Below are 72089 nucleotides of genomic sequence, written 5' to 3'. Positions count from 1 at the left end.
CAAGATTTCAAAATATTTTGATAGGTTCGAAACATGTTAACAGCAAGATTTGATGCACAGTTTTGTATTGTACACATTTAAAGCCGCAATTTGTAGCAAATATCAAATAATTTTCTTGATTTATTACAGTTGATGCACTCTGCCTCTGTCTGTGTCTAATAGTTGAAGGAAGTATTTCTCTATCCCTAGCTCTTTTTCTCTTTCTCCAACATTCAAATAACAAACACATTTCAAAAACGTAGTGCACCCACACAAACTCATATACGTACGTCGCCACCCATTAAAAAAATTCCAAGGAAACCTAGAACATATACACTGAAGTATTGTAAGGAAGCATTCTTTTGGTCTACATATCTTTACACCTATTCTACGATAGGCTAATTTTTACAAATTGACAATCTTTGTGGTTACTTCAAATAAAGCAAGCATGACAACTAGCTTCCATCATCACATCCATACGAGTTATTTCTTGCACACTTCAGTTTTGATGATCGCAGAGAACAGAAACAAGACGGCTCGCTTTTTCTTAATTTTGGATTTTCATGAGCATAATGAGACGATAATTTTTAAAAAATCTGACAAAGGTGTCATCAACGAGACTTAAAGAAACAGTGGTCTTACTTTTTTAGCAGCCTATAGCAAATAGAAAGTAATTTTTTAAAATTTTGTCATGATTTCGGAGAGTTTTTGAACTCTGCCTCTATTTTTGTCCAACGTTTAGGAAAACCAACTCTCTGAGATTTATCCTTCTTTCTCCCTCACTCTTTCTCTCTCGTTCGTATTCTTACACATACAAACCACGCGCATTACAGACACAAAGACTCTGTAATTTTCATGTCAGCATCTTCTGATTGTTACTGAAGGCTCCTCACCGTTTATTTATATCCCAATTCTCTTTTTTCTGGACAATCTGACTTCTTGCGGCCATTCTATCGTTATTTGTAAATTTGAAACTTTTATCTGAAGTGATCTGTTTATAGTTTTCGAAAAGTTTTAATAAATGAACAGCAAGGTTTCAAAAAATTTTAACAGGTTCGAAACATGTTAACAGCAAGATTTGATGCACAGTTTTGTATTGTACACATTTAAAGCCGCAATTTGTAGCAAATAATAAATAATTTTCTTGTTTTTTTACAGTTGATGCACTCTGCCTGTGTCTGTGTCTAATAATCGAAGGAAGTATTTCTCTATCCCTAGCTTTTTTTCTCTTTCTCCAACATTCATATAACAAACAAATTTCAAAAACGTAGTGCACCCACACAAACTCATATACGTACGTCGCCACCCATGAAAAAATTTCCAATTTTTTTCTGACGTGTGATCTTTACTCAAAGTTCTATTATGTCGACCTTTTTTTTCTGAAAACCATGTTATGACATGTTTGAGGCAATTGTATCCTGAATTGTGAAATTGACACCAAAATCTGAAACGCAGTTTTTGAATATTTCGATATATTTTGTCAATTTGATCTTCATGATTATAATGAGACAAAATATTACCAAAATCTTGCGCACGTGCTATCCTATCGATAAGATTTAGAAACACACAGTATTGGTATAATACATATTCAAAGTCACAATTTGTAGAATTTTTTCCATTATTTTTTTCGTTTCTGACAGTTTTTGCACTCTGCCTCTATTTGCGTCTAACATTTAAGAGTACCATTTCTCTCACATTATTTCTTTTTCGCTCTCTCTGAATTACACGCACACTACACAGCTTTTAGTTACGGAAACTCATACATATTATCACACAAGCACGCACAAGCACAACACGCCAAGACACAAAGTTACAGCTCTGAACACAAAAAAATGCTTTCTTTTCGGTCTCTGGTGCTTTTTATTCAATGTTCGTAACCGTTCATTTATAACCTCAATAGTTTTCAAGGTAATTGGTTGGGGTTTCCCGATTTCATTGTATCGTTAACCGTAAAAAAGACCCAAAACTCGGAACTTTTCGATTTTTTTTTGTAAAATTTTGTCATTTTTTGATCTTTCATGAGTTTAATTGACCTCTTCGTTTCTTAAAACAAAGAATTTAGCAGATCTGTTAACAGCTAGATTTAATAAGCAATATTTTGCTTCGAAAATTTTTAAAACCCTGTTTTTTAGCAATTTATAACTTATTAGGAAATTTTTAAAACTTTAATGAGAAGTGAAAAAGAATGGAGACTTTCAAATTCTTTCAAAAATGAATTCTCCTTTTTCATATGGAGGGGTATAAAAGGGAGGTCTCGAGAGCTATAAAATAGTGTCTGTCTTTTTTCTACGATACTTAAACAAAATAAGAATATTTGATTGAGGAAACAAAGCCAGCCTAGCATATATAATCCCTCATTTTAAAAAAAATTTGAACAAAAAAACCGTTCTTAGAACTGACTATCTCCTTATCTGTGTTAATGAAATTAAAGCAAACAACTAAAAATGACTAATCTTTGGGGCAGATTTACCACGAAGTACTCGAGTGCCATTTTCTTTGTTTGATTTTCAAACTGGTAATTTGAATTGTTTTTGCAAGCCAACTATCGTGATAGCATATTTCCATTTACCGAGTTTCATTTCTAGATCATTCTATTTGCAATCGATTTTTCTTTGTTGTATTTATAGATGCGTTTTATTTTTGTGCTCTGTTCGATATTGGAATCTTTCAAATGGAATAAAATTCGTCAGTGTTGTGACATCTAAATGACGAAAACAAAAGGATGTGAATCTTCTGCCAAATCGAAATATATCAACCTATATTTTCAGCAAAACAATTCGATCATCCAGCATTAGTTCAGATCACTCAATAACAGTTTACTCAGATAATTTTAAAATCGAACGCAATCTAAACAAAATAAAGAACGTAGCACATTTTGTCATCATTTGTGTGACTGTGGTGTAATTTCTATTGATCGAGCGCTGTAGCTGCTCCAATTGGATTTGTTTCCAACATTTTTATTTGTTGTAAGAAATTAGTATGATTAACTGGAAATCATTTTCCTTTAAAGTAAAACTCAAGGACTGGAAACTATCAGTTCGAAAGATAATTTCGGAATCAGGGAAAAAAATTTAAAATGTGTGTTTTAAGTTTGCCAAATCTGCAACCCATAGGCTCTCTCTCTCCAAATGTCACATTCATCTTCAATTCATAACACTAGAAGAAATTAGTTCGAACTATCTGCCCGGACATGTAAAGAATACAAATAAAAATGATAAGAAAAGATTTCCTTTTTTTTCAACAAAGAATAAGGATTAGTTGATGTTCATTTCATGAAACCGGTTTCTTGAACATCTCCAAGATTTTGTATACTTCAAAGGCTAGTTTCGAGGAAGTGTTAAGAAATTTTGCTGAAAAAACTCCAAAATTTTGAGAAAATAATGCATTCTGCTTCCAGTTTTAAATGTTGATAATTGCTATTCTGAGTGCTCAAGGATTCATAAAATAGTTTTTTTTACCAGCGGAAAAGAAAAGACATATAGAAGTTTTTTATTAAAAAAACCTTAAACAATCAATTTTTTTAGGAAATTTACGATCAAATTTTCAAATTGTAAACTTTTTGGTTTTCAATTGTAAAAATTACTAAAAATTTCTATTTAACTTAAGTAAATTAACTAAAAAAATATATATTTTTCTTGTCTAAACCTTAAATTTAAAAAATAATCTGCCCCCAGGCGATGTTTTTTCCATCACAATTTTTTAATTTTTCCTTTAAAAATTTTTCATTCCATTTCCCCCATTTTCTGATAATTTTTCGTACCAATCAAAACTTGTTTCCGGGGGCTAATAATTGGTGTCTTTCTGATTTTCCACGAAATTTATGCAAAAATTGAGTATTTGACTAAAAAAAACTCTCATAATTCTTCCCACATTTTTTTTAAATGTTGGAACAATAAGCACGTTCTTAAGACATGACTATCACCTTGTCTCTCTCTGCGAAAATTTTAAAGCAAACAACTAAAATTGACTCATCTTTAGGGCGCAATTTACTCGAGTGCTATTTCCCTTTTTGATTTCCGAAGGGGCTGTTTCGCTTGTTTTTATAACCAACTGTCTCTGATAACATTTCTTCATAAACCGAGTTTCATTATTAGATCATTCTATTTGGAATTGATTATTCCACTGTATTGTTTAAAGATATCAGTTTTATCATTGTGCTTAACTACGATCTTGAAATCTTTCAAATGGAAAAAATTAGTCAGTGTTGTGACATCTGAAAATCAAAAGCAAGTGCAGGTGAGTCCTCTTGCAAATCGAAATATAGCAAACTATATCATCTGCGAAACAGTTCGATTAGTCTAGCATTTATTCAAATCAGTAAAAATCATTTACTCCAATAAATTTAGTTTTGAACCGAATCTGGACAAAAAGACTTTTCTACTGATTGAGCCAAAATATTGATTGATTGATACAAATCATATGTGACCTTGTATGATTACCGTGGAGAATGAAATTCAAGAAATCATCGTTTTGGTGATTGTGGTGTACTTTTTCTGATTGAGTGTTGTAGCTACTACAATTGGGTTTTTCTGCAACTACTTTTTTTGTATGATTCTTGTTTGGTTACTGGGAAATCTTTTTTCTTTCAAAGAAACGCTTAAGGACTGGAAACAATCAATCCGAAGAAAAATTTAAGAATTCAGAGAACTGAAAAATCAGTTTTTTTCAGTAAAAATTATGAATGTTATAAAATTTTCAAAACTGTAAACCATAAATTCTCCAGATCTCAAAATCACCTTCAACCCATAATACTAGAGGTAATTGGTTCTACATATCTGTTCTGACATTAAAAAAATACAAGTAAAAATGATAAGAAAAATATCTTTTTTCAACAAAGAATGTGGATGAGTTGATATTCATTTAATGAAACTGGTTTTTTAAAAAACACAAGGGCTTTGAAAATAATACAAAAACTTTTTCCCAGGAAGTGATAAGAATTTTTGCAAAAACAAAACGAGAATTTTGAATAAAATAAGTTTAAACAATAATCTGCCCTCAGGCGATGTTTTTTCCGTCTGAATTTTTCAAATTTTCCTTCAAAGTTTCTCGTTCGAGTTCACCCATTTTCTGATAATTTTCCGTACAAAACAGAATTAGTTTCCGAGGGCTAATAGTTGGTATCCTCCTTGTTCTCTACAAAACTTTATACAAAAAGTGAAAATTTGACTGAAAAAAATGTTGTGACCTTATATGATTACCAGGGAGAATGAAACTCAAATCATCTTTTGGGTATTTGTGGTGTATCTTTACTGATTGAGTGTTGTAGCTGCTACAATTGGGGTTGTCCGCAACTACTTTTTTTGTTTGTTTGATTCTTGTTTGATTACAGAGAATTCATTTTTTTCACAGAAATACTCAAGGACTGGAAACGATTGATTCGAGGAAGAATTAAGAATTCAGAGAAATGAAAAAAAAAGTTTTTAATTTTCAGTAAAAATTATAAATGTGTTTTAAATTTTCCAAAACTGCAAACCATAAATTCTCTTTTTTTAAAATAAAGTTTAAACAAAAATCTCGTTCTCACGAACTGATTATCTCCTTGCCTCTTGTATATAATTTAAAGCAAACGAAATTTAAGAAATAAATTAAAAGAGTGATTCATTTTTAGGGCTGCGTTACGACAAACTATTTGAGTGCCATTTCCTTGCTCGATTCTCGAAATGGTAATTTGGTTTCTTTTCGCAAAAAAGCTGTATCCAATGGCGTTCTTTCATTTGCCGAGTTTCAATTTCAGATCATTCTATTTGCAATTGACTATTCTGTTTTACTGTTTATTGATATCAGTTTTCATTTTGTGCTCCATTACGATAAAGAAATCTTTCAAATGGAATAGTGTTCGTCAGTGTTGTGACATCTAAGCAAGAAAAACGAATAGATGTGATTCCTCTACCAAATCCAAATATAACAAATTTTATTTGCTGCAAAACTTTTCGATCAATCTAGCATTATTTCAAATCAATCAATAACAATTTGCTCAGATAACTTGAAAATTGAACCCAATCCAGCAAAATATATAATCAGCACAATTTGTCATCGTTTGGTTGACTCTGGTGTATTTTCTACTGATTGAGCACTTATGCTGCTACAATTGGAGTTCTGTACAACTACTTCATTTTTTGTATGAAACTTGTATGATTACAAGAAATCATACAAATCTTGTAAGACCTTGTATTATTACAGGGGGTCATATATGACCCTGTATGATTACTGGGGAAAATAATTTCACGAAGTCATCGTTTGTGTGACTCTGGTGTATTTTCTACTGATTGACTGTTGTAGCTGCTCCAATTTGACTTGTTTACAACTACTTTTTTTTCTCTGAATGAAATTTGTAAGATTACAGAGAAGGCAAACAAATTGTATAGGGCCTTGATTCGTTAAAGGGAATCATTTAAGAGGTTTTACAATTAACAGAGAAAACGAAACTCAAGAAAACGTCGTTTGTGTGACTGTTGTGTATTTTTTCTGATGCAGTGTTGTAACTGCTACAATTGGGGTTGTCTACATCTACTTTTTTGTTTGTATGAAACTTGTATGACTACCACAAAATCTTTTCCCCTCACAAATCCCCTCCATCAGTTCAAAGAAGATATTCAGAATTTGGAGAAATTGGAGAATAAGATTTTAATTTTCAATTTGTTCTAACTATCTGTTCGGATATTAAAAATAGTAAAAGAAAAAAGAGAAAATATACAATTTTTCAACCAAGAATGTGGATGAATGAATGTTCATTTCAAGAAGCACGTTTTTAAACGTCTCAAGAATTTTTAAAATACTCCAAAATCCATTTCCCAGGAGGTGCTAAGAGTTTTCGCAAAAAAATCTAGAATTTTAGAAAATTGCATTCTACTTTTAGTTTTACAATTTCAAGGTTGATTTTTGCTATTTTAACAGCTCTAATTAGCCTAAAGGCCAAAGAACTTGTTAATGCTAGAGAAAATGGTTCACACAATAGTTTTTACCAGTAGAAAACAGAGAGACTTAAGGAAAAGTGAAAAGTTTTTTTAAAAACCAAAAAATTAACAAAATTTTGAGAAAGAAAATCATTTTTTTTTGGAGTTTTCCGATCAAATTTTTCAAATTTTCATTATAAGCTTTCAATTGTGAAAATTACTGAAAAATATTTTCCTTGCCTCTTCTTTAAATTTAAACGAGAATCTACCTCCAGGCGATGTTTTTTCCTGCTCAATTTTCAAACTTTTCCTTCAAAAATGTTCCCTTCGAGTTTCTCAAAAACTGATAAATTTTGTAAGAAAACATAAGGAGGTCATGAGGGCTATCAAGTGTTGTCTGTCTTTTTTCTATGATACGTTAACAAAAAATATGACTGAAGAAAAAAATCCAGCCTCGCATAAAAGTTCCCACATTTTTTAAAAATGTTGAAACAATGAACGCAATCTTACGACCTGACTATCCCTTTGTCTCTTTGTAATAATATTAAAACAAACAACTAAAAATCACTCATCTTTATGGCAGAGTTACCACAATTTACTCGAGTGCCATTTCCTTTTTTCTTTTTCGAAATGGTATTTGGCCTGTTTTTGCAAACCAACTATCTCTGATAACATATTTTCATAAACCGAGTTTCATTATTAGATCATTCTATTTGCAGTTGATTATTTCCTTGTTTTGTTTAAAGACATCAGTTTTATCCTTGTGCTTAAATACGATAATGAAATCTTTCAAATCGAAAAAAAATTGAGTGTTGTGACATCTGAAAGACAACAGCAAGTGCATGTGAGTCCTCTTGCATGTGAGTTTTTTTGTTGGTGTCCATTTCGTGAACCCGGTTTTTTTACGTCTTCGGGGTTTTAAAAGTACACAAATGGTTATTTTCCATGAGATCAGAATAATCTTTTGCAAAAAACTCTGGAGCTTAGAAAACAAAATCTTTTTCTGCTTTTACTTTTATATTTTCAGACTGGGTTTTTCAATCTTTGCGAAATCTAATTTGTCTGAAATCTACATTTTCTAGAAAAAATTTTCGGTTCATTTAAAGACTATTTCGTTCAATAGCTTCTTGATCAGCAGAGTTAAAACTTTCTCAAAAGACTCAACAAATACAAAGAAATTAGCACAAAAAAACTAATCCAAATAATTGAAAGATTCAATTAAATCTATGATATTACAAGTACACATAACAACAATTTTTTTAGCCAATCGAAACTGTCAATCTACTCATAGAAGAAGTAACAAAACAGCCGCAAAACCTCAAAACTACTCCTAAACTCGGATATTAAACAGAAAATTTAGCACAATATCTGAGCATGTTTAATTTTTTCAAAGCACGTTCAACATGATTTATTTTTAATACCACTCTCCCTGTAATAAATGAAAATTTGGAAGGAAAGTAGAAGGAAAGGAAAAATTGGAAGGAAAACATGAAAAGGATGGATGTGTCATCTTTTTCTGCTTTTACTTTTATATTTTCAGACTGGGTTTTTCAATCTTTGCGAGATCTAATTTGTCCGAAATCTAAATTTTCTAGAAAAAATTTTCGGTTCATTTAAAGACTATTTCGTTCAATAGCTTCTTGATCAGCAGAGTTAAAACTTTCTCAAAAGACTCAACAAATACAAAATTAGCACAAAAAGAACTAATCCAAATAATTGAAAGATTCAATTAATTCTATGATATTACAAGTACACATAACAACAATTTTTTTAGACAATCGAAACTGTCAATCTACTCATAGAAGAATAAGCGAGCCATGTTAGGCTCAAAAATTTTCTTTTGTTCAAAAACCGCTAAAATTCCAATGGTAATTGAAAAAACATTTTCAAGGTTTTTAAATCTTATCGTTTTTTTTCTAAATTCAAACACTATCTTGAACCACAAAAACTGTAATAGTCTGATCAGTAAAATATACTTTGAGCCAAAGGCGTTGTTCAAAGACCGCAGAAATTGGAAGAGATTCAAAAAACATTTACAAGGTTTTTAAATCTTCTTGTCTTTTTTCTCAATTAAGACACTGTCTTGAACCGCAAAAACTGTAAGATCCTGGTCAGTATAAAGTACTTTGAGCCAAAGGCGTCAGTTAAATTCCAATGGAATGCAATTAAACAAAACAATGGCAAAAAAATTTCTATGATAGCTAAAAAAAGTAACAAAACAGCCGCAAAACCTCAAAACTACTCCAAAACTCGGATATTAAACAAAAAATTTAGCACAATATCTGAGCATGTTTAATTTTTTCAAAGCACGTTCAACATGATTTATTTTAATATCACTCTCCCTGTAATAAATGAAAATTTGGAAAGAAAGTAGAAGGAAAGGAAAAATTGGAAGGAAAACATGAAAAGGATAGGGGTGTCAACCAGCGATACAATTTAGTTTTTTATAAATATCAAAAGTAGCCGTTAAGGGCTACAAAATGCCATTTCTCTTTCTCTACAATGCGTCAACAAAAAGTGAAAATTCGACAAAAATAGCCAGCCTGCATATTTATTCACCCTTTTTTAGAAAATGTGGAACAAGAAAAGCTCGAAAAGATCTCTAAACATCTTCAAGCATCTGAGAACTAAATTTTAGTCAGCAATTAGATAAAGGCTTAAACTGAGAAACAACAGAATTTCAATTTAATATCATTCGACTTCAGCGATCTGAATACTGCTAGCTGAAAATTTCCAGAATGTACTTTCAAACCTTCAATCAGATTTGGTTTTGCTGAAATTCAGTTGAATGAAACTCTTCTCCACTGCCATCTTGTTCTCGAATACTAATCCTAATTCCTTGAATAGAGCCTTTCTGATATTTCATTTCATAATTCATTTCTTTCAAATTTTTGAAGCCTAATACGCAAGCTAATCCATTACTGATTTAACAACAAATTGAATCTGCTTAGACAAAAGATACATTAAATGATAAACTTTTTCATATGAGTTTTTGTGATATTGTTTACTATAATATCTTGAAAAGCATTACTTTTTTTCAAAAGAGCAACTATTCTTTAACGCTCGACTGTTTTGTAACCTGTTTTGAGCCGTGGTAGAATGACTTGAAATCCGAAAAATTCAAAACGTCCAAGCAAATTTTTTATTAGAGGAAACGACAATTGCTTCACACCATCGTTCCAGAGCAATTTGATATTCTGACTTTTCGTCTTTTAACTGAACTTTCAACTGAACTTCGTTAAGCCCAAAAACAATTCAAACCACGGTTATCTGGTCAAAAAACCTCAACACACGTAGAAAAGAAGATAGTTTAAACAATTTTAAACTATCTGAGTTAAATTTGGCTGTAATTTTCTGCTGATCAGATTGCCCACTTTTTCACGAACCTTAATTTAAACAAAATTAATATTCGTATTTCCAAATTTAGGATCCATTTATTTGCATTTTTCATACCTGCTAATGTGAATCAAATTGATACCCTCACTTTGATACTCTGCGACCCTGGCCAAAAACTTCTTCACGCCAATGTGCTGCCATAACTGTCCGTCCAGCATATTAATACTACTAACTTTTAGGGTCTTTTGCAATCCAAAACTTTTATCAACAAATGGTTAAGCTAATACAATCTTTCATTCTGCACATTATATTAAATTATTTTCGTGACTTTTAGTGTCCTTGGTCCTAATTACAGATTGCAGGCTGCTATTGTAATTTAAGATTTTTCTGAATTATACTCTTCCGATTGTATTCGAAATTTCAACAAAGTGCAAACAATCTCTTATGATGAGTCGCAAAACAAACCAATTTACTAAACATAACCGACTAACATCGGTCGAATTGCTCTCAAACGACCGCCGAGAGGTTGCCTTGGGTAGTAGCCAGCTGAGGCCTAGGAATGCTAACATTAGGGGGAGGCGTGAGCAGAGTGGGGGTCAAGCGATGGATGGGGGGGTGGGGGTGGTTGAGGGAGAAGGAGGTCAAACCACCCTTCACATGAATTTATGTCTTCACAAAACAACCGAATACTTTGAGACTCTAAAATGCCTTTGGAGCTTTAATTGTTTATACCGTTTTTGACGACGAAAAGTCAAAAGCGTCAGACGAAAAATCGGTAAAGCGAAAAATCGCATAAAAAGACCGACAGGACTAATATAATTGCTACAAACTTTGTTTGAGAGCGATTAATTATTAAAACTACCACTCCATTGTGAACAATGCGTCATGTTTCACTAAATTCTACCATGACCAGAGCCATATCCAGGAGCACATTAATACTTCCCAATAATTGAAGTAGAGTTCATTTTCTGGCAATTTTCAAGAAGAGATCTAAATCAACTCAAAGACACCAACATCCAGAAACTTATATCAAAATTTAGCCCGAATTTGTAATGGCACGTGATGTTACAATTAATTTTACTCATGATATGTCAGGTTGAAACGTGCTAAACAAACAACTTCCAGAGGCCAAAAATATTACAGTTCAGGTGAGTTTGAAACCCTGTGTTAGGCTATTTCGTCCATTAACAAACGTAGCTGGCAGATTGCTAGAAAATAGCCGCAATAGCTTCGTAGACCTGCAGTCTCAAAAAAAAACAGTAAAAACACCAAAAAAATTCATTTTTTCATTGAAGGCTGATATGTTATATTTTGATTAAAAATCTGTATAAGTTTATGCTGCCTCTATTAGCTGCTCTCAAATAACCTTCATTTAGAGTGACTCACGCCCATTTGACCTTATCTCTTTGAATTAAAGTAAATAAAAGTCAATTTCAAAGTGAGGAAGACATTTTTGAGAGTGAGGTAAGTCAAGTGTAACCAAAATGTAATCACGCGAATAAACAAAAAAACTCGCTCCACTTAGAGCGAAAAAGGACGTCACGCACGCACTCTAGTTGAAATTGCATGAACGAATGAACAAAAAGAACATTTGAAGTGGTCCTGACGTCATATGGTCGTAACAAAGATCGCGACGACGAAATAAAAAAACATAACAGGACAAGTCCTGACGTACAATTCAAAGAATTTTCAATGACTAAACAGAAGAACTAGACCTAGAATAGACTATGAGTGAATTGAGAAAACCATTTTTTTAAAAAAATCAGATCAAAAAAATAAGAAAAAACAGAAAATTATTGTCAGAATACCGCATGTGAACAAAAAAACCACAAGCGAGAAATGAAAATTTAATTCAAGCAAAAAAACTAGGTCAAGAATGAGCAGTGAATGGATTGGGAAAACCATTTAAAAAAAATCCGATCCAAAAAATCGAAAAAACAGTAGAAATCAGAGTGAAATAGCGGCATGTGAAAAAAAAACCACTAGCGAGAAACCGAATTTTTGTTCAAACGCCGTTTTCTCACTCTACTTTAAAATTAGAGCGAAAACAAATTCACGCCGCAAAACCACTCGCTCTATTTCCTGTTTCGGCGTGACCAAAATCACTACTCCAATTTGACTTCAAAAATCGTGAAAATGTGTGAACAGATGTTAAAAAAAAGACAGCATTGAATTGTAATAAAAAAGAGAACTCCAATTGAATTGTAATAAAGAGAAGGCCAATAATAGCCCCAGCTATCGCTGTGCGGCTATTAATAACCGATTCACATCGGACGAATTGCTCTCAAAAGACTGGCGACAGGTTGTCTTCCGTAGTCGCTAGCTTACGCTTAGGGAACCTATCTTCACTGAGTGAGGGGCGTGAAAGAGGGACGACCAGAGGTATGAGCAGACGTGTACACATCAAATTCGTCGTTTGGGTGGGGGATGGAGGTGGGATGGGGGAGGTCAGGACGGAGTGGGGGGAATGACACGATTGATTCACAACTTGGCCTTCACATCATTAATTAAAGTCTGCTCCGGAGTATTTTTTTAAACACACTTGAAGAGTTTTAAGGCTCATCTAGAATTAATGCGAGACTTAATGACCTTGAGCTTAACGATTTTATCAAAAATTTGTCTGTCAGTGCGAAACAAAAACGGTAGTACAAGATTGCATAAAAAGACCACCAGACAAAAATAAATGCTACAAACTACGTTTGAGCAATTATTATTAAGACAAATGGTATAAATCTCTAGTGAAATAGCACTCATTTTAAATTTTAGCTGCGTCAACAACCAGATACCAAACAATCAATTTCTATCTACCTCGTTAAAAACTAGTAATCATAAATAGTCAAGTCTAAGTTTGCTTTTCCAATGGCTCATAGTATCTCTGTTTCAGGGTTCTGTACTTTTTTAGTTTATAAAGAGCCTCCAATTCCTTAATGACATACTCTCCCATTTGTATTTTTCTTTCTATTTCCTTCTCATCTGTTAAAGCTGCGTTCTTTTCAAAAGTTGCCCTCAGTCGCTGTTTGAAATACTGCTCTCCGGCGGGGTAGTCTTTGGCCATGTAGAACAGAGTCTTGTACAATCTTCTCACCCTTATCACTTGAGATTGGCTCATTGCTTTCAATGTGGCTATAGCTAATATGTTGAATTCACATTTCAGATGACAGTCGAAATGAAACAGATATATTCTGAAAACGTTCACCCAATCATAGGAACTAATTTCCGAACATCCAATGCAAAAATAACCCTTCAAAGCAATCTTAGCATCCAGCACGAAAAAATTTAAAAATTTATTCACAGAATGTGCAAAGAGTATAATTTTTTTTTAGTAAAATTTAGTAATTTTCCAGCATAACCAACACGGAGCGTACAAAATGTGTTCAATTGTTTTATCCAAAAGATGTAGCTTAAAGCTATCAGGAATTGATCTTCAATTCAGAGCGAAAAAGGTTACATGACAGTTGGAGTCCCCAAAATACCCTATGTGCCCCAATGACCAATGCCATTATACCCAATTAATTCCCTTTGATTACATTCAATAGTTCTATCACAAATTATCGTTATCACAGTTATTCGGTCAATTTGATCTCATTCGGTCGTGTTAGTTTCATATCAAGTCCATGTGTCAATGTGTCATGGCTGTGGTAATTATTGATTAGTCAAATATTTTCTGTCCTGATAGCAGACAGACTATCCTGTTACAAATTGATGACAAATTTAAGGCTACTTCAGTTCATATTTTGAAACAGGCTTATATCATCAGCCAGTGCTTTCGTCATTATGTTCAAAAACATCACTCACTAATCGAATACTGAATTTCAAATTCATAATTAAAATTAAAATCTACCTTGCATAAATTAACTGATAACATTCAAATCTACCAAAGTTTTGAGTAAATGATTTTGCGGTCATAGATTATTCAATCAAACTGAATACAGATTGAGATTACCAGGTTGACTCAGCCTGTTCAAATAAGGCTGTCAAACTGTACAGCAGGCGCGCATCCATCATGATTAATAATGGTAGCACCATAATACAACCTAAACTGAGAATAAATTATCAAAGTTTTATTAAAGTTTGATTAGAAACGTTAGTTCTATTGAGATGGAATTAGGTGAGCACTGCTATATATACTAATTGGTAAACAGACAGTCATAAATGATCTAAATCATTTCTGACTCTCGATTCACGATTGTAAATTGGGGCGAGGTGGAACCACTGCGCGTGGGTGACATGTCAGCCGCTCTGTTCAAACTTGAGGACGATTGATTCCCTGATGCCTGGATAGCATCCGGAATGTCCACTAATCCTAAAGTTCCAAAACGTTCACGAGTAACATAAAACGACTAAAGTCGGATGAATTGCTCTCGAAAGACAGGCGGGGCAATTTAATTTATAAGGGGCGTAGCTTAGAAATGTTTATGGGTGCCAAAAAACGACCCCACATGGGTTCAAACACCGTACATCCAGGATTTCCATCTTAATCACTTGACATCTTAACCACTAAGCTGCAATGGCCTTAACTCTTTCGCGCACAGTTCCTTCATTTTAACAACAAGCTTTATTTCAGAATGCAAGCAATTTAGATCACTCGAAAATGAAAAAGCAATTCAAAAAGTCTAGGAATGTTCTACAACAAAAGCGCAAAAACGCTCCGCTATATGCGCTTTGTACGGTCAGCTCTCACAATCAGTTTAAATCTAGCAACATACTTAATTTCGGAACGCGCGCAACTCAAATCACTAAAAATAACAAAAAGTAACCCGATAAGTGAAATCGAATGGTTCTAGAAGAAAACGGTTACGCAAAAATTTTGCATAAAAAGACACGTTTACAATATTGCTTCAAACTTGATTCAAGAGCAATTAATGTTTATATTCAAACACACATTTTCTAAACCATTTTTCCGTCATTTTGCAATGCATTCCAAGATCCGCGGATACTTTCATGTCAACTGGTATCATTCGAAAACCCGTAAAAAGTGCAATAATTTAACTGGAGAAGCTCTTAAGCATTCATCGATTGGAATTTTGAAATTCACTTGGGTAAACTTTCACTACTGGAAAAAATTGACAGGAAAAAATTTTGTCCTGGAGTGAAACATCCAGAAGTTGCAACTAAAAACACAGCCGGCAAATTGCCGGCAAATAGCCGCCGTTGATCCGCTTGAAGCACATTGGGATTGAAACAGAAAAGGAAAAACTTCTGCATAACTTCTGCATATTCGGTTAGATTCTAAAATTACACTTAATTCGGCTTTTAAACAGAACGCTATTAAGCATAAAACTAATACCAGCTAGCAATCGCTTTAATGAACTTTGATAACCCAATGCACTGTGACTTAATGACCGGGCTGTATAAGCTTATCCTGATTCTTTTGATCTTTTGATTGAGCTCTTTTGACTTTGACCGTATTCGCAACATTGCGTAATTCAATGCGTGAATAAATTTAAAATCCATTCAGTTGAAACAGTGAGTGAAGTAAGTCAGAAGTCAAGTGTGAAAAACGTGACTTACATAAAACGAAAAACGTGATCAAAAGGTAAAGCGAATTAACAAAAGGAGAGCGCCTAAATAGCCATCGAGATGCTGACGGCAGCTAATAATTTTCAAAAATTCATTTCTAGAAACAAGTTTTGTTTACCTATCACTACCGACTGGGAAAAATTCTCAAAGTTGGTTCCCTATGAGTTAATTGGGAAGACAATTTCGGAAAAAAATCAGATCAAAACAATATATAAAAAAAAACAGAAAACCGAAGTCAAAATGTCGCATGTGAACAAAAAACCACTAGCAAGAAAGGTAAATTTGGTTCAAAAAAACCAGGCATAGAATGAACTTTGAATGTATTGGAAATTACTTTGAAAATTACACTTAATTCGGCTTTTAAACAGAACGCTATTAAGCATAAAACTAATACCAGCTAGCAATCGCTTTAATGAACTTTGATAACCCAATGCACTGTGACTTAATGACCGGGCTGTATACGCTTATCCTGATTCTTTTGATCTTTTGATTGAGCTCTTTTGACTTTGACCGTATTCGCAAAATTGCGTAATTCAAGGCGTGAATAAATTTAAAATCCATTCAGTTGAAACAGTGAGTGAAGTAAGTCAGAAGTCAAGTGTGAAAAACGTGACTTACATAAAACGAAAAACGTGATCAAAAGGTAAAGCGAATTAACAAAAGGAGAGCGCCTAAATAATAGCCATCGAGATGCTGACGGCAGCTAATAATTTTCAAAAATTCATTTCTAGAAACAAGTTTTGTTTACCTATCACTACCGACTGGGAAAAATTCTCAAAGTTGGTTCCCAATTTTGTCAATGAAAATTATTCCATCAGATTTTGAGGAGTCTCACTTTCAACAGCTTCTAATGAAACTACACACTGAATCAATAAAACTTTGGGCGGACCTATGAAATTACCACAATTATAAGCAGCTTCCCTAGCGACCTAGTAAATAAATAGTACACTATTTCAATTGCACCTTCAGAAAAACAACACAAGATTTCAGTTTGCTTTCAAACAACACTCGTTAAAAAGTAAGCTGAATCAGCACAGAAAACAGCCGGAAAAGTGCCGGAAAATATCCACCGTTGAAGCGCTGGATTTACATCGGGATTGAAACAGAAAAAGAAAAAAAGAGATAGAAATTAACAATTTTTTCTGTTTTTTTTCAGTGTCAAGAAGTGATCTAATTTGTCGTGCAGTTTCAGTTAGATTTTAAAACTATACTTAATTCAGCTTCTAAAATGAAAGCTGTTGAGCCTAATACTAGTGTCAGCTATCAATCACTCTAATGAACTTTGATAATCTAATGATCTATGACTTAATGACCGCGCTTTATCGGTGTATCCCGTTTCTTTTGATTTTGCTCTTTTGACACTGAACGTATTCACTACATTGCGTAATTCAATGCATGAAAGAATTTAAAGTCCATTCAGTTGAAACAGTGAGTGAGGTGAGTCAGAAGTCAAGCAAGAAAATCGTCACTTATGTAAACGAAAAACGTGATGAGAAGGTAAAGCGAATTTAAAAACATAGCAGGACAAGGCCTGACGTACACTTCCAAGAATTTTCATTGACTAAACAAAAACTAGACTTAGAATGGACTATGAGTTAATTGGGAAGACAATTTCGGAAAAAAATCAGATCAAAACAATATATAAAAAAACAGAAAACCGAAGTCAAAATGTCGCATGTGAACAAAAAACCACTAGCAAGAAAGGTGAATTTGGTTCAAAAAAAACCAGGCATAGAATGAACTTTGAATGTATTGGGAAAACCATTTAGAAAAAAACCAAGCCACGATCCAAAACTTTGAGAAAACAGTAAAAATCAAAGTGAAATTGCCGCATGTGAACAAAAGACCACTAGCGAGAAAGCGAACTTTTTTTCAAACACCGTTTTCTCACTCTACTTTAAAATTAGAGTGAAAAAATTTCACGCCGCAAAACCACTCGCTTTTTCGCTCCACTTCCTGTTTCGGCATGACCAAAATTACTACTCCAATTTGACTTCAAAAATCATGAACATGTGTGAAGAGATCTAACAAAAAAGCGCCCCAATACAATTCAAATTCTTTGAATTGTAATCAAATTCTTTGAATTGTACAAAAAAGGAGAGCGCCTAAATAATAGCCGTTGAGAGGCTGACAGCGGCTATTAATCAATTTCAAAAGAGTCTCTATAAAAAAACAAACAGATTACGGTCGGTAGAATGACTCTCGAAGGCCAGGCAGAGGTTGGCTGTACCTACCTTAATTTTACGCCCCGCCGCAGTGCTTAGTGGGAGAAGGGGTAGCAGAAAAAGGAGTGGGGGCAGAAAAACTTATTTATAAAATTTATTCCCTCCACCCTTAAGTTCTGCATAATTAGCAGCTTCGGTGAACGGTACCTTTAGAGACTAATAAATCTGTAAGAGAGCGTTTTACACAACTAATGCCCTTTAACAGTTTATCCCGTTTCTGAAGACGGAAAACTAAACTCCAATTGCTTACGCGAGCGAAAGAATGTTCTATAATGTTTTAACAAAAAATTCAAAATCGTGAACCTGAAATTTTGCATAAACAAAAGAGGAAACACGTTTACAATAATTGCTGCAAACTTCGTTCGAGGGTAATTTCAAAATTCTTTGGTATTGCCGTAGTATAATAGTAGCTTGTCAACTAACAAAGCAATCTGTTTTTGCAATTTATCCCATCTTGAAAACCAGCTCCAATGATGTACCACTGCGTGAAGATGAAATTCTGGTATTAGTTACAATGATTTCCTTATATGAGTATAATACGGTATTTAAGAATCAGATGTCCTTCAGTCCGTTTCATTTTAAAGCAAATATTTATCAGTAATTTACCGGGCGAAGATAACGGCTGCCCGTTGACATTGGTAGAGGAAAGAGCTGCAAGGTTCAACGCCCTTCTACTGTCTACTTTACCCTGTTGTTGAGTGGGCACAGATTGTACTGAGGCTTTCATCTTTTGCTGCTGGTTCTTGCGCTGGATCTCCGTTTGCCTCAACTTAAACATTCACATAATTTAATTTCAAATGAAAACATAACTGACTAATGTCAGAAAAATGCTTCGCGGGAGCGGCATCAAATAACATAGACGGCAGATTGCCGGAATAGCTGCGAAAGAAGAGACCTGCGTTCCGTATAATAGATAGAAACAGAGACAGATCTAAATTGAAAAAAATCGACGCCGCTCAAAAAGCTAGGTAAAAACCATCCAGCGATAAATTAATAAAGCTTGTTAAAATTCATCCCACAGAAGCCTCTTATTAGGGACCTTCGCTGCACATATGAGTTCCTTTGACCATAAACAAATTCAAATTAAACTTAAGTTTTAAAGTGCAAAAGTCATTTTATTGAGTGAGGTAAGTCACGTATGATCAAAATCTAATCACGCAAATAACCTAAAAACTTTTGCTAAAGCGAGTGAGAAATGACGTCACGCGCGCAAATGCCGTTAGTCAGAGGAAGAATTCAAACAGAAAATTTGTCTTATTCAGCTTTGTTGTGTGAACAAATGTGAAACGAAAAAAGAGCGTCAGACGACGAAACACAAAAACCAAGAGGACCGCAGTATAGCTTCGCTCAGCTTACAGCTTCGCAGCTATAAAAAAGAGCGTCAGACTACGAAACAAAAAAACATAGCCGGAAGAAATCCGGAAGGCACTCAAAGCGTCAAAACTTCACAAAACAACCATGCAACTTGGAACTGAAGCCATTACTTTTTGTATTAAACTATTAGCCCAAAACCTCTCCATGATCCAAAATTGGTGAAATTTAAACCACTGTCACCAAGAGAAACAAAAAGCAGCAAAACTTTATATTATTGAAAACGTTTGGTAACGTTAAAAAAGTGCGAAATAATTAGGATGGTCAAATTACTGATTGGCTGAAAAAGCTGCCAGGGGTATCAATTGCCCTCAAATAATTCAAGATTCTAATCTTAAAAAGATCAGGAAAGAAAACGGCAGATAATAAAATTAGAAACTAAGTTGAATTTCTCAAGAGGAATGCTCAAAATTAAAAATCAGAAAAGGACTACAATTAGATTTCTAATCACTGCATTTAAGACAAAAACAACACATACTTCTTCATTGTTTTATATATGCTAGACAGCATGATTTCAAACTAATTCAAAAATTAAACTAATCATAGAAAAAAGACAGAAGCAACAGAATAATATTCAAAGGCAAAAATCGTTTAAATTAATACCAAGGCCGGAAAAAATTGCAGAAAATAGTAAATAGTAGAAATTTTGGAGAAGGTTTCCTAACAAACTCAGTACTGCCCTATGTTGAATGAAATCAATTGCAAACCAAAGAAATGACGAAAATTTAAGAAAAAGCCGAAATCGTTCAATTTTTTAACAACTGTAAAACGAATATAAATGTAGGTGCCAGGATACAGCTAGATTGATACGAACTAGAATGTGAAGAAATGGACACAATGTAAGGAACACCGTAACCAAAAGGGTAATTCTTGATTTTTGAAAGTTAAGAAAAAAAACGAATACATTTCATTGTTCAGCATTCAAGGCATAGAAAAGACAACGAGTCATCCGAGACAAAGATCCATCCTGAACAGAACAAAAAAGCAGAATTTAAACATACGAAACATTGAAAAATTTTGCAAAAGAAAAGCATTGCAAGAATCGCCTTTTTTTCTGTTCAGGAGGATTCATCTTTGTCTCGGATGACTAGTTGTCTTTTCTATGCCTTGAATGCTGAACAATAAAAAGAATTCATTTTTCTTGATTTTTATTTTCATTTTTAACTTTAAAAATCAAGATTTAATCTTTTGGTTACGGTGTTCCTTAAATTGTGTCCGTTTCTTCAAATTCTAATTCGTATCATTCTAGCTTTATCCTGGCACCTACATTCATATTCGTTATATTGATTTTTTTCAGTTGTTACAAAATTGAACGATTTCAGCTTTTTTTCAATTCTTTGGTTCATTTCTTCATTTTCGTCAATTGTTTGGTTTGCAATTGATTTCATGGCACATATAGATAACCGTAATTAGCCGTATTTTCGTATAATTGTCCCAGTTTCTTTGCTTGTAAGTTGGTTTTTGGTAGAAAAAATCTTTATTCGATGCTATGTTGAAATTTCAACCTCGGAAATTGTTACCACAGTGTTTTGCAGAGCCTGGAAATGCGTTTCAAGCTCAAAATTGGCACATATTTCTGGATTTTTTAGTTAGTTGTTGTGATTTTTTTCTATTAATTTCTTCAATTTTTATGATCTTTCAGCCGTCTTTGTCAAAAATCAGTTAAAATGGCAACTTCTCTTTGATAATTCATATAGTCAACGCACCTTTCTACTTGGATGTAATTTTGTTTTATAAAATTGTACATATGCCAATGGAATTTTTGTAAACAAAATTACATCCAGGTAGAAAAGACGCGTTGAGTATATGAATTATCAAAGAATAGTTGCCATTTTAACTGATTTTTGACAAAAAGACGGCTGAAAGATCCAAAAATGAAAAAATTAATAGAAAAAAAAGGCAAAAACTAACTAAACAATCAAGAAATATGTGCCAATTTTCAACTTGAAACGCATTTTCAGGCTCTGCAAAACACTGTGGTAACAATTTTCGAGGTTGAAATTTCAACATAGCATCGAAAAATTTTTTTCTACCAAAAACCAACTTACAAGCAAAGAAACTGGGCCACGTATACGAAAACACGGCTAAAAACGGTTATCTATATGTGCCATTCAGTCAAAAAATACTTTTCAAAGTTATTCAGTAAACGCAGAGCATGATCAAAATACTTCTCTCGCTCAGAATAAATTAGTTCACACGGCTATTTTACTCACTTTCGCTTTTAGGTCAAAACAGCGTCTGAACGAATAGTACTTCCGGTAAAAAAAAACCTTAAGAAAACCAATAGTCCTCTTCGAGTCGTAAAAAACCGAGAGCACCGCAATATAGCTCCGCTCAGCTTACAGCTTCGCAGCTATAAAAAATTAGCTCAGCAACTGGACATTACCTGCAAGATCTAACGCCCAAAATATAGAAGAAAAGGGTGAAAAAAAGACGAAAAATAGGTAGTACGAAAAATCGCATGAAAAAGACCAACAGAACTAAAATAATTGTTACCAACTTTCTTTGAGAAATTAAAAATTATATCGCCAACGAAAATACACTTAATCTTTCCTAGACTTCATCGTAATATATCACAAAAGCTGCGTGTTGAAATGAATCCTTCAACTTACCGCATCAACTGTAGACAGGAGCTGTAGATTCAGTGCTCTCAAATCGTACTGAAACAAAAATATTCGACATTGAAGAAGTCTATAATCAGGCCGAGCAGTAAATCGCATTGTAATCTGTTTGTTAAAAGCAAAATTTCGGTTATTTCATAAACAAGTCAAAATCAGAGGACCAAGCTTAGCTAACTAAGCCATTCGAACAAAACAACGACCAGGACAGTTTTTGTAGTAAGTTATAGTATTGCGTGCTTACTCTAGGACAGTAGAGAGGATTGTGTCTGAAGTAGTAGATCCTCCACAGCTTCATTGCTCTAGTAGACACTGAAGGCAGCAGTGCACCTTTGGTCTTGCTAAAGTTTCGATTGAACAGTGGATTCAGCAGACCTCTTCTCTCCACCTCGTCGAACAATAAATCTGTCCAGATCGACTTCGTTTTGTCACCAACTAAATGCTAAAACGCACCGCAAATTCAGGAGAACTAGCATTCAAGTATATCATTATGCACAATTGATGAAAATAATCCTACTCGGTCTCATTAGTACGGTTTCACACACTTGATTTTGGAATTGATCTGTTCTCCGGAAAACAACTTACTTTTTTCTGGAACAAAATGAAACCAATAAACCATCATCCTTTTATGGAAGGTTTTCGCACTTAACACGAGCCGCAGAAAAATCCGAATAGAAATTCTGTTTCCCAAGTTCAAAGCTTATAACACGGAAAACCACTAATCTCGTTAAATTACTCACCTCTTAAATATGCCAATTGAACCCTGGTCACGCAACATCATGATATAAAAACTCCAGAATAATTCGAGTCACATTAAAAAAAACCATTACTTCAGTTACAGCACAAAACAATGTTGCAGATACTCACACTTTGTCTCTCCTTGTCGCTAGAGTAGAGAAAAGTGCCGTACTGGTTGCTGTAGAAGCCATCCAGGATCTTGATGAGGAAAAGTTCGTTGAATTCGAAGGCGTGTCTGAACTGAATCCACATTTGCCATACACATTCAATGAACTGCAGGAAGATTGGAGATTCTTCTTTCTCCTGACTCTGCCGACAGGTACCGTTCCTCTGAAACAATAACAATCAATGTTTTACGGATTTCGCGTACAACTAAGATATTATCTCTTCTGTTGCGGATGCAACTTCAAGATAGCTAAATAAGGAATTTAAAGATGATTTGCCGCAAAAACTTGACTTTATGTCCCATGATGCTAGCGTATAATTACCAAAACATGGAAACCAAAATCTTGAAATTTGACTTTTAAACTCTAGAAATATGTTTTCGTTACATATTTATGGTAACTACCCGACATTCAAGCAACCTTCTGATGTTACACTTACAGACGTCAACGATTACTTGGTCTTGACAACAGCAGACGATGATATCCCGTATTGGATCTGGATTTTTTTACGGGAATCAGAGGTCACCAAAGACGATTTTTTTGAGAATTGAGTTTCAGCAGTCACTCCGACAAAAGGATCTAGTTTTTTACCTGATTTCAGACGTCAACAGCAGCAGAAGTCCACCCGAGGTCTCAGAAGTTACCTCTGATGTCCTGTTCACCGGTTAGATCCATCCAAAATCTCTAATTTTTTCGACAAAAACCTCCAAAAAAATGAAATCTGTCCCCCAAAAACCTCTCTTAGTTACTATAACACCTCGATTGATTTACCTTGACTAGTTTTATAATTTTAATAGCGAGTAAAGACGATTTTCTAATTTTAAAGAAAAATCTGCGAAAAAAAAAACAAAAATCAGAATTGGTCCTTAAATCAGAAAAATAAAAAAAACAATTTTGATTTTCTGACTACATATCCATTTGAATTGCGGAAAAAACCATCAAACCATTCTTTTGAATTGGTTTTGAAGTAAATAGAAAGACACTTCAGCCAATATATCATTCTGGCATCTCAAAAACAAGAAATGTCAGGTAAAATTTTTTGAAATCAGAAAACTCAAAAAAACTATTTTGATTTTCTGACCATATATCCATTTGAATTGCAAAAAACCATCAAACCATTCTTTTGAATTGGTCTTGAAGTAAATAGAAAGCCACTTCAACCGATACATCATTCTGGGATCTCAAAAACACAAAATGACAGGAAAAATTTTTGAAATAAAAAAAATCAAAAAGGACATTTTAATTTTAATTAATTTTAATTTTAATTAATTAATTTTAATTAATTAATTTTAATTTTCTTAAAACAAATTTATTTCCATTGCCGAATGAACCACAAAAACACTCTTTTGAATTAGTTTGGAAGTAAACAGAAATCTACTTCCATCGTTATATCACATCAGTATCATAGGAATAAGAAATGTCAGAAAAAAAAAATTGAAATCAGAAAATTCAAAAAACCCATTTTAATTCTTTGACTACATATAAATTTGAATTGGCGAATAAACCATAAATCCACTCTTTCAGATTGATTTTGAAGAAAGCAGAAAGCTACTTCACTGGATATATCACATCAGTATCATAGAAATAATAAATTACAGAAAAAATTTTTTTGAAATCAAAAAATTCAAAAAACACATTTAAATTTCCCGACATTTTCAATTGAATTACCGAATATACCATTCAATCACTCTTTTGAATTAGCTTTGAAGTAAACAGAAAGCCACTTTCGTCGATATATTACCTTGCTATCATATAGAAACAAGAAATATCAGAAAAAAATTTTTTAAATCAGTGAACTCGAAAACCACATTTTAGTTTTCTGACTACATATTCATTAAAATTGCCAAATAAACAATTCACAATTCGATCATCTCATGAATTGGTTTTGACGTAAACAGAAAGCCACTTCTATCGATATATCATATCAGTATCATAGAAACAAGAAAAATTACAAAAAAAATGAAATCAGAAAATTCAAAAACATTTTAGTTTTCTGACTACATATTCATTTGAATTGCCGAATAAACAATTCGATCAATCTTTATATTTGGTCTTGAAGTAAAGAGAAAGCGGCTTCCAACGGTATATCAAATCAGTATCAGAAAAACAAGAAATGTCCGAAAAGACTTTGAAATCAGAAAATTCAAAAAGCATGTTGCCGAAGAAACAAGCGGCTTCCAACGGTATATCAAATCAGTATCAGAAAAACAAGAAATGTCCGAAAAGACTTTGAAATCAGAAAATTCAAAAAGCATGTTGCCGAAGAAACAATTAAACTACTCTTTGGATTGATCGAATTGTTATTGATCGAATAAACAATTCGATCAATCTTTATATTTGGTCTTGAAGTAAAGAGAAAGCGGCTTCCAACGGTATATCAAATCAGTATCAGAAAAACAAGAAATGTCCGAAAAGACTTTGAAATCAGAAAATTCAAAAATCATGTTGCCGAAGAAACAATTAAACTACTCTTTGGAATTACCTTTAAAGTAGACAGAAAACCACTTTAATCGATATATCATATTGGTATCAAAAAAACAAGAAATGTCAGAAATTTTTTGAATCCAAAAATTCAAAAAACGTTCTGAATTCCTGACTGCACACCAAATTGAATTGCCATATAAACTTTTTAAGAGCCATTTCAGTTGATATATCTTATTGCGATCATAAAAATAAGAAACGCCAGAACAAAAACTTTCTTGAAATAAGAAATACAAAAGAAATTATTTTTTTTTCTGACTGCATATCCAATTGAGTTAACAAAAAAAAGCTTAACAATACTCTGTTAATGTAGTTTTGAAGTAGCCAAAAGGTTAATTCAGATTCAAGATATTGTCACGCTGAAAATAAACAATTCAAAAACTTTCTGAAAAAGAATTGAAATCAGATAAATCAAAAATCCCATTTTGAATTTATGACAGAATATCCTATCAAATTACCAGAAAAACCCTCAAACTAGTCCTCTGAGTTAGTTTCTCGTTTGCCAAAAAGCCATTTTCTGAACGTAAAAAAAATGGATCTTGAAAAAGACAAAAAAATTGCCCCTGCAAAAAAGTTCAAAAAGTACTCAGTTACTGTTAGCTGACTGTAAAAACCCATTTTTGTTTTCTTTGTCCGCGGTCACAAACGTCACCGAAAAGAAGTCTCTTTCGCCCTTGCCGGTCTCAGTTGTCACCAAACAGAACAACAATATTTTCGACGGTTTCAGTAGTTAACGAGAAATAGTTGATGTTTTTAATGGTTAGAGAAGTCACAATTAAAAGTTGAGGCCCTTCTACGTTTACGTATCAGTAGTCACCGCGTATAGAAGATTTCTATGAGTTGTTTAATTAATTCAAGATAGAAAACATCTCAAGCAGTTCAACATACAAAGAATATTAACTGGGTTTTCTAAATCAACGCAGCGACGACAACAATCAACGTTTTTCTTTTGTAGCTTTCTTTGCCCAGTCGCTCCGCAAAAAAAAGAGTCAATTTAGCATTCTAATTACGGTCTTCTGGTAAATCAAGACAGCAGATTGTTTTTAGGACAGAAATCTCAAACATACGCAAATCAACCAACTAGCAATTATTGGGTCCTAAACAAACAAACAATTAAAGTTAGTACAAAAACAAACAATTAAAGCGCAAAGGAGCTATTTTAATTTTTTTAGGCTGAAAATTTTCTATATTTAGCACCAAAGAACAGAAATAAGACTTTTAGAGAGAAGTTGCGTCGCTTGGTTTTCGTAAGAAAATTCTCGGCTGATAAACCCCCATAAATTTTTGACATCAAAAGTTCCTCACTCCGGTTTTTAGCCGTTTTCATTTTGTTTTGAAAGACAAGCATGGCAACACAACAAAAGCAAGGATCAAAGATGTCAAAAAAACAACGAGTGTCAGTTTGAAGTTAACATGTTTCAGTCAACGAAAGCTCTTTGAAAAGCTACCTTGACTTGTTACAGAAGGCAACAGAAGAAAGAGAGAGAGTTTCCGATCATTATATAATCTAAAAGCCGTGCCAAAACGCTGCAATCAGATTTGGACAAGAAGATAAAAGCAGTGTTGAGGGCCAAGCATCAAGAGAGTACAGCAACTTCGATTCTCGACAGATAACGCTTTAACATCCAGACTGCAACAATTCGAATTGGATGTTGAAAAATTGCACGATAATGGTCTATTAAGCCATTCCTCAACAAGATTTCGCGATAACATCACCATGCCCTCTCGCCCAAGCAGCCGACGACTGGATTCAGAATGATCAACAACAACACGTAATGTTATCACTAAAGAAACATTTGTCGAGCAAGCAGCCAGTTCACAACTAAAATACATCACAGCCCTGTGCATACCACCACAACTTCCTCCCAGACCAGTCAAGCCATCATTCTTCTTGAACTACCAGCCAGTTCAGAAGCGTCTTATTAGCCATATGATAAATCTTGAGCCAAGTTTACCCCAGCAGAACAGAAACAAGTGTGTTGACTTCAACTCAACACAACAACCAAGTGAGTACCATCCAATCGGACGAACCTATATTGGGAGGCATGACGCTATTCATCTTCATCAAAACCCAGTTTGCAATTTTTCAAAATATCAGACTTTGATCAACAATTGAACCAACAACCATCTTACCTAACGGCAAAAGATTTCGGATTTGGCGGAACTCAAACAAACGGGAACTAAACTATTAGCCACTTCAATTTAACCTGATCCTTAACCTTTACCTTAGCCTTCCCATGGAGACCTTTCAAAAACCAAATTCCCGTGTTTAAATCTGCAAAATGAATCGGGAAACAACTTAAAAACAAATTTTGACAAACCTTTGAATCAAGGACCTGATTACTTGACATTTCAGAACTCCCAACCTTTAAATTAAAACCACATTCAATCTTTGGAAACTTGTTTCTCAAACAAACTACGACCAGCATCGGAAAAATTATTTCCGAACCTCGAGAGTAATTGTTTTCCAAAATGCCACAAGAGGATCGACTCACACTGCAAAAGACTGGAAACGGCCTTTTACCACCTAGTTGTTTCAACAACAGTTCAAATGAAACTATGAAAAACACAAACCTCACAGGCAGTTTTCCAATTCCACAACTAGCAATTCAACATCCTGCTGGCCACCATTCGTTTAACCCAGAGCAGGTAAAATTCAAAACATCTACACAGCGAAACAACTCTTTACAACGCAGACCGCAATCGCTCATAAAGTAACTCCACCTTTCTCCAACGTCAAATTGTTGCTCATAGTTCCACAGTGGATGCGGTTCTCATAGCCCTTGTGTATCAACAATATGCCAACTGAAACTGCTCTAAATCATAGTCTTTTAAACGAAAGATATCTGCCAATGCTATCCCACACTCAACCCATCAATTATCCTATTAACATCAAGCAAAATTCATAAAACCCAGCCTCAGGCTCCGTTGTCTGCAACAGCTCATCACTTTGTCCCCCGAATGTTCAAATTCAATTACAACCAACCTTTGTCAACAAAACGTGTTCTATTAGGTTGCCACCCATAAAATTGAAAAATTTTACGGTAACCCCTGAACTATCACGAGTGGATCAATAATTTTCTTTCAATGGATCAAAATAACGTGTCAATCACAGACACACGTAGAATAACTTACCAACAGAATTCCGTTTCAGGTAAAGCACAGGAGCTGATACACGCTTACTCATTTAATCCAGCTTATTATAACACAGCCCTAAACGAGATAATAAGCCCCTTTGGCGACCCTGTGGAGGTAAACGCTTTCATCAACCAATTAGAAAACTGGAAATGCAATATTAATTACAAAAAGCAGTCCTTTATAGCATTTTTTTCATTCCTTAAGGGACTAGTTCATGCTTTACAGAACCTAGTTTTTCATGCCAATCTTTGCTCATTAAATGGACTGCATACACCTTGACAGAGAATTTTACAACTACCCTGGTCCAGTTTCAAAAATGGCTAGATGTTCAAGCCAGAGTTTATGACAAAATAAACCAGGAAAAAAGAACCAACAATGTCAGTCAAAACAAACAGTAATTAGTCTGCTGTAAAACCACAACCAGTGCAAGATCAACCTAAATCAGCACCTCCAAGACAGTCTAAAATGAACGATTCGAACAATCAAAAAAATTATAAGAGCAGCTCTAACAATGTGCAACAGTTGACAAGCAAGTACACAATGGGTGTCAAATGTGAAAAACCACATTTTGTTGCAGCCTGTCCAGATTACCAGAAACTGTCTCCTGAAGATCGATTTGAAACTATCCAGAAAAACAACTTGTGCACAAACTGTTTGAGCAATCACATCGTAGAGATAATCGTCCCTCCTCGAAATGTTGTCAAGTTTGCAATGGTTTCAAGTTTGCAAGTTTTCAATGCATGCTTTGGCATGGCTACTAGTTACTACGCAGTACTCTACACACTTATTGCTACCCACGCTTACACGTTTCACATGCTGATGTTTCGGCTCGCGCGTACTAGAAACAGCATAATACTATGTGTACTGGTAGATAGCTCTCTGTGAGCGTTTCCCATGAGCAAGTTTTGCCCTTCAAATCTCTGCTCTACTGTTACCAATTCCGGCTAAGAGCTGTATCATACTAGGGAGAATTGCTTCGCGATTCAAAAACCAGATGTTCACATGATGTTTCAGCTTTCGCCTACTAGAAACATAATACTAGTCTGTTAGTAAATCTCAATCACTTCGCCTCTTCAATTACAGAAGTTTTTGCTATTCACCACAACGCTACACAACCCAGCTAAAAAACTCAGCAGAACGCAAGCTGCTTTTACTATCAGCAACGACAAAATTTGTCTTCTGAGCCATCTTTATCATCCAAAATAGATAACAATCCGCAAACTCAAAGAAGTAGCGAAGCATCTCATAATCAAAAACCACAATTCATAGCCAAAAACCTCAGGTACGGAAACTTCGACAAAAATCACAACTAACACTCTTCTAAACGTCCAAACCTGAACGGACCATCTACGAGTCAAAATTTCATCGACCAGATATTCAGTACACCAAAAGATTGGTCTGAACAGTTACAGTTGCCACCCGTATCCTTTATCAAAGAAAAGTTTTCGACACGTAGGCTCTCATTGACCCTGGCAGTTAATTTACCTTTTTGTTGGCTGCCGTTTCAAATTATCTAGAACTCCCGCGCAAAAGTCAATCTTCAACGCGCAAAAGTGTTGAATATCTAAGCCTTGACTATGAAATACCCTTGTCGAAAATAACCCAACCAATTACAATTTGCCCATTCAACCATTTCGAGAAAAAGTTCCAAGTATCTAGAGCTTACAGCACTCCTGTCCTAAACGTTAATGCAGCCAACGTCATTGAGATAAACTGGGCGTGAGATGCATTCAATATCTTCGACATATATACATTCCAGACATTGCTGAAGGTAAGATTGGAACACTCCTCGGTGTTAATGCGTTCACATTCACACATCCTACTGAAGTAATTCAAGGTACTGAAAACCGCCCTTTTGGCGTGAGAACAAAACTTGGACGGACACTGAATACACATAAAAAACGGTCTTCCAAAACTGCAAACAAGTCGAAACTTTGTATACAAGGTTGGTTGGAAAATTCCAGAACAACCACAAACCCTAGATAATTTGATACAAGTTTTGGTCAATAGAAAAAGATGGTACCAGAAAAGAAGACAACAATGCCACCGAAGATGAAGAGTCAGCCTTTCGAATATTTGAGAGCACAATCAACCACACAGGTGAAAGATATGATATAGGCCTTCCATGGAAAAATCCTACGAATCTTCATAACAACTATTTTTCTGCACTCAACCAGCTAGAGTTTAGATAAATGACTCAACAATGATCCAGAACTATTTGATATGTACCAACCGACTCTCGTCAAAGATCTTGAGAAAAATTACGTGAAGCCGGTAGAAATGTCGGAACCAGCTCCCAGAAGAATTTGGTACCTGCCGCATCACCCTGTTCAAAATGCAAACAAACCAAACAAAGTTAATCGTGTCGCCAACGCATCCTCCAAGTTCAAAAATCCTCCAAATCTTTAAAGAAGACCAAACCCGTCCCATTGGAATATTGGTCAGATTCCGCGAAAAACCAATTGCTGTCCAAAAGCAGACATTGAAGGAAAGTTCAAGCAAGTTGGTATCTAAAACGAAAATCAATCTGCACTACGTTTCAACAGGACAATTGACAATGATGTCCAACAGTTTCAATTCACAGGAGGTTAATTTTTGGTGCAACTTGCTAACAATCCTGCAAAATTCGCTATAAAATGAAGCGCGGAAGACAAGGTCGAGAAATTTCCAAAGGCCCTGAACGCAAAAAAGGCCTATTTTAATATGGATGACTACATCCAGTCTTTTAACAACCTTGGGAACGCCAAATCGACAATTTGTCAAGTAAAGAGCTGTCTGAAGGCTGGCGGTTTCCAGATTACCAAATTTGTGTCAAATTAGCAAGAGGCTATTGAAAAAATTGCTCTAGAAAACCTCGATGAGCACAAAAGCGAAAAAAGAGTCCGCCGACAAAATAAGAACCTAGACAAAGATACTTTTCTCATGAACCCCTTAAGAGATTTCCCTTAGGAGGCCAAATTTTACACCCAACGGAAACTTTCAGTCTGGTGTCATCAATATTTGACCCCATTGGGTTGCTTGGCCCGCTGACAAAAATCAGAATTCTTCAGCAACTTTGGAAGTTAGGTAGAAAATGGTATGAGCCCCTCCCACTCGAACTTCTACATCCCATGCATCAAACTTCTTAAAAGCTAGTACTCTATGTCCCAACTTGAAATTCCACGACAAATGACATCACAGAATCTACTCAAAAGAGAAAACCAGTTGCATGTCTTTGTTGATGCTTCGATTGTTGCAACATGCACCGTCATTTACATTAGAAGTTTGAATAAGACCAGCAATGAAATACAAACCTCCTTCGCTATTGGAAAAAGCAAAGTTGTGCACGTTAAACAGTTGAGTGTTCGAAAATTGCGATCAGAAGCATCTGTCACTGGTGTTCGACTTCTGAACGTTGTTCAAAAAGAGCTCTCAGTTGAAATCAGTCATATTTTTTACTGGAGTGATAGTCAAGTTGTCCTCGACTGGATTAACTAGTCCCCAAAATAACCTGTGTTTGTCGCAAACCGCATTTCAGGAATAAAAGCGAAAAGCAAGCCTGATAACTGGAATCATGTCGCGACTAATCTCAACCCAGCTGATCACGGTACTCTGATCGCGGTTGTGTAAAAACACAGAACAAATGCTGGTTTGTGCGGCGACAACAAGGTCAACGCCAAGAGCTAACACACCAATAGTCGACACTAATCGTTTTTCGACGTGGACAAAACTTTTGCTAACACTTGCTACTGTTTTTAATGTAATCTACAGACTGAAGAAAACAATGAAGTGGCGATCAGCATTAGTACACCTTTGAAGACACTGAGCTATCAAAATCATAGAATTGCTAAAACATGGCCGTAAATTGGACTCCAAATGCAAATACACGTCAGCAAACCCGATGCTTGGTGAGAACGGTTTATTAAACGCCTGTGGAAGGCTAACTTTTGCTCCAAATGAACTGGAGTTGGCCAAGAAGCCCATATTACTCCACGCCAAAAACCAAACTTTCCGTTTGTATCGTGAACATGCTCATCGTATATGTGTACACAAAGAAACAGAAGCAACTTAAGCATGTGTTCAACAAAGGTAAAATGTAATTGGTCTACGCAAAACACTTCAAAGCATTAGATACAAATGCTTTGTGTTATCATTTTGAACCTCAAAAAATCAAAACTTTCATGGCACCGCTTCCTGATTGCCGTTTTCAGACTGAAAACAGATGTTTTTGCCAACTTTTTGCGTGGACTTCTTCGGCCATTTTGATTGTATTGAAGAGGAAAATGATAAGCTCAAGAAACACTATGGCCTCATCTTAACCTGTCTGGTAACGCGAGCGGTTCACTTGGAAACTTGTCCGGATCTAAAAGAGACACTTCTTTGAATGCTTACCGTCGCTTCACTTCGCGCAGATGCCAACCCGTCGATTTGTACAGTGACAACGGTGACAAGACATTTGTTGGAGCCAATGAAGAACTCAAAAAATGTCTGAAAGACCTTGACAAAGACAAAATTCACAAGAAACTAGTAGCACAGAGCACCAAATGGCACTTCAACCCACCCTATGGCCCTCGTTTTGGCGGTGCTTGGGAGCTATAGATTCAGAGCGTCAAGCGCACACTCCTGATCATTTTAAGGTCAATAGATTCACTTTTGATACGTTCAAAAAGATCATGTTCGAAACAATTCCTCAACCACATTTGGAAGAGACTGGTCAGAGAATACCTACCGACTTTGGTATTTGGCCTCTGGGAGGAGCGGAAGAAGTGTTCCCTGGAAAAGATTGAACCAACAGTGCAGTTAAAGTGAAAACGGCTTACGGCACCGTCGTTCAACCTGTATCCGGTCTCGCAAGTGTTTTTGCTGATCAGCTATCTATTCCACAGACCCTTTCGCGCTCGGTTTAGGCAAAGGGGTTATGTAAAGTTTTAATCAATTTAATTTGGGTTTACGGATTCTAACTGGAATTAGAAACATAACCGACTAACGTCGGGCGAATTGCTCTCAAACGACCAGCGAGCAGTTGGCTTTGTCAGTACCTAGCCAATGTTTAGTGAGGATAGATTTAGCTTGATTGAAGGGGCCTGAGAGTAGGGTAATAGACGATGACATCACGCCATATAACAGCCGCATCAACAAAAGAATTAAGGGGAGAGAGAGAGAGAGATTAAACGTGAGCGAGAAGAAGGAAAGAAACGCCAGCTAACACACAGAGAGCGAGAGAGAGCCAGAAATTTTTTCCATGATGAGACTCTACAACTTCAAGTTTTCTAAACTTGTTCGTAACTAAATCATAAAGAAAAAAAAACTTAAAAAACATATAGAAAGTGCAAAATTCCAAAGAAAAGTTTCCACATTTCGCAGTGGACATTTTTTGTCTCTGGATTTTTGTCATGTAATCCATCTGCAAGACTTGAAAAGCTTCGTTGGCCAGTAATGATCGTTAAATTCAGAAAAGGACAAAAATATTCCAAAATTTTAAAAACAATTGCAAATTTTAAAATCTTGCAAAAACTCGTGATAATAATATCTTCAGAACACAATTTCAGTGTCTCAAGATACCATTTAGTATGCCTATTTCAAGCCTTAAGCAGTTTCACTGGCTCATAAAGATCCATACACTTGGAACATGATAATAAATTTTCAAAAATTAAAATTTATCAAAAAATTTCTACAACTCGGGTCAACTCGAATGATAACTATTCCATTAACTCAAGAAACTAAGCAGCGGCTCAGTATCAAACCTCGAAGGAGGCTTCTTGGATCTTGAGGCTAGAGAAACCTCAAAAAAATGACAATTTCAAAAAAACATGAAGATTTCCGAAAACTTTTCAAAAAAATGGTAAAACTCGTTAAATTTTAAAATGTTTAAAAACACTCCATTGCATCTAGAAATTATACAATAACTTGTTATCAAACTCTAGAGGAGGTTCCTTTGCTCTTGAGGCTAGATCAGCCTATAAAACGACAAAAATTGTCAAAAACTTGTAAAAATTGCAAGTCTTATTTTAAAAAATTGATAAAATTGTGATATTAAAAAGTTGAAAACCATTCCATTACCACTAAAAACTCGGCAGCCACATAATATCAAAACATTAAGCAGGTTTTCTGAACCCTGAGGCCGAAAAATCTTGAATAATGACAATAAATGTTAAAATTCGTTATGTTAAAATCTTGAAAAAAATTTCATTACGTCTAGAAAATATACAGTAACCTATCAGAAAACCCTAGAGAAGGCTCCTTGGCTCTTGAGGCTGGATAAACCTAAAAAACGACAAAATTTTTCAAAAACCTTGAAAAAATTTGAAGTTTTATTAAAAAAAAAGCAAAAATTCGCAAAATTGAAATGTTGAAACCATTCTATTACCACTAGAAAGTGTGCAGTAACCTTTTCTCAAACCATAGAGTGGGCTCCTTGACATCTAGGGTTGATATAACTCAAAAATTTGACAAAAGTTTTTACAAAAATGACAAAAACTTTCAAAAAAGCTTGGAAAAAATTGAAAATTTGTATAAATTTGCGTGTCTTTAGCGACCGGTTGTTCGTCAGTAACTAGCTATGGGGGGGGGGGGTTGCTGATGGGGGTGGCAACAGTCGGGTGGGAGGGCAACAGCGCGGTGGGCAATAGTGGGGGGTAAACAGTTGGGGGGGGGTCTTCAGCCTCTAAGAACCGCTCTTCACAACATAATTATAAGTCTCCAAAACAGTTTGAGCTCAAACAGAGCTGAAAGGCTCTAAGAGCACTTAATGCCCGCTGGGCGCTACCTGTTTATCCCGTTTTTGATGACAAAAAGTCAAAAGCGTCAGACGAAAAATCGGTCAAGCGAAAAATCGCATAAAAAAAGACCGACAGGACTAATATAATTGCTACAAACTTCGTTTGAGAGCAATTAAACAATATTTATTTGGTGGATTTATTATTATTATATTTTACCCTCTTGTTCCTGTTTCCTCTGTGGAGCATGTTGCGGATGCAACTTCAAGATAACTAAATAGGGAAGTTAAAGATAATTTGCCGCAAAAACTTGACTTTATGTCCCACAATGGTAGCGTATAGTTACCATAACATGGAAACCAAAATCTTGAAATTTGACTTTTAAATTCTAAACATACCCGGCAGATTGCCGGAAAATAGCCACTGTTGATTCCAATAAGAATGATTGGGATTGAAAGAATAGAAGATATCGAAAAAAAAGATTTTTGTACAAAAACATTTTTAAGTCCGATTTATTTTGATGGCATTTCGTAGTTTAACATACTTCTGTTTCTTAGAGAAAGGCTACAGGGGCTACTATTAATACCAATAAGCATAAGAGATGGTAACTAGGACTTATAGGAACGACGTCCAAATAGCGGGCATCTAAAATTGGGCTTTATGGGTTTATCCAGTTTCTATTTCTGACTTCAATTTTTTATTCTGACTCTGTTTATTTTGAATTGTTTTGCTGAGCAACTGATGTTCAAATTCACTTTTAGCAGAATGAGAGAAGAGAGAAACTAGCCTAGAGAAGTCAAAAAGATTTCACGCAAAATGTTGAAAAAGAGGCAAAATGGTAAAGCGAAAAAAAGTTCGAAGAAGTAAAAAACATAGCTGGCAGATTTCCAGAAAATAGACGCAATAGATTCGTAGATCGGCAGTCTAAAAAAACAGTAAAAAAGACAGACCAAAAAATTTGTCTTTTCATTGACGGCTGATCTGTTATATTTTGATTAAAAATCTGTATAAGTTATTGCTGCCTCTATTAGCTGATCTCAAATAACCTTCATTTAGAGTGACACACACCCATTTGACCTTATCTCTTTGAATTAAAGTAAATAAAAGTCAATTTCAAAGTGAGGAAGTCATTTTTGAGAGTGAGGTAAGTCAAGTGTGACTAAAAATTTAATCACGCGAATGATCAAAAAAACGACGCGAAAAATGACGGCCACTAAGAGCGAAAAATGACGTCACGCATGCAATTCAGTTGAAATTGCATAAACGAATGAACAAAAAGTGGCTGTGACGTCATATGGTCGTAACAAAAATCATGACGACGAAATAAAAAAAACATAGCAGGACAAGTCCTGATGTACAATTCAAAGAATTTTCATTGACTAAACAAAAAACTAGACCTAGAACGGACTATAAATGGATTGGAAAAACCATTTAGAAAAAAATCAGATCGAAAAAATCAAAAAAAGTAAAAAGTGAAATTGCCGCATGTGAACAAAAAACCACTATCGAGAAAACGAATTTTTGTTCAAACACCGTTTTCTCACTCTACTTTAAATTAAGAGCAAAAAAAATTCACGCCGTAAAACCACTCGCTTTTTCGCTCCACTTCCTGTTTCGGCGTGACCAAAATCACTACTCCAATTTGACTTCAAAAATCATGAAAATGTGAGTAGTATATATATCTGCCATGTTACTGGAGGGGGGTCCGGACCCCCCCTCCTTACAAGAACTCTCACCACCGAAAAACTGATTTTCTCTTAGTGAAAGCAAGTTTTTTGGTTAAGTTTCGCCAGCCTGAGAGAAGTTCTTGGGTTAAGTTGACTGGCGAAACTTAACCAAAAAACTTGCTTTCACTAAGAGAAAATCATTTTTTCGGTGGTGAGAGCTCTTGTAGGGGGGGTGTCCGGACCCCCCGCCCTCCAGTAACATGGCAGATATCCGCTGTTGAAATGTTCACTGTATATAGAATTAGGTGTTACCTAAGTTTTGAACTCTCACTAAATCTTTTTGGTGAAAACATAAAAAACCTAATATAAGACACCAGAAGCCTAAAATTTTTCAAAAAATTTCAAAAAATTTTTCAAAGTCCTAAAATGGTCTGAAATGGATTTTGCGCTATGAAAGAGCACTAAAAAGTGATTTTTTGTTGACTTCACTTTTTTCACCTAAGTAGTATAGGGGTCGAAACATAAAATTTTCGAATTTTTTGAAAAAAATTTTAAAAATTTTTTGGAGTCCTAAAATGGCCTGAAATGGATTTTGCGCTATGAAAGAGCACTCAAAAGTGATTTTTTGTTGACTTCACTTTTTTAACCTAAGTAGTATAGGGGTCGAAACATGAAATTTTCGAATTTTTTGAAAAAAATTTCAAAAATTTTTTGGAGCCCTAAAATGGTCTGAAATGGATTTTGCGCTATGAAAGAGCACTCAAAAGTGATTTTTTGTTGACTTCACTTTTTTCACCTAAGTAGTATAGGGGTCGAAACATAAGATTTTCGAATTTTTTGAAAAAAATTTTAAAAATTTTTTGGAGTCCTAAAATGGTCTAAAATGGATTTTGCGCTATGAAAGAGCCCTCAAAAGTGATTTTTTGTTGACTTCACTTTTTTCACCTAAGTAGTATAGGGGTCGAAACATATAAGATTTTCGAATTTTTTGAAAAAAATTTTAAAAATTTTTTGGAGTCCTAAAATGGTCTGAAATGGATTTTGCGCTATTAAAGAGCAGTCAAAAGTGATTTTTTGTTGACTTCACTTTATTCACCTATGAAGTATGGGGGGTCGAAAAATACAAAAATTTCGTTATTTTTCTGAAAAAAATTTCAAAAATTTTTTGAAGCCCTAAAATGGCATGAAATGGATTTTTCGCACAGAAGGAGCTTTCAAAAATGATTTTTTTTGGACTTCATTTTGTTCAACCAAATAGGACATGAAAAACTCAGTTTTTGAAGTAGTCTGAAAGAAGTCAAAGAGCAGTCAGAAGCAGTTTTTGTTGACAATACTTTTGCAAATGTTCAGTGTGATGTGGAAAGCTTGGCTTTATTTTTTTTATATACATGTGTAACTATGTATATTTCTATCAAAACAAGTACGTATATTTGCTTACATGTGTTCAAAATTGTAATGTTTATGTAGGAATGAACAATTGAAAGAAACGAAAGAATGAGAGTTTTATTTATATAATTATGCGTATTCATGTGTATAATGAAAGAATATATGAAAGTGTATATCTGTTTATAAGTAAATATAACTGTGCTTAAGTTTAGTAATATGTTTCTATGAGTATAAGCTGAAGTGTATGTCTGTGGGTAGAAATTGTAAATGTGTGTATATGTCAAGACGTTCTTGGTTTTATGTGTGTATGTTTTTCTATATCTATACAGTGAAATGTATGTATATATGTCTGAATGTGTTGATGTATTTACGTATTTATATGTTTGCAATCCGATGAGAGAGAGAGATAGAGAGAGAGAGGAAGAGAGATAGAGAGAGGGGGGAGATAGGTTCCTGGAGGGCAATTTAATTGCCTTGAAGAATGTTGTTATTTGTCTCCACGATCCAATAATATTATATCTTGCACACGGATTTTGACCTTCAGCGTAGCTAAACTCTGTCCCATTAAGCATTGGCAAGCAAAATGTCACAAACGAAAACGACAACAAGTTTTTGATGTTCTGAGCATGCTTTGTTGAAAACTGAATTTTCTACACCTATCTAGCTACCATATTAAAAACTATCACGATTTTTTACGAATAAAAAATTCATGCTCTATGTCTTTTAATCCTAGGCAAGAAAATGATAAAATGTTGCAACACAGAAGACAAAAACAACTTTTTGATGTTCTGAGCATGCTTTGTTGAAAACTGAAATTTCTTCTCCTATCTAGCTACCATAATAAAAAACTATTAAGATTTTTCTTAAAAAACAAATTCATGCTCTTTGTCATTTACTCCTTGGCAAGAAAATGATAAAATGTTGCAACACAGAAGACAAAAACATTTTTTTGATGTTCTGGGCATGCTTTTTTGAAAACAAATTTCTCTATACGCATTCAGCTACCCTTCTAGGATTGAGCAAGATTATTTACAGGAAAAAATTATTTGAGATAAATTGTTGAGAGATAAACAATAAATTGAGCTAAGTAAAAAGATTAAATTCTGTAAAAACCGAAAAATTTGGTGGAAAAGCTATGATATACAGGAGCAGCTGAACGTGTTAGTTAAATAAAATAGAATGATAGGAATTCGTCAAGAGCTTGAATCAAACAAATAGTGTAATGATGTACAAGAAGAGTAGTTTCCACTGGAACTGTAAAAATTTTCAAAAGTTAATTAGCCACTTGATCAATTAAGCAAGAAAGAACACAAGCTTTGTATCTGCGGGGGGTTGCTAGAAACAGCTTCAGTAGCGAATAAGTCTTGTTTGCGTATTGGGAATAACACTAACGGATAATGCGTGCTTTGACTGAAATCTTAAACAAAAGCGAATCGCTTCTTCAGTAAATGGTTCCAGCATACTGAATATACATATACTCAACTATTAAACACTGGAAGTAAAATATCAGAGCACCTCAAGCCAATAAAAATCGAATGAGTTCATTATTGTTCTTTCTTGAATCAAATTTTCTGTGCATTCAGTAACCCTGTGTTAAAATTTTGGATTACTTATTGTTCTGTCGACGTTTTAAAATAACATCGCCGTAACGATATTTGATAGAGCATCGGAAAGAGTAACATCCAAAGGAATTTGAAATTTAAAGCGACAGAGTCTGTATAACATATTGGGTTATGAAGCCTGGCGAACAATTCGGAATTGAACACAACACTACTGCTACCTACTACTGCTACTGCCTACTACTACTATCTACAACTACTATCTACAATTAGTACCTACTACTACTACTGCTACCTACTAGTACTACCTACAACTACTACTAGATACTATTAAAATCTACTACAACTACCTATTGGTTCTAAGTTACACTAGTACCTACTACTACTTCCTTTTAATACCTTCAAATGTTACCATTTGTTTACTAACTATCTACAAAAAGCTGTTTCTGTTTCTCTAAAAAATGAAAACAATTCTTATCTCTAGAGGAGACTCGCTGAGCATAAACAACAGAAGCTTTTCTCTATCTCAAGGTAATGTGTCCTGACTGACACAGACCGACAGAATTTAGCCGCTAATATTTTCAACAATTCATTAAGTGTTTGAAGTTTTTTCGAAGATATAAAAAACGCTGAAGCTATGTTGTATACGTTAACTCAGTAATTTTCAACTCAATGTTAATTTCTTCATTAACAATTAAGAAATCCATGGTATGGTATATCAAGTGGTACTCAATTAATTAGATCAATGTAGGGTTTTATTGTTTAGCGAAGCAGTCTAATTTATAGGAGTTTTTTTGATATGCTCTTTTTTTGAAGTGCAACTTTTTTTTATACTTTATTCAAAAATTGCTTGCTTCAAAAATTCTATAGTGTGTACCTTAATGGAAACAAACACTTTACAACGTACCTACATTATCAAAAAAAACAGGTTTTACACTATATGGTTGTTTTTGTATGTTTATTCAGAGCCACCTGTTGTTTCAGTTGTCAGGAATTACACAAATTTTCCGAATCCCTACGTTTCAAAAACTTGTATAGACAGAAAACTGCTGGGATAGCTTGCCAGAAGGACAATGCGTTTGTTGAGTTTCATATTAACCTTAGCTTCGGCTCAGGATGTGTTCAAAGCTGAGACTGTAATTGTGAACTTGCTATGCATCAAAAGTTTAGCGCTACATGATCTTGCAATTTTTGTTATATTAACTTCTTCCTAATTTGTTAAATTTCATTTGGTCATTGTTTATCTGAAGAAAATTAAAAACGAATCAACCTCATGAAACATTCTTGCACAAACTCGTTGCGCAGTCTTGTTGCATTCTTGCACAGTCTTGTCGCATTTGAGAGCTCAAACAAAAACATTAAATTTAGGTGTTTAGCTGAACAAATTTTGTTTGTTTACAGCGTCTGTTTACACTCAATGGGCACCAAATGGTTCCAGAGAAGTACTTCTCGCGGAATTTGAAACAAAATTCTTCTTTATTAGTGTTCAAAACACAACCGGAGACAGTATGGCTTTGGATAAGCAAGTAGAATAAAAATGTGAAACATGGTCGATCACTTTACCTAAAAGTTGAACCATTGTGTTCGATTTCGAGTTTGTGATCTAAACAGTATTCAAGGATAATTGACTTTTAAGAAAAAGGCTTCTTTTTTAGTATTCAAAACTCAGAGGCGGCATGGATTTCGATAAGCAAGTTTATTAAAATGGTGATTTTGGTCGATTGCTCTACAGAAAAATGGAAGTCTTGAGTTTGTGTTTGAATTTTTGATCTAAAAACACTATTCAAGGATAATTGACTTTGAAGAAAGACTACTTTTAGTATTAAAAACACAATAATCGGTGACCTCTTAACTTTGAATTACCAAATATAATAAAATGTGAAAACTTGGCCTATCCCTCTAATTTACGGTCAAAGTTTGAGTTTGAGTTTGTGATCTAAAAATAGTATTCAAGGGATAATTACGTCATAATAGTTGTTATGTTATATAGTTGTGAACGCAAAACATTTGAAATACGTTCTCACAATCTATTTAGACTACAGCTATATATGTGTCAAAAAAGTGAAGGAGACCTTCTGGTTTTACTAAGCTTTTTGATATAATTTACTATATTATATAGACTATATTCACGTGGTCTATTATGCAATCTTTACTGCACGACTTCTGCAAGCATTCTAAGCTGAAGGGTATAATTTTGCATTGTTCTATAGAAAAAAAAACAGAAAAAACACATGATTTTCCTGGTGCTAGGAAAATTGGCGGACAAGTCGTTTAGCCGACAAGGAAAAAATGAGAAATTTAGACGACAGTTTTTATCATAATTGGTAATAAAAGTCTAATTGGTTCATAAAACAGTAGTTCGGTTGTGATAGATTCATATCAACTCCCACAGACCGTTGAGGCATGACCATGGCCCGAGAGGCATGGCCAGATGCGGTTAAATGCAGTCCAACTACGTAAAGCCCTCCGTTACACTAGTTGATGAAAAAACTAAGGTATACTTGTCCGCTTACAGAATAGTGTTTTAAATTGGCCAATCACAGCTTCAGAATAAGATTTATTGCTCATTTTACTTAAATTGTCGGTAAAAATGTTCTTTTTTTTGGTGTGTTGACATATTTTACCAGTAATTTTTGAAAAGATAGGTCAGTGCAACTCTTTAAATGATTAAATTTCTCTGAAGAATATTCGTCTAATGAACATTAAATATTGTAAAATAACTAATGTGGAGATACCTTTAAGTCATTGCCACATTAAGTAACAGTTAACACAACTAATTTTGATTTTTGCTACCATAAAAACCGACAACACAGACAGTAGAAATCAGATTAGGAGCTTCGATACCATAGTCAAACTGACAAGTATACTTCTACATTCATTTGGCCGATTTGGAAAATTTCGAGTGTTAAAACCCTGTAACCCATAGTGCATCAAGTTCAAAGTTTAAGGTATTCAAAATTTTTGCAAATTAGTGTTTAACTTTTCTATGTGGTAATATTGTATTATAATACTAGTATTCTTGGCTTTGTGTACTTCGTTTTGATGTTATCTTTCCGAAAGGGTTCCTATGTTTTCAAACGTTTGCTTGTTACGGATCTTATGAAGAGTCGATTTGAGTTCTTTCAACTGAGTCAAAGACAAAAAACAACTGTCAAAAGGCAAATCCTGATTATAGAGGCAATTGAGCTAGTAGGATTTCCAAATTTTTTAATGCAGTATTTTAATTTCCCCAGAGCTTAAAAAATGTGAGAAATAAGTAAAGATGTCTCTTGGAAAAAATCTCCAGGTGGAATTTTACTACTGCGTGTTTTGCTTATTGCCACTATTGTCAATAAAGACCATTGTAATTTAACATCACTTTTATCCTCATGAAAATTTGTAGCCTCTATAACAATAAATGGTTGAATCGTTATGTACATGAAAAAGTCGTTTTTCACGAGTAATCATATAGCAAAACCTTAATTTTCAATAAAGCTTTATTGATCGGCAATTTACGCTATGAAAATGAATCAGCGGTCTCACAGGTAGTATGAAAATATTTTTTTTTCATGGCGCTCAAAAAAAAGGAAACCTCTAACAGAACTGCAAAATTAACAACGGTAAGAAAAGAAACGCTTTTTAAGGTCAACTTTGCTTTTAATTTGAAAGACTTAAAAAAAACAATGCCTAGCTGAAATAAAAAAAAGACTTAGATTGTGCAAAGCAAAAATTTATAAGATATCCTTGTCAAGCAAATATTTATGTACAAGCTGATTTTTCATTACTCCTTTAACAAATTTGTTTTTTACGACCTCAATAGTTTGCCTTGAGAAAACTCATAGGAGAACGGAGAAGTATTCACTTCTTGCATCTATTGGAAATTTCGTTCTGATACGTTAAATGCTTACTATTCACGACACCATAGCTTTATGGATTAAAGAAGTTTTAAGTTCGCGTTAATGAATACTTAGGTTTTAAATTTTTATGAGTTACTTGAATAACATACTGAAATACTTCAAATTGACAGATAGCTCTAAAAGCTACTGAAGGAATTCTGTGAAAACCAAACCGAAGGAATTCTGTGAAAACCAAAAGACAACACAAGTTGTTGCACATGTATACAGAAAACAGTAGTGCATACTTACGTCTATGGTTCAAATTGAGCCTTTGAGCAAAACATGTTTGTTATCTACTAACGTTAGCAGGGAACTTCTTATCGTTCCTGACAATAAACCACGTCAATACTATGCAAAATCAAAAGTATTATACAAAACTTAATACTAAACGTACGACATAGAACCAGTTACCATAAAAACTAGAAGCAATTGTAACCGTGAAAATCAAACAATAAAGCCGATAGTTGAGTTTAAATGTATTTGATTTGTCCATTGCTTTTTCCATTGCTTTATATAAGTTAACGTTATTTTGTTTAAATTCAGCACAGTGGGGGGTCGAAATGTACTCCCAAATAAAGAATTGCAAGACTATGGACTCACTCTCTATTTATCACAAATTTTGCTGCAACACAGAAGAGTACATGTATATATACGCCTTCTTGATCAGAGACAAGAGAATACTTAAGCAAACTAATAAGTGCTTTTAGCCGAAAATATTATGCAACAATTTTGCAGAGAAGACTGAACTTGTCACAATATAGGTTTTTTTATTCATAAAAAGCAAGTGGTCAGGTTGAATTTTTTGTTTCAACCCGTGACTTGTACGAGAGCCAAAGTGAAAAGAGCCGATTCAAGAGAACCGACATTTTATTTAAATTATAAGTTGATAATCCACGGTAAATTTTGCGACAAATTAATTTGGCTCTTAAATGAGACTACTACATTCGAGTATTGGAAAAAATAATATTTAGTATCTTCTAGTATAAGACACTGAAAGCAAATTAAAAAAATAATTATCTTGAAATCATCGCGGACCATGGCCATGCCTCAGCGGCTGTTGGGACTTGATATGAAACTATCATAACCGAACATGAGACCAATTAACCCACTCAGGTACTTTTTTAATAATCAACTAACAATTTAGAGTAATCAAGGGCAACTTTTTGGTTTCGGCTCTACTTAAATCAAAACAAGTTGCGGCGTATTCTAATGTCAGCTCTTTATAGCGTCGACTCTTGCGCGTATCCATTTCAACATTTCAGAACGATAATCTACGGTTTGGGGATCCTACTCTACAAATTTTTGACTTTCTAGTTCTTTAAACAGGTCGAAGCCTGTTTCCTGTTTCTCTGATGTGGATAATGTTCAACCAACATACTTTAGTTTAAAGGAGTGGTTTTTCAACTACTAAAATTTGGATATTAAGCATACACAACGGATTTTAACAAAGCACAGCATTTCAAAAAAACAGGTTATAAATGGAAAATACTGGATACCAACGTCTAGTTCATAAGCTTTAATCGACAAGAATTTTTCAGTTCTAGTTGTTATTGTCGCATGAACACCTCACATTTTCATCGAATCTCATTCTTTTTGGAAAATTTCCACTGTGAATTACACATCCTCCAACAACACGAGATTGGCTCCTCTTTCGTAGAGCATTGTTAGCCGATGGCTCAGTGCTAAGTTTCTGTAAGTTTTCTTCAATTTTCGAGTTTTCTTCAAGAAGACTAGGGAATCGTTCTAAGATGGAAGATATCACAGTCTTTCTGTTATCGGGTGTGGATGATGTATGATAAATTTTATCGTGAATGGTGGTTAGTTTTGTTTCAATTCTGCATGATTCGAGCTTTTTCCACATATTTTCCAAACCTTCTAAAGCAGCGAAATATTCTTCATGGCTCCTGAAGAGTGGCATACTTTCAAAATCATAACTGCGCAAGATCCTCTTTATGTCCATAGGAAGTGACCATATGTCAGAAGTCAAACGATTAGGTATATTCTGAGAAGTTACTCCCGTTTCTGAGGGGGTTGAGTTGTTGATAAAGTCTTCCTCTTCGGTTATATTAGGTAATGTAGTAACAAAGTCAATAAATTTTTTGGGTATGAGACAATGATCGAAGGTAGTCCAGCTTAAAATTGAGCTGCCCTTCCTTTGTTGTATAGAGGCAATATTGTTTTCATAACGAGTTTGATAGACAATTGTGCGCTGAAATGAGCCTTCAAATTGCGTTAGGATATGACACTTTATAGGTTATAAACCGGCAGTTGAGTTTGGGTTTCGGCATACACTAACTGAATGAAATACAAGTCAAGAATGCAAACGCTAAAATATTAATTTGAGAAGCAATTCATTCAATTAAACGTAAATATAAGCCGTTCGCTGGGATGTTAGCACTCGTTCTATTAGCCTAATTAGCCAAATAGTTTCCAATGAAGACCTATAACATTTCGAGGAGAACTCAAAATCAGTTAGACTAATTCTTATTCCTTTTCAGTTGTAAAAAAAATTGAAGTTTCTCCTAAGTACCTCACACATTAACATTTCAAGGTTTTGATCTGATTGCTACGTATAAAGCTGAAGAATTGCACTGTGCGTATGAAAAGTTCAGTCTTCTCTGCAAAATTGTTGCATAATATTTTCGGCTAAAAGCATTTTTATTAGTTTGCTTAAGTATTCTCTTGTCTCTGATCAAGACGGCGTATATATACATGTACTCTACTGTGTTGCAGCAAAACTTGTGATAAATAGAGAGTGAATACATAGGCTTGCAATTCTTTATTTGGGAGTACATTTCGACCCCCCACTGTGCTCAATTTAAGCAAAATAACGTTAACTTGTGCGATTAGTATTAAGTTTTGTATAATACTTTTGATTTTGCATAGTATTGACGTGGTTTATTGTCAGGAACGATAAGAAGTTCCCTGCTAACGTTAGTAGATAACAAACATGTTTTGCTCAAAGGCTCAATTTGAACCATAGACGTAAGTATGCACTACTGTTTTCTGTATACATGTGCAACAACTTGTGTTGTCTTTTGGTTTTCACAGAATTCCTTCGGTTTGGTTTTCACAGAATTCCTTCAGTAGCTTTTAGAGCTATCTGTCAATTTGAAGTATTTCAGTATGTTATTCAAGTAACTCATAAAAATTTAAAACCTAAGTATTCATTAACGCGAACTTAAAACTTCTTTAATCCATAAAGCTATGGTAGCATGAATAGTAAGCATTTAACGTATCAGAACGAAATTTCCAATAGATGCAAGAAGTGAATACTTCTCCGTTCTCCTATGAGTTTTCTCAAGGCAAACTATTGAGGTCGTAAAAAACAAATTTGTTAAAGGAGTAATGAAAAATCAGCTTGTACATAAATATTTGTTTGACGAGGATATCTTATAAATTTTTGCTTTGCACAATCTAAGTCTTTTTTTATTTCAGCTAGGCGTTGTTTTATATTAAGTCTTTCAAATTAAAAGCAAAGTTGACATTAAAAAGCGTTTCTTTTCTTACCGTTGTTAATTTTGCAGTTCTGTTAGAGGTTTCCTTTTTTTGAGCGCCATGAAAAAAATATATTTTCATACTACCTGTGAAACCGCTGATTCATTTTCATAGCGTAAATTGCCGATCAATAAAGCTTTATTGAAAATTAAGGTTTTGCTATATGATTACTCGTGAAAAACAACTTTTTATTTACATAACGATTCAACCATTTATTGTTATAGAGGCTACAAATTTTCATGAGGATAAAAGTCATGTTAAATTACAATGGTCTCTATTGACAATAGTGACAATAAGCAAAACACGCAGTAGTAAAATTCCACCTGGAGATTTTTTCCAAGAGACATCTTTACTTATTTCTCACATTTTTTAAGCTCAGGGGAAAATAAAATACTGCATTAAAAAATCTGGAAATCTTATTAGCTCAATTGCCTCTATAATCAGGATTTGCCTTTAGACAGTTGTTTTTTGTCTTTGACTCAGTTGAAAGAACTCAAATCGACTCTTCATAGGATCCGTAACAAACAAACGTTTGAAAACATAGAAACCCTTTCGGAAAGATAACATCAAAACGAAGTACACAAAGCCAAGAATACTAGTATTATAATACAATATTACCACATAGAAAAGTGAAACACTAATTTCCAAAAATTTTGAATACCTTAAACTTTGAACTTGATGCACTATGGGTTACAGGGTTTTAACACTCGAAATTTTCCAAATCGGCCAAATGAATGTAGAAGTATACTTGTCAGTTTGACTATGGTATCGAAGCTCCTAATCTGATTTCTACTGTCTGTGTTGTCGGTTTTTATGGTAGCAAAAATTAGTTGTGTTAACTGTTACTTAATGTGGCAATGACTTAAAGGTATCTCCACATTAGTTATTTTACAATATTTAATGTTCATTAGACGAATATTCTTCCGAAAAATTTAATCATTTAAAGAGTTGCACTGACCTATCTTTTCAAAAATTACTGGTAAAATATGTCAACACACCAAAAAAAGAACATTTTTACCAACAATTTAAGTAAAATGAGCAATAAATCTTATTCTGAAGCTGTGATTGGCCAATTTAAAACACTATTCTGTAAGCGGACAAGTATACCTTAGTTTTTTCATCAACTAGTGTAACGGAGGGCTTTACGTAGTTGGACTGCATTTAACCGCATCTGGCCATGCCTCGCGGGCCATGGTCATGCCTCAACGGTCTGTGGGAGTTGATATGAATCTATCACAACCGAACTACTGTTTTTTAAACCAATTAGACTTTTATTACCAATTATGATAAAAACTGTCGTCTAAATTTCTCATTTTTTCCTTGTCGGCTAAACGACTTGTCCGCCAATTTTCCTAGCACCAGGAAAATCATGTGTTTTTTCTGTTTTTTTCTATAGAACAATGCAAAATTATACCCTTCAGCTTAGAATGCTTGCAGAAGTCGTGCAGTAAAGATTGCATAATAGACCACGTGAATATAGTCTATATAATATAGTAAATTATATCAAAAAGCTTAGTAAAACCAGAAGGTCTCCTTCACTTTTTTGACACATATATAGCTGTAGTCTAAATAGATTGTGAGAACGTATTTCAAATGTTTTGCGTTCACAACTATATAACATAACAACTATTATGACGTAATTATCCCTTGAATACTATTTTTAGATCACAAACTCAAACTCAAACTTTGACTTTAAATTAGAGGGATAGGCCAAGTTTTCACATTTTATTATATCTGGTAAATCAAAGTTAAGCGGTCACCGATTATTGTGTTTTTAATACTAAAAGTAGTTTTTCTTCAAAGTCAATTATCCTTGAATAGTGTTTTTAGATCAAAAATTCAAACACAAACTCAAGACTTCCATTTTTATGTAGAGCAATCGACCAAAATCACCATTTTAATAAACTTGCTTATCGAAATCCATGCCGCCTCTGAGTTTTGAATACTAAAAAAGAAGCCTTTTTCTTAAAAGTCAATTATCCTTGAATACTGTTTAGATCACAAACTCGAAATCGAACACAATGGTTCAACTTTTAGATAAAGTGATCGACCATGTTTCACATTTTTATTCTACTTGCTTATCCAAAGCCATACTGTCTCCAGTTGTGTTTTGAACACTAATAAAGAAGAATTTTGTTTCAAATTCCGCGAGAAGTACTTCTCTGGAACCATTTGGTGCCCATTGAGTGTAAACAGACGCTGTAAACAAACAAAATTTGTTCAGCTAAACACCTAAATTTAATGTTTTTGTTTGAGCTCTCAAATGCGACAAGACTGTGCAAGAATGCAACAAGACTGCGCAACGAGTTTGTGCAAGAATGTTTCATGAGGTTGATTCGTTTTTAATTTTCTTCAGATAAACAATGACCAAATGAAATTTAACAAATTAGGAAGAAGTTAATATAACAAAAATTGCAAGATCATGTAGCGCTAAACTTTTGATGCATAGCAAGTTCACAATTACAGTCTCAGCTTTGAACACATCCTGAGCCGAAGCTAAGGTTAATATGAAACTCAACAAACGCATTGTCCTTCTGGCAAGCTATCCCAGCAGTTTTCTGTCTATACAAGTTTTTGAAACGTAAGGATTCGGAAAATTTGTGTAATTCCTGACAACTGAAACAACAGGTGGCTCTGAATAAACATACAAAAACAACCATATAGTGTAAAACCTGTTTTTTTTGATAATGTAGGTACGTTGTAAAGTGTTTGTTTCCATTAAGGTACACACTATAGAATTTTTGAAGCAAGCAATTTTTGAATAAAGTATAAAAAAAAGTTGCACTTCAAAAAAAGAGCATATCAAAAAAACTCCTATAAATTAGACTGCTTCGCTAAACAATAAAACCCTACATTGATCTAATTAATTGAGTACCACTTGATATACCATACCATGGATTTCTTAATTGTTAATGAAGAAATTAACATTGAGTTGAAAATTACTGAGTTAACGTATACAACATAGCTTCAGCGTTTTTTATATCTTCGAAAAAACTTCAAACACTTAATGAATTGTTGAAAATATTAGCGGCTAAATTCTGTCGGTCTGTGTCAGTCAGGACACATTACCTTGAGATAGAGAAAAGCTTCTGTTGTTTATGCTCAGCGAGTCTCCTCTAGAGATAAGAATTGTTTTCATTTTTTAGAGAAACAGAAACAGCTTTTTGTAGATAGTTAGTAAACAAATGGTAACATTTGAAGGTATTAAAAGGAAGTAGTAGTAGGTACTAGTGTAACTTAGAACCAATAAGTAGTTGTAGTAGATTTTAATAGTATCTAGTAGTAGTTGTAGGTAGTACTAGTAGGTAGCAGTAGTAGTAGTAGGTACTAATTGTAGATAGTAGTTGTAGATAGTAGTAGTAGGCAGTAGCAGTAGTAGGTAGCAGTAGTGTTGTGTTCAATTCCGAATTGTTCGCCAGGCTTCATAACCCAATATGTTATACAGACTCTGTCGCTTTAAATTTCAAATTCCTTTGGATGTTACTCTTTCCGATGCTCTATCAAATATCGTTACGGCGATGTTATTTTAAAACGTCGACAGAACAATAAGTAATCCAAAATTTTAACACAGGGTTACTGAATGCACAGAAAATTTGATTCAAGAAAGAACAATAATGAACTCATTCGATTTTTATTGGCTTGAGGTGCTCTGATATTTTACTTCCAGTGTTTAATAGTTGAGTATATGTATATTCAGTATGCTGGAACCATTTACTGAAGAAGCGATTCGCTTTTGTTTAAGATTTCAATCAAAGCACGCATTATCCGTTAGTGTTATTCCCAATACGCAAACAAGACTTATTCGCTACTGAAGCTGTTTCTAGCAACCCCCCGCAGATACAAAGCTTGTGTTCTTTCTTGCTTAATTGATCAAGTGGCTAATTAACTTTTGAAAATTTAGCTATTTTTACAGTTCCAGTGGAAACTACTCTTCTTGTACATCATTACACTATTTGTTTGATTCAAGCTCTTGACGAATTCCTATCATTCTACTTTATTTAACTAACACGTTCAGCTGCTCCTGCATATCATAGTTTTTCCACCAAATTTTTCCGTTTTTTACAGAATTTAATCTTTTTACTTAGCTCAATTTATTGTTTATCTCTCAACAATTTATCTCAAATAATTTTTTCCTGTAAATAATCTTGCTCAATCCTAGAAGGGTAGCTGAATGCGTATAGAGAAATTTGTTTTCAAAAAAGCATGCCCAGAACATCAAAAAGTTGTTTTTGTCTTCTGTGTTGCAACATTTTATCATTTTCTTGCCAAGGAGTAAATGACAAAGAGCATTAATTTGTTTTTTAATAAAAATCTTATTAGTTTTTTATTATGGTAGCTAGATAGGAGAAGAAATTTCAGTTTTCAACAAAGCATGCTCAGAACATCAAAAAGTTGTTTTTGTCTTCTGTGTTGCAACATTTTATCATTTTCTTGCCTAGGATTAAAAGACAAAGAGCATGAATTTTTTATTCGTAAAAAATCGTGATAGTTTTTAATATGGTAGCTAGATAGGTGTAGAAAATTCAGTTTTCAACAAAGCATGCTCAGAACATCAAAAACTTGTTGTCGTCTTCGTTTGTGACATTTTGCTTGCCAATGCTTAATGGGACAGAGTTTAGCTACGCTGAAGGTCAAAATCCGTGTGCAAGATATAATATTATTGGATCGTGGAGACAAATAACAACATTCTTCAAGGCAATTAAATTGCCCTCCAGGAACTTATCTCCCCCCTCTCTCTATCTCTCTTCCTCTCTCTCTCTTTATCTCTCTCTCTCATCGGATTGCAAACATATAAATACGTAAATACCTAAACACATTCAGACATATATACATACATTTCACTGTATAGATATAGAAAAACACACACATAAAAGCAAGAACGTCTTGACATATACACACATTTACAATTTCTACCCACAGACATATACTTCAGCTTATACTCATAGAAACATATTACTAAACTTAAGCACAGTTATATTTACTTATAAACAGATATACACTTTCATATATACTTTCATTATACACATGAATACGCATAATTATATAAATAAAACTCTCATTCTTTCGTTTCTTTCAATTGTTCATTCCTACATAAACATTACAATTTTGAACGCATGTAAGCAAATATACGTACTTGTTTTGATAGAAATATACATAGTTACACATGTATATAAAAAAAATAAAGCCAAGCTTTCCACATCACACTGAACATTTGCAAAAGTATTGTCAACAAAAACTGCTGACTGCACTTTGACTTCTTTCAGAATACTTCAAAAACTGAGTTTTTCATGTCCTATTTGGTTGAACAAAATGAAGTCCACAAAAATCATTTTTGAAAGCTCCTTCATTGCGAAAAATCCATTTCATGCCATTTTAGGGCTTCAAAAAATTTTTGAAATTTTTTTTCAGAAAAATAACGAAATTTTTGTATGTTTTGACCCCTATACTACTTAGGTGAAATAAGTGAAGTCAACAAAAAATCACTTTTGAGTGCTCTTTCATAGCGCAAAATCCATTTCAGACCATTTTAGGACTCCAAAAAATTTTCAAAATTTTTTTCAATAAATTCGAAAATTTTATGTTTCGACCCCTATACTACTTAGGTGAAAAAAGTGAAGTCAACAAAAAATCACTTTTTAGTGCTCTTTCATAGCGCAAAATCCATTTCAGACCATTTTAGGACTTTGAAAAATTTTTTGAAATTTTGAAAAATTTTAGGCTTCTGGTGTCTTATATTAGGTTTTTTATGTTTTCACCAAAAAGATTTAGTGAGAGTTCAAAACTTAGGTAACACCTAATTCTATATACAGTGAAAATTTCAACAGCGGATATCTGCCATGTTACTGGAGGGCGGGGGGTCCGAATACACCCCCCCCCCCCCTTACAAGAACTCTCACCACCGAAAAACTGATTTTCTCTTAGTGAAAGCAAGTTTTTTGGTTAAGTTTCGCCAGTCAACTTAACCCAAGAACTTCTCTCAGGCTGGCGAAACTTAACCAAAAAACTTGCTTTCACTAAGAGAAAATCAGTTTTTCGGTAGTGAGAGTTCTTGTAGGGGGGTCCCCCCCCCCCCCTCCAGTAACATGGCAGATATATATACTACTAATGTGAGAACAGATCTTAAAAAAAGACAGCGCCCCAATACAATTCAAATTCTTTGAATTGTAAAAAACCAAGAGAAGGCCAATAATAGCCCCAGCTATCGCTGTGCGGCTATTTAAAAAAATAGGAGCGCTATAATAGCCGGCTGAGAAGACGAGGGCGGCTATTAAAAACATCTTTTCGTTACATCTTCTTTTTATCAAATGCAAATACGCTCTAATATAACACTGATGATCTATGTTGATCATTTTCAGGGAAGATTCATAATTCGTCTGTTCAGATTTTTCGTATTGATAATTCCTACTTCTCGTCTTTCTGAAAAAAATTGTTGCCAACTTCATTTCAATAAATGAAACGACAATCTTTAACGCTTACTACGAGAGAAATTACTAGCAAAATCAGTTCTTCATGCCGTTGTTTAGACCATGTGAACCACAACTTTTCGTCTCCTAGTTTGTTGTTCTTTTCCAGGATCTTCCAGAAAAATCTATGGCCACTAAGAAAACGATGGCTAATTTAAGTTGAAAAATTGATTTTCGGATAGGATTTAATTCACAACCTGAAGGCACAAGTTCCACAATTATTTTGCATATTTTACCGATTATTCTTTGTGTCTTAGCAGAGGAACATAATATTGTTAGGAACAATTAACATCCATAAATATTGATTAAAACTTAATAAGAGCACGATTTTCATTTCATGAAGTCTCAAATACCTCAGAAAATTTGTGTCCAAATGCTGTCCACTCTTTTTCGATCAAAGTGGCAAATCCCTCCATGGTACGATAGAACGGGTCCAACATGAGCATAGCCAGAGAGACGATCTGGGCAGTTCTGTCCCAACCGTCAGAGCAGTGAACTAACACAGACTGAGACTCACATTCAATCTTTTCAGCTACGGCCACCCCAGCAAATAAAATTCTCTGAATGTACGCAAGCCAGCCAGTTTTTTCGAGTTTCTCATGGAAATCATTGCATTTAGTATCCGCCAACAGATTCTTGAGCTTCTCAAAAGAACCACGCACAACGTGAATGTTGTCGATTTCGAAGAACTTAACGTTGGTCAGACGTCCTTCAGCAGTGTATCCAGTTTGACTTTTAGCAGTAATTCCAGCTTCAGTTCCGCCACCCTTTGCCATGTTTGCTATCGCATTGCGCTTAGGTCTAGCATCTGCGATTGTGAGTTGCTCTGCTAAACTCGAGTCACGGAGCATCTCTATGTAGCTTTGATCCGCTGTTGACGAGTAGAAATGACCAACACCAGTTCTCGGTTGACTGCTTCTGGCGATGACAGATCCCTTATTAGGGTGACACCAACTCAAAACCTGATAATTAAAACAAACAACTAATTTCGGACAAATTGTACCCAAGGCTGTAACTGAATTGCAGTTTGTTAAGAATTTTCTAGTTGTTTTCAATTTAATCTGCACACTTTTGCTAATTTGATTTTTCGTAGTTAAACTGTTGGCAATTTGGGCGCGGAAAGTGAATGAGAACAATTAGGGGAAAAATAAGAATCAAGTGCAAAGAATCTCACCAAGAAGTCGGACAAAAATGATATAAGACAAACAACCCAGCACAATCGTGAAAAAGTATACTTTCAGTTAAGAAAATTAGAGTAAACAGGCTGTCTTAGATTTTCAGTAACATTCTGATTTCCGTTTTCCATAAATTTAATTGAGTCGACTGAAAATAAAAAAATCATTGCATTAAATTCTAGAAAAAACATACCCGGCAGATTGCCGGAAAACAGCCGCCGTTAATTCCAACAAGCATGATTGGGATTGAAAGAATAGAAGATATTGAAAAAATAGATTTTTGTACAAAAACATTTTTTAAGTCCGATTTATTTTGATGGCGTTTCGTAGTTGAACATAACGTACTTCTGTTTCTTAGAGAGAGGCTACAGGGTCTACTATCAATACCAATAAGCATTAGAGATGGTAACTAAGACTTAAAGGATCGACGTTCAAATAGCGGGCATCTAAAATTGGGCTTTATGGGTTTATCCCGTTTCTACTTCTGACTTCAATTTTTTATACTGACTCTGTTCATTTTGAATTGCTTTGCTGAGCAACTGATGTTCAAAATCACTTTTAGCAGAATGAGAGAAGAAAGAAACTAGCCTAGAGAAGTCAAAAAGATATCACGCAACATGTTGAAAAAGCGGCAAAATGAGGTAAAGCGAAACATTTTTTTATTCGACGAAGTAAAAAAAACATAGCAGGACAAGTCCTGACGTACAATTCAAAGAATTTGCATTGACTAAAAAAACTGGACCTAAAACAGACTATGAATAGATTGGAAAAACCATTTAGATAAAAAATCCTATCCAAAAAATCGAAAAAACAGTAAAAATCAAAGTGAAATTGCCGCATGTGAACAAACAACCACTAGCGATAAAGCGAATTTTTGTTCAAACACCGTTTTCTCACTCTACTTTAAATCTAGAGCAAAAAAATTTCACGCCGCAAAACCACTCGCTTTTTCGCTCCATTTCTTGTTTCGGCGTGACCAAAATCACTACTCCAATTTGACTTCAAAAATCATGAAAATGTGTGAACAGATCTTAGAAAAAAAACATAGCCGGAAGCATTCCGGAAACGACTCGAAGTGAAAATCTATTTAACCGCCATCCAACTAATCATCAGAAAAAACTTGCCTCCACTAATTTATGATTTTCTCGAAACCAAACCATAAAACAGAAAAGTAAAAACAAAAAAATCAAATCTGATAAAAAAAATCTTGATATGATTAAAATTTCGTCATAACCTGAGATCCCGAAAAAACTATCTCTGCCAAAATTGCTTCATCAAAACAACTAGTACTTACTAAAACCACTTAAGTGAAAGTTTTAAAAATACTTGAGGCCAAATTATGAAAAAAGATCTTAAAAACAACTTGCACTAAAAAACTGGAAAAAGTTAGTAAATTTCTTAATTTTACAAAAGCATAAAAAACAAGGAAAAATTCTTTTCGGCCACTCGGGCATCCAGATGCTCGCAAAACAATAGACAAGTCATAATAGTATAAGAAACTTGTCTCAAAAAACAGAAAAAAAACCGAAAAACTGCAAAGAAAAAAGTTAAGAAAAATAGTTCCAATTTTCGCCATTTTTTGTCATACTTAACAAAAAAATGATTCATATCCAAAATTGCCCATACTTATTACTAAACAACTAGAACAACTATTATGAACCCTAAACCTCCACAAATGCCATAAAAAATTAAGGAATAGAAACGGCATTCAAAAACAAATTCAACAAAAAAACAATAAAAACAAAATTTTTTTAATAGTACAAGGAAACACAAAGCCGAATAAGGTTCCTTTGCAATTAAAGCAATGAAAAACTCGCAAAACAAAGGGGAAGTTATAAAAGGGTGGGTAAGACACTTGTGTAAGATTAAAAAAACTGCAAAAAATGAGAAAAATGGTTTAAAATTTCTCAATTTTTCGGTCATTTTTCCTTAGAAAAAAATGATTTATACCAAAAAAACTTTATTCAATTGGTATCTGACAAGCAATAAAACAAAAAAACAGGTAAAAAAATCATTAAATTTCGTCTAAAAATCAACAAAACTGATCAAAAACCTCCAAATTAGCATTAAAAATCAAATTAACTACTTGAAACCTTTAATTCCTATCAAAACAAACCTAAAACTAATACAATATCATAATCAAACCTCATAACCATCAAAAGTTGCAAAAAACTGCTTTTAAAAGCCGCACGTGAATAAAAAAATTTCGCTCGCTTAGAAAAAATTTTTTCACACATCAATTTCTCGCTCTCTCATAAACAGCGGTGCGAACAAAAACCACTCTCTTTTCGCTCCGCTCTTCACTTTTGTTCAGCACCAAAATCACTCCAAATTTTTTCACGCGTTTCATTTCCCGCTTCAAAGTTCACTCCAAAAATTGATTAAAAAAGGACCTCTCCAATACTCCTCTTCGAGTCGTAAAAAAAAGACAGCGCCCCAATACAATTCAAATTCTTTGAATTGTAAAAAAAATAGGAGCGCTATAATAGCCGCCTGAGAAGATGAGGGCGGCTATTAATGACTTACGGAAAAAATAGTACCTTCCAATCCACGCGAAATCTGTAAAACGACTATTTATTCATACTTTTTCGAAACTATTTGCATTGTAAATTCTAGAGCTTTATAATAAAACATTAACCGACAAATGTCTGAAGAATTGCTTTTGGACGACAGGCGAGGCTGTAGCTGTTAATTCAGGGGCTGTAGCCTAGATCAATTTTTCTTTATGGGTGCAAAAAACCCTTTCCTCGCCCGGGAGTAAAGGGTTTTTGACCTCCCGAACCCTGACCACACGCACTTCCAACTGCGCCAACAGAACCTTATTCTTGCTGTGCTGCAACCAATTTATATTAGCAACAAGCTTTACTTCGGAGTGAGAGCAATAGAGATCACTCAAAAATGAAAAATGAAAGCGTGAAAAAGTCACTTGAGAAGTCAAAGAATGCCCTAGAAGAAAAGCGCAAAATTGTCAAGCAAAAAATTTGCATAAAAAAAGACACACACGTTTACAATAATTGCTATGAACTTCGTTCAAGAGCAATTAAAAATTAACGTGGAACTCAACCTACTCCTTTTTACAGAAAACTGGTAAAGTTATCAGAATTTTACCCTTAACAATTTTTCTATCGATTTTCACTCGACTCATATAAAATTTTTTGGAAAACGCGGAAATCGGAATGTTACGCAAAATGTTATAACATGCAGTTTTAATGGTATTTTTGCTATTTTATCGTTTAATTTTGTTAACACGTGTAATATATTGAACATCTATTAAGTTATAGTTGCGTTTTATGTCTCAAAGTCTCCAAGGTCAATAATGTTAGAGGAGGTGATGTAACTTTTTCGAAACTTGCCAAAAGTAGATATTTCACGTCGAAGAATGATTTTTTCTTCCTACAATTACAAAGAGCTAACTGACTTGGATGTTCAGTTTCAATTTCACACTTAGCCGGAGAACAAATAAAAGGACAGAATGCTTTTAACGACTGAATCTATTAATTACGCCAATTGTGTACCAACCGGTATTCTGCCTTTCGTTCTGAACTCTTTCACAGCTCGCAGATCTTCGAGTTTAGCTTTCTCCGGAACATAGAACTAAAAAAAAACAAAATATCAATCAGAAAGTGACTCAGAGATGTAGAACATTGAAGCATTTCTTACGAATTCGGGATACGAGTCTATGAGACAGTAGTTTGTGTTCTCTTCTACTCTCCAAAACTGAGAATGACTTTTCCTTTCATCCAGAATACGTTTGTATTCATGGCGCAAACCGTTGTAGTACTTCCAACCAGGGTCAGGCTCAGATTCCTTTTTGTGCAGATAGGCAAACAGTTTTGCTTCACTTGAAGTGTCCTGAAAATAAGAGCCCCTTTTTAAGAAAGCTATGGTTTGTTTCGGTGTCGGGACAATTTACCAAATTCCATTTTACCAATGCCATTATACCCAACCTGCAATTTTGACCGATGCCAACTATAATTTATACCCGATTTTTATATTTACCGGAACAACTATTTAGCCGACTATATAATTAAATGGCCCGCGGGACTTGATATGAAACTATCACAACCGAACATCGGTTAATTGAACGAAAAGATCAAAGAGCATTGGGTAAGTTGGCATTGGACAAAATGGCATTGGGTAAATTGGTATCGGGTAAAATGGAATAGGGTAAATCCACCAGTCTTGTTACAAATTGACCTTAAAATATCGCCTGAAATGATTAAGCTCAATGTTTCTCAAACGATCTGGGTTACGTCACACCGACGTAATCTCAACTCCCACGTGCTTAAAAAAGTCTTGAGCGATTAGAATGCGAGTCATTCACTAGTGCAGCCAAGTGTTAATAAAGTTCTGTAGAATGACTTATTCGTGCAATATCAGACTTGTCTTTACGTTAAAACACCGATTGTCTACAAAATTTGATTAAGCAATTAAACAAAACCAGACTAACGTCGGATGAATTGCTCTCGAATGACAGGCGTGGCTTAGTTTATAGAGGGGCTTAGCTTAGAAATGTTTTATGGGTGCAAAAACGACTCCAAATGGGTACAAAACCCGAACCTCCAGGATGTCAGTCTGACATCTCAACCACTCTTTTACGCTGGCCCTAATTCGTTCGCTCACAGTCGCTTTTATACTAGCAAAAAATTTATTTCAGAATGAGAGCAACTTCAGATCAATGAAAAATAAATAAGAACTTAAACGTAAAAGTCACTCAAGAAGTGAAAGAATGTTCTAGAACGAAAGAACAAAGACCGTCGAGCAAAAATTTTGCATAAAAAAGAAACGCACATTTACGATAGAGCAAAAATTTTGCATAAAAAAACTTCATTCGAGAGCAATTTTAACGAAAGCAATTTTAACGAAGTTTAACAAAGCTCCTATTTAGGACCATGGCGACGGATGTACAAATGTGAGGATGGTAGTCCTCACGTTAAAATTTCTCTCAATATAACTCACTAGGGTCGATCGATCTGCCCTCAAGCGACAGGCGGGGTATCAATAGTTTTTTACTTTTTGAGGGGATAAACAGGAGGGAGTGTAATGTCACTAAAAGGCTTCAAATGATAGTATCACAGTTCATTATATACCACGACTGAGCTTAAAATTAAACATACCCGGCAGACTGCCGGAAAATAGCCGCCATTCATTCCCATAACCCTGATTGGCATTGAAAGAACAGAAAAAATGAAAACTGATTGATGTAAGAAAACCTTTATAAAGTGCAAACCATTTTGATTTCATATTGTTGTTAGACAATCTTGTTACTTAAGGAGAGGATACAGTGGCAAGTATAAATACAAATAAGTCTTAGAGGTAGCAACTCAGACTTATAAGAACAAACTTCAAGTAGTAGGCATCTAAGATCGGGCTTTATCGGTTTATCCCGCTTCTAATTTTGATACTGATTCTGTTCATTTCAGAATGATTTGCTGAGCAACTGCTGTTCAGAAGCACTTTGAGCACAATGAGTGAATAATGAAACTGTATTAATCCTGCATTACAATTCAAAGAGTTGAAAAACTGAAGTCAACAAAATCAGTCTCCTTAAAAGATCAACCTCTGATTAAAAAAAAACAAAACAAAAAGCAAGAAGACCTCCATAAAACTAAACAAAACCCTACAAAAATCGAAAAGAAATTATATTTCATTTCTTTAAGAAAAAGAGTGTAATCGAATTTATTCGCAATAACCTCAGCCGCATAAGTTATTCAAACAACGGAAGTTTAAACAGGAAACACAAAATTTGTGGAAAACCACAGCAGAAAAGATGAAAGAGCAATAAACAACATTTGGCAAGAAACGATTTATACTATTATACTTGAAAATAAGTGGAATCAAAGTCACTGAAACATGCATCTCATACTTGAAGTCTTCAACGTCCCCTGCACAATCTATCAATAGAAAGAATATGTCAATTTTAATAAGAACAATTGGGGGACCATTTAACAAAAGTAGCAACAAATTCAGGCAAAAAAGTTCAAAAATAGTCAAAAACAAATGATGTCGAAGTCAATAAAATTATTGACATAAAGCCTACACATTAAAAAAAAATCCAATAAAAATCAATTGGAGAACAAATGGGTCTTATCCTTTTTGAGACTGGCCTACAGGACAGCAAAAACAGATACAAAAGAGTCATAAACCAAAAAAAACCCAGAATACCTCTTAATAAGACGTGCCAAATTCGTAAAAAACTGCTGCTCTGAAATTAAAAAACTAGATAAACTCCAATATGCCTAACGAAAAGCCAATGAGACGCATCATTAAAGATTAAGTGAAAAAACATTTAGTGACAAAACTAAAAAAAAAAGGGGCAAAATACCAAAAAGTTTTCAAAAGCAGTTATAATTGATTGATAAAAATCTTTTGAACTGATAAAAAAGACACTCATAAGAGGCCCACTTAGAGCTGACCACATTGGGATTAGGTGACAGAAAAAAAAGAACCACAAAATATGTAAAATCCGAAAATTCGTCAACTTTTTCAAAAAAATATTTTGCCAATTTCGTTATAATCATCAATTCCAGCTTAAATCAAAAAAATATTTTTTAAAATGCTTCGACAGAGCCACCGAGACCTATCATCGATGCGTGCGACTAAATATAAAATCAAGAAAAAGAACGACAAAAATGGTCAAAATCAATAAATCAAGATTGTTTCATGAAGACAAACAGCTCAAAGTCTTTGAAAACCATTGGTTGGCTTTAGGGAGTTTTAGGCAAGTGCAACTATGCAAAATAAAAACATACGTTTTACTTTTTAAAAGTATTTGTACAGGAAATGAAAAGAAAACCGGAAAAATTCAGAAGTCAAGTTGCCGCACGTGAAAAATTTTGACCCCAAAAGCCGAAGATCTGTTTAACAAATTTCTCACTGCACTTTGAAAAGCACTTTGAGAAAAGTCATGTTTTATTCCTCATTGGAAAAGTTTTGACTCCTAGGTGTTATAACGTTGCATTGGACCACAAAACTGAAAACTCAAAACGATAAAAATTCAAAATACTTGTAAAAAATTAGCGAAAATGCTTTGACTCTGGTATCAAACTTGGTAAAAACAAGAAAAAGAGAGCAAATACATTAGCATAAACAGACATTTAGTAGAGCATTAAAACCATATAAACTATGACCGACCCTTAAAATAACCAAATTAAGTTAAAAAATCAGAAAATACAAAACATACCCGGCAGATTGCCGGAAAATAGCCGCCGTTGATTCCAATAATCTTGATTGGGATTGAAAGGAAAGATATTGAAAAAAAAAAATTTGTACAAAAACATTTTTTAAGTCCGATTTATTTTGATGGCATTTCATAGTTGAACATAACGTACTTCTGTTTCTTAGAGAGGCTACAGGGGCTACTATCAATACCAATAAGCATTAGAGATGGTAACTAAGACTTATAGGAACGACGTTCAAATAGCGGGTATCTAAAATTGGGCTTTATGGGTTTATCCCGTTTCTACTTCTGACTTCAATTTTTTATACTGACTCTGTTCATTTTGAATTGCTTTGCTGAGCAACTGATGTTCAAAATCACTTTTAGCAGAATGAGAGAAGAAAGAAACTAGCCTAGAGAAGTCAAAAAGATATCACGCAACATGTTGAAAAAGCGGCAAAATGAGGTAAAGCGAAACATTTTTTTATTCGACGAAGTAAAAAAAACATAGCAGGACAAGTCCTGACGTACAATTCAAAGAATTTGCATTGACTAAAAAAACTGGACCTAAAACAGACTATGAATAGATTGGAAAAACCATTTAGAAAAAAAATCCGATCCAAAAAATCGAAAAAACAGTAAAAATCAAAGTGAAATTGCCGCATGTGAACAAACAACCACTAGCGAGAAAGCGAATTTTTGTTCAAACACCGTTTTCTCACTCTACTTTAAATCTAGAGCAAAAAAATTTCACGCCGCAAAACCACTCGCTTTTTCGCTCCCTTTATGGGTTTATCCCGTTTCTAATTCTGACTTCAATTTTTTATACTGACTCCGTTCATTTTGAATTGCTTTGCTGAGCAACTGATGTTCAAAATCACTTTTAGCAAAATGAGAGAAGAGAGAAACTAGCCTAGAGAAGTCAAAAAGATATCACGCAAAATGTTGAAAAAGCGGCAAAATGAGGTAAAGCGAAACATTTTTTCGACGAAGTAAAAACATACCCGGCAGATTGCGGGAAAATAGCCGCCGTTGATTCCAATAAGCATGACTGGGATTGAAATAACAGAAGATATTGAAAAAAAAAGATTTTCGTACAAAAACATTTTTTTAAGTCCGATTTATTTTGATGGCATTTCGTAGTTGAACATACTTCTGTTTCTTAGAGAGAGGCTACAGGGGCTACTATCAATAACAATAAGCATTAGAGAGAGGTAACTAATACTTATAGGACCGACGTTCAAATAGCGGGCATCTAAAATTGGGCTTTATGGGTTTATCCCGTTTCTATTTCTGACTTCAATTTTTTATACTGACTGTTCATTTTGAATTGCTTTGCTGAGCAACTGATGTTCAAAATCACTTTTAGCAGAATGAGAGAAGAGAGAAACTAGCCTACAGAAGTCAAAAAGATTTCACGCAAAATGTTGAAAAGGCGGCAAAATGAGGTAAAGCGAAACATTTTTTTATTCGACGAAGTAAAAAAAAAAATAGGAGCGCTATAATAGCCGGCTGAGAAGATGAGGGCGGCTATTAAAAAACAGGAGCGCTATAATAGCCGGCTAAGATGAGGGCGGCTATTAAAAACCAAGGAAAAATTACTTCATGCAAGACTCAAAAACAGCAAGAACTGACCTCTTCATCTCGAATTTATCCCGTTTTGGGAGCTCAAAGTCGTGGAAGAACGTGTGAACATAACTTAAGTCCTGAAATACAATTGATGAAAACTTTAAAACTACTGTACCTGACCAGTGGATCAACCCAAAAATGCCAGCCCAAAAGACACAATCTCAAAAGCTGAAAAACTAAAATAATCAAACAAACTAAACAAAAATAAAATCATTAACAAAACTAAAGACTATACACTGACAACCAAATTTGATCCAATTAAAAAAACCGTCAATCCACACACAAGCCTTCAAAAGTGTTTTTTGCAATAATAACATGTTCAAAACCATTTTTCTGTCTCTCATATCTGTCCAGTAACCCATCGGCAAGACCTAAAGTTTCCTTTGTCCTTAAAACTTGATAAGCAGAGAAAATGAAAAAAAACTTCTAAAAGATTAAAAATAATTGCAAATTTTAATAAATGTTGCCAAATTGCGATATCAAACCTCCAGAACTACTTCACTGTTGTCCAGAAACTATCCAGTAACCGAATTTCAAGCCTAAAAGTGTTTCACTGGTCCATACAGATTGATAAACTCGGAACAAAAAAATCTTCAGAAAACTTAGGATTTAAAAAAAAAATCAAAATATTGCAAAATTTCGTGATACTAAAACGTTGCAAACCATTCCATTTTCACTAGTAACAAGGCAGTAACCTATTATCAAACCCCTAGGACGTATGCTGGCAACCAGCTGCGTCGCTTCAATGAAACATAATGCCCGGTGAGATGTATCTGTATATCCCGTTTCAAAAGCTCATCGAAAAAGGTGCGAAAACAACTTACACAAGCATAATTGAATTAAAAAATTACCCGACAACTAATATGTTAGATCAAAATAAGTCAACAACGCCCTTACCCTATTTGCAGAAAAATGAACAAGAATTCCATAAAAAATTTTCCAAGGTTTGGTGTTTAAAGAATCCCTAAAAAAAGTTTTCCAAATATTGTCTCCATGCGCCATTAGAATGAGTACATAGTACAACAAACTTGAGGGAATAAATAACAGACGAAGTAAAAAAGTCATTATTAATACTAGGTGGTAAGAACAGAAATTATATTGAAAAGCAGGCAAAAATCAAACTTTCAATAATATTTCATGACAAATAGTGTCAAAGTAAAAACAAATTAGCTGCCCGTCGATGTGTTCAATCAATTGCAAATAGGCGCCATTAAAAACATATGTATCATTTTAATAGCACACAAGCAAATTAATATCGGTCAGACAACTCTATTCAACTAAAATTACTTTCAATATTTTTCAATCAAACTTCTCAATCAAAGCAGATAAAAAGAAACGCTTGTTAAAGATATCCTTCTCTCCGGCAAATTTGAACAAAGATCGTTTTAAAGTGGTGGCTGATATACAGAAGTGAGGATGCTAGTGAACTTGGACATTTTTCAAAATAAAATCAAAAGTTCGTTAGATAATTATCAACCTCCAGATTCAACAAACAAGAAAAGACTAACGCTATAGTTTTCGCCTATGGAAACACGGTATTCTTTTTGAGCTCTTATATCGAGCGATCCCTTAAAGCTAACAAAACATTCCTGACGTTAACCAATTCGTACAGAATAAGGAGGGCTCCATCGGCCGAGGCAAATACTGCATTTTCCAGCAAAAATGAGAGCCAAGATGAAAGAAACCTCTGAAAAATGCTATCGAAGAAAAATCACAATTTACTAGTCAGCGCTGATAGCAAAATGCTAACGCAGTCGGGACTTTTAACCGCTACTTCAGTTTGTCGTAGGTTAGTCTTTATAATATACGTCAACCAAATGCAACAATAGAAAAAGGGCAGTAAGGCCCCGTGTATGACAAACAATTATAAAGAATAGTTTACGAAGTTTCGAATAGCAATTCTTTTTAAGGGATCGTTAAGGAATTAATTTCAGCTATGTAATGTGTTTACCTAAATATATGCATCTACTATGTGCTCGCCTTATGTGGTTTATTTCGAAGTTATTTGTAGCATTAGGCTACCACGAGCATATTAACAGATTAAGGTAAATTGCTCGGTAACTTCAATTTAAACTGTCAGCATATTGGAATATTACGCCCCCAAATCCAGACTCGAATTTATCAACAATGAACCAATAGGATGCGCCGATACAAGTTTATCACTAAATTGTCCTTGCAACTCCTATCATTTAAACATTTAAGAATCAAACTTCTCAATCAAAGCTGATGAATAAATCGAAAAACTTGTCAAACTTTTTTTCTCGAGCGTAACTTAGGTTCAAATCTCAAGATTCAAAAATTTTCAAAAAACAACCAAAAGAGAACTTCATTAGAAAATTATCAATCACCAATCGTAGACAACCCATACTAAAAATTAGGACTTGATATCGACCATAGCTGTTGTTGTTTGAATTCTCAGCTATTCCTGAAAGGATTTTCTCCCAGGTTTAGTCCTAAGACAGTCTCCCTTTATTTCTGCATGTTGATTAATCACGTGCCAGGAACAAGGATTGATCTCAGAATAGCTTCTTTCGATATAATACTGCATGATTGACAAAACTCGTCTCTTCAGTCCAGTTTGATTTAAGATATCGCAGCTGTTTGTCTTGTTCTCTTGTTCACTATTCCACATGTCTTGAAGATGAATTCACCCCGCGAATTTTTAGTTCTGGATTTAGTTAGTTTGAACATTTCTCTATTCCGAGTGGTGAGCAGAGTTTCTGAAGGTAGTTTGAGGTACCGGTTGTTTGTGCTCTGAAGGATGTCGGAGAGGAGAAGTATATCGTTCATGTGTATGAACATCGGTATTGGTAATTTACTGAGCAGCCTGTTTCCATAGGACTCATAAGAAGAACCAAAAATCCATTTCACTGCTCGCTTATGAAAAGGTTCAAGAATTCTCATCATTCCTATTGAGACATCGGCGCAGATTGAGCCAGAGCTCAGCTGGAAAATTATTGATTTATAGAGCCCGAATTTCAAAAAAAGTGTTGGCTTTATGTGCGATATTTCGTTTCAGAGAGTACAAAACTTTGTTTGCTTTTTTGAGTCATTGTTCGAAATGACTATTCCAAGTTAGGTCAGATGTAACTATTACTCCAAGATCTTCGAGTTTTTCACGCTAGATGGAGTGGAGCTTGCGAGTGAGAGGTTCATGTTTTTGCTGTGCAGTTGCAGTTTAGCGCATTTGTCGATAGCAAAAAATATTTAGTTTTCCCTAGCCCATCTATCGCAGGCTGTCCGGTCCGTCTGCAACTCACGCTGGGTCCTGTTCACTGCCACGATTTTTAGGCCATCGGCAAAAATGAAAGGTTCGCTAAACTTCAGATCTTTGGGTAAGTTGTTTATAAACATAGAAAATAGAGCCTTGTGGAACACCGAACAACACTTGTCAAGTTCATTTTGGTGGAAATGCTATTAAAAACGCGTACAACTTGATATCGGTCCTCCAAGTAATCAGACAGAATCTCCAACACGCAACCTCCAACTCCCATTCCAGCAATCTTCTTGATGATTTCAAAGTGTGAGACACGGTTGAACGCTTTGGAAAAGTTGGTCTATAAAGCTAAATCATCTTGCGAGTTACTATTCATCGCAAAGTGAATACTCTGCAGAAACGAGAGCATGTTTTTCCGCACTGATCTGTTCTTGACCAATTCACGTTGCATCTTGACCAAAAGATTGGCGAAGAATTGGTAGAGGGGCTCGTACATGCAGCGTTTAAAAACTTTGAGGTCGATATCGAGTAAAGATACTGGACGGTAGTTGCTCACCAGGGTTTCGTCTTCTTTTTTATAAATTGGTACAACCAATGCTTCCTTCCAAGATTTGGGCAGTTCTCTTAGTCTATTGATGTTTTTAAAAATTGTATTCATGATGTTCGTCATAACCATATTCGTTGCCTGATAGATGATCGGAATATTGTTTGGACCCATGGCATTACTGGTCTCTAGAGAACGGAGAAATTCTTGGAATTTGGAGATGCTGAAACTCGAGATTTCAGGGTTTTCACATTAGATGTCCTGCATGTTGAAGTTGAGTTTAGGCGAGAATAGAGAAATAGCTGTTTAACACGTTTGCCTTTTCAGCCTCATTCTCTCTCTCTCTAAATTCATGACCATTTGTCATTTTCTTCGGTAATCAGGCCGATTTATTCAAGTTTCTCAAATGTTTGAAAATCCTTTCAGAATCTCTGGTTGCCAGGATACTTTCTTGGTAAGCAAATCTGTCCAACTCAGAGCATTGTAGAACTAAGTCTTGCAACTTGGCAACTGCCCTTTTCCAGTAGGACCTCGGTTTAGTGATGAGGCGTCTTTCGTGTCCGAAGCTTTTCAGCAACTTAGATGTAGAACGTTGGATCCACGGTGGCAGCTGCTGATGTTGACTTGTCCTCCTCGGGACACATTTTGAGACGATTTCTTCGAAGTATTGTTCACGTTCTTGATACATTGTTATTAGTGAAACACGGTACAAAAGGCAATCGTTTCATCAGTTCGGTTATTTTTTCGCAGTTTGCATTACAAAAGTTTCTTGCAGTGTCCACTACAGTATTCAACGTTTGGTATGGTATTTCAAGAGCAACTTTGATAGCTGTGGTGAGAGCAGTCGTATATTTCTCAGAACTTCATCAATTTCTGTAAAGATATTTCATCCTTTGTGATACACTAAGTCGAGTATGTTTGAGTGACATGTGGGGAACTCTATGGCCTGTTCCAGCATTTGTTAGTCGAAAATCAAGGATTTCCTTTCTCTTCCGGGTCTTGAGTATCGCAAATGTTCCAATTGACTGTAGACAGATTAAAGTCTCCACAAATCAGTATTGGCCCGGTTTTTGGCAGAGAATCGATGATGCTTCTGTACTCAGTTGGCAAAATAGCGGTATCTACTACATTTGGGAGGACTATAGAAAACCGCTAAACAAAATTCTTCCCGGTTTAAACAGATTTTACAAGCGACACAGCAGTCTGGGAGAGAATAGTTGATTCTACGGGAATCGAGATGCATTTTGACGCCCATAAGAGTCCCTCCATGGTTCGAGGTATTCCCGGTGAGGGATCTGTCCACTCGGTAGATATCTTGATCATCAAGTAAAAGCTCCGATGTTTCTATGTTCTCAATTAACCGCCAGGCAATCCCTTAAAGCTGACAGCTAACATCTTTGACGGTACCTGTCTGGTTCAAAATGCGGAGGTCTCAAGCAGCCTAGTCAAATGATGCTTTTCCAGCCAATTGATGCCCAAATGGATGTAACTGCTGAAACTGAAAGCCGAGATCAAAGAAAAAAATAGCACTATTATCCAAGGCTGATAGCAAAGAGAACGCTTTCCGAATTCATGGTCGAAGAAGGACTTAACGAATTACATGCTCAAAACCAATAATAGCGAAACCAACAATAAGGCCCTGGGAAAAACTGATGATTACTGTGGCCATAATTTGGATTCTCGAATGCCACTTTATTAATTTGTTAGAATGATTTAATATTAGCTGTAAGTCCTTTACTTTAATTCACGCTCCCGCTATGTTTATACCTTTTGTAGTTTTTGAGAACATTTTTGCAGCATTGCGCTGGCAGGAGAAATTGAAATAACAGAAACTGTTACAATGATAACAAAGAGGAACCGGCAAGAGTCGTTGATACAAGTTTCTCACTAATTTTTTTGGATCTATTCTGTTTTGCCCCCCCCCCCAGCTGAGCATAAATCTTTTATGACACCCAGGCGCAAGTGCTATATAACAACACACAAATTGTAACTGGGGGTCATAAAAAACTCTAGGGGGCCGAAACAGAATAGATCCAATTTTTAATTGCTGAACTTTATAACTCTAAAGCAAATCGTTGCGACAACTCCTTTGAACTCTGAACTTCTCGTTTGAAAAATGCCATACGGCATTTTAAAATTTGCTTGTAAGTGTTATGATTGTATTTCCTTTCGAAGCGTCATAAAATTTTGTCCAAAATATGCACCAGATTAGATGTTGTGGCTAATGAGGAAACAAACAATTGGATTACTTACCAAAGGAAAAGCAGCGTCAATTAGAAGCTTGATCAATTTGTCTTTCTGTTGCTTAATTGTCATTTTCGTTTCTGCGTCTGAGCTGCTAGAAGTTTTTGGTGTCTGGCGAAACTCGAAGACCAAATCCATGGTGAGCTACACATGAAAAACGCATGAATTTTTTTAATACAAAAACAATGAACAGCTGTTTCGATTCTCACCCGTGTTATGAGAACAAACTCGTATTTGGTTGCTCGAGGATCACATCTGATGTCTCTGATAAAACCAAGTGGGATGTTGATAATAGGCTAAAAAACAAATTCCGTTCAAAAGGCTACCTCTTTACTGAAGCTTCACTGTTAGTTTACATACGTTGCAATTAGACGCATCATCTTCTCTAATTTGCTCTCGATGAAATCTTATCCTAAAATTGCTGAGAGTGAAATATCCTTGCTGACGTTTTCCAATATCAGGAACGTCCAAAACGGGCACATAGTCAAGACACGCTGAAAAATAATGTTATTCTGTCTCAGAGTTCTATTTCTTGACAAATACTTGAAAACTGATTTGTAACTTACATATATTAGTAAATTCTCTATTCAAGACTTCTCCCGAAATGTTTGCGACCGGAAGAACATTCATACTTTCTTAAATCACTTTAATCACTGTTAATCAGAAAAATATACATACGTAGGAGAATAATCAAGATACCACAACCTGTGACACTCAAAAATCTCTGCTCTTGAACAACAACCAGAGAAGATCAATAAAAAGAATTCCCCACCCCTTATTATTATTATTATTATTATTATTATTATGACTTCGTGCATATGCCACTGGGATGTTATTCCCGCTGTTAGGTTCTAGGATGTGCACGACAGTTTTCACAGATACAAATGAATGTCCATGTGCAAGGATTCTGCTCATTCGTTCCTTTCCAAATAGCTCCACATGTATTCAATGAGTTTCCTCTTCAGTTGCTGCTCACAGAAGAAGTCCATCACTTTCTGGATGACGTTCACTCGGAACCCCGTTCTGTACCAGAAGTTCAATCTCTGAACCTCATATTTGGCCTCTGGGAGTGCCACTCTTTTCCTTCTGTCCTCTCCAACAACTCGGATTTCTGAGAATTCCACATCATACTTGCCGCTCAGAAGGCTACTAAACATCAACAGATCTTTCAATACTTTAAAATAAAGTGGTGGTAGTAGATTCGATTTTAAAATAGCGTCCTTGTAGTCAATACTCCCGCAGATCCATCTCATTGCTTTCTTGTAGAAGGATTCCATGATCTGGTATTCAGATTTTCTAAGTTCCCAGCATTCCGATGAGAAGAGCAGGATTGGTGAAAGAATGGCTCTATACAAGTGTACTTTTGATTCCTGTGGTAAAGCCATAGAAGTGTTTCGTCTAGGAGTTCACTCGGGGCCGGCAAGTGAACTCCTAGACATTGACATTTATAAACTCTGACACAAATCAACATCGCATTACTATTATATGCAAATTATATAGAGCAGCATGTAGAGAATTGATAAAGCAACTTGATTTATGAAGGGTTTGATTGAATCAAAGAAGAGCACCATAGGTGAGAAGCACTGGACTCCTACAAAAGCACTCTCCCCTACTCAACAATGGTTGAAATCGATACGCCGATGTCGACTGTTGTCACAAACCAAAAAATTTTTTATGTTGCGACCAAAAGCAAGCTATGTCAGAAAATCTCAAACAGCTTATCGCAAACTCGTTCCTTTTTGTTCAAGTTCCGTCAGGTAAAATGGAACTTCAAGTCAATTTATTTACAATTAAAATCATTTCAATTCAATAATGAAACAGAAAGTAAACTACTGGTTTCTCGGAAGCTTGTTTTTGTTGAAACAAAAATTTCCGAATTTTGGTTTTCAATTAGATCTCAAATTTGGTGTAGATGAAAAAAAATTGTCTAACTAATTCAGATATCTAAAACAAACGTTTTCGAACTTTACTTTACGTTTATCGTCAGGTTAAAACTGTTTCACAAATTGTTACGGGATCAAAAGAAAATGTTTTTACATTTGTCTGGGACCACAATTTGAACAACTCTAGGAACCATCTTTGAAAATTAATTTGAAATGTTTTGTTTATAATATTCTTAGCCTATCTACAACCCATAATTTCAGCTGTTATTAATTGCTATACAAACATATCTATTACAGATGTCTTTCAGATTTTGAGCTTGTTTTTAAATTTCTAGGGTAATTGTGAATTCACCCCGACCCAAAATATCACAATCGTGGAGGCTTTGCAAAATTTGTTTTGTCATGCACAAATCTTTTTGCCCTATTTTTCTCAACCAAGTCAAAATTGATTTGAACTAATATATTAGCGTGATTTCGCGCCCCTATATTCATCGCGTGTGTTTATTCCCGGTTTCAACTTGCTGATTTATATAGCTTCGATGGTCATGAGTTTCTCTACTGTGCGACAGGTATCCAGAATTTTCCATTCAAAGACATTCGTGGGGCCACTATATTCAACAAGATGTTGACC

At 34.7% G+C, this 72089-nt stretch overlaps 1 protein-coding gene across 1 annotated transcript; it reads right to left on the bottom strand.

The window, feature by feature from the left end:
- Positions 1-13999: 13999 nt before the first annotated feature.
- Positions 14000-70263, bottom strand: LOC142339451 (phosphatidylinositol-3,5-bisphosphate 3-phosphatase MTMR2-like). The gene is made up of 12 exons (XM_075389487.1): positions 70142-70263; positions 69936-70069; positions 69785-69871; positions 69585-69719; positions 58443-58634; positions 58302-58376; positions 53961-54569; positions 22810-23010; positions 22187-22384; positions 21937-21984; positions 18560-18722; positions 14000-14511 (listed from the first exon to the last, which is right to left on the bottom strand). Exons 1-12 carry the CDS (start codon positions 70203-70205, stop codon positions 14366-14368), a joined length of 2052 nt encoding a protein of 683 aa, XP_075245602.1. The 5' UTR covers positions 70206-70263; the 3' UTR covers positions 14000-14365.
- Between the last annotated feature and the right edge of the window lie 1826 nt (positions 70264-72089).

This window comes from Convolutriloba macropyga, chromosome 5 (genome assembly GCF_964194025.1).
Source record: "Convolutriloba macropyga chromosome 5, txConMacr16.3, whole genome shotgun sequence".
In the NCBI taxonomy this organism is placed as follows: domain Eukaryota; kingdom Metazoa; phylum Xenacoelomorpha; order Acoela; family Convolutidae; genus Convolutriloba; species Convolutriloba macropyga.
Note: the sequence above shows the minus strand (reverse complement) of the source record. Positions and strands in the feature narration are given on the sequence as shown.

Bases quoted from the DNA above. Each gene is read 5' to 3' on its own strand.
- LOC142339451 (XM_075389487.1), bottom strand. From the start codon at position 70,205: ATGAATGTTCTTCCGGTCGCAAACATTTCGGGAGAAGTCTTGAATAGA. The intron at 58,377-58,442 runs GTAAGAAATGCT...GTTTTTTTTTAG, and splicing joins TAGACTCGTATCCCGAATTC to TTCTATGTTCCGGAGAAAGC. The intron at 21,985-22,186 runs GTAAGCACGCAA...TTTTTGTTTCAG, and splicing joins ATCCTCTCTACTGTCCTAGA to TACGATTTGAGAGCACTGAA.